This window comes from Hevea brasiliensis, chromosome 7 (assembly GCF_030052815.1).
Source record: "Hevea brasiliensis isolate MT/VB/25A 57/8 chromosome 7, ASM3005281v1, whole genome shotgun sequence".
NCBI classification, from domain to species: domain Eukaryota; kingdom Viridiplantae; phylum Streptophyta; class Magnoliopsida; order Malpighiales; family Euphorbiaceae; genus Hevea; species Hevea brasiliensis.
This window is the reverse complement of record NC_079499.1, coordinates 11,897,331-11,969,419: the sequence shown is the minus strand read 5'-3', so window position 1 is coordinate 11,969,419 and position 72,089 is coordinate 11,897,331. Positions and strand designations below refer to the sequence as shown.

The 72,089-nt window shown below is 34.0% G+C and overlaps 2 protein-coding genes across 2 annotated transcripts; both read right to left on the bottom strand.

Moving 5' to 3' along the window:
* Positions 1-22,344: 22,344 nt before the first annotated feature.
* LOC110638799 (uncharacterized) lies at positions 22,345-24,826 on the bottom strand. Its single transcript, XM_058149368.1, has 5 exons — positions 24,739-24,826; positions 24,496-24,642; positions 23,610-23,873; positions 23,266-23,387; positions 22,345-22,890 (listed from the first exon to the last, which is right to left on the bottom strand). Exons 1-5 carry the CDS (start codon positions 24,824-24,826, stop codon positions 22,345-22,347), a joined length of 1,167 nt encoding a protein of 388 aa, XP_058005351.1.
* An 18,888-nt stretch (positions 24,827-43,714) lies between these two features.
* Positions 43,715-44,245, bottom strand: LOC110638800 (F-box protein At3g07870-like). The gene has a single exon (XM_021789484.2). The coding sequence runs from the start codon at positions 44,243-44,245 to the stop codon at positions 43,715-43,717; it is 531 nt and encodes a 176-aa protein (XP_021645176.2).
* Between the last annotated feature and the right edge of the window lie 27,844 nt (positions 44,246-72,089).

Genomic DNA, 72,089 nt, shown 5'->3' with positions numbered 1-72,089 from the left:
TGGCATAACTTGGAGAGTTCATTTCATCATTTGTGGATAGATGCAACTTTATGCAGATTTTATTGAGTTTTAATGTGCTAAATGTTGATTTGCAGAAATTGAAGTCAAAATGGCATGGGTCACAAATGTTTTTTTTTATGCAGGATCCATCTTCTACAAGCTTGTGTGATGCCTTTTTGATGAACTTTGTATATATTGATGTGTTTTTGATGAAAATTTCTCATGGTTTATGCTTTATAGAATTACATTTCTTCATTTTAGGGTATTTTTCACACTTGCAAATCATGTTCCATTGCAATCTTAATCTTGTTGAATTGTGCATAAGCAACTGCATAGCTTATGCAATCCTGCATAACCACAATTTTTGCCATTTTCATCCCTGTTGCAAAGTGCATGAGAAGAGTGCATAGCTTATGCAACTCTGCATAGCCTAATTTTGTCAAATTTCATATCTTTAGAAACTTGCATAAGCAGAGTGCATGACCTATGCACATTTGCATAACTTCAAATTCCTCATTTTCTCTCTCTGCCGAAGTCTGCATAAGGAGGGTGCATAACTTATGCACTTCCGCATGACCAAAAACTCTGAATCTCCAAACTTGCCGAGGGGTGCATAAGCAGAGTGCATGACTTATGCACTTCTGCATAACCAAAGACTCTGAATTCCAAAAGCTGCCGAGACATGCATAAGCAGAGTGCATAGCTTATGCACTTCTGCATGACCACCAACCCAAATTCCAAAAGTTGCCGAAGTCTGCATGAGCAGAGTGCATGACCTATGCACTTCTGCATGACCCGATTCTCTGAAAAACCAAATCTGCCGAGAGGTGCATAAGGGGAGTGCATGACTTATGCACTCCCGCATGACTTCACTCCCCAAATTTCAAAAGTTGCTGAGACATGCATAAGCAGAGTGCATAGCTTATGCACTTCTGCATAACCTCACATTCTAAAAATCAAAACCCATCGAGGAGTGCATAAGCAGAGTGCATAGCTTATGCACACCTGCATGACCACATTTTCCAAACACTAAAATCTGCCGAGAGGTGCATAAGGAGAGTGCATAGCTTATGCACTTCCGCATGACCACTCTCCCTGAAGGCCAAAACTTGCCGAACAGTGCATAAGGACAGTGCATGACTTATGCACTTGTGCATGAGCTATTTCTTTGAAGTCCAAAATAAGCCGAGACATGCATAAGTAGGGTGCATAAGTTATGCACACTCACTTTTCACTTATGCAGTCTTACACAACCTAATCCAAAACTCTCGTCGGCACCCATTTCTCCCGCCTCCCGTATTTTACATTCTGACCGTCCATTCCCTCCACTTCTCCGACATTTTACTCTCTTCCTTTTTCTCCACACCTATTTCCACCGCCTAAACCGTAATCCCTTCGTGCATATTTTCTTTTCCCCTCATCTCTCCCATCTTCTCCATCGGCAATGGAGTCGCCTCCCCATTCCCGTCCAGCTTCTCCTCTCGAGGTCTCGCCATTGTCAACGATACCTCCCAATCCCGATTCCCTCCTGGCGACACCCCACCACCTCCCACAACCACGTACAAGCGAAAAATACGGTCGAAATCATGCGACCCATGTCCTCTGCCCTCCTCTATCCAAACGCAAAGAACCACCTACCCCATTGTGGAACCACCACCCAAAAGCCAAAAACTCCAGCCTCCACACCCTCTTCCAGCAAAAGCCAATTTCAGAGCTTCACAGTATCAAAGCTACCTTGGCCTCTTCCCGATACAATTCAAAGCGACTTTTAAGAGACTCAAGGATAGGAGGGTACAACCCACTAGGTATATTTCTGCCGATTCTCTACAATCTCTTGGTTTATTTGACAATGTAGTTGCATATCTTGATGGTATGGGTTGGATGGAATTTGTGCATAAGCAGGAGATAGTTTATCCAACTCTAGTTTTGGAGTTTATTTCTTCATTCTTTGCTACCCTCAAATTGCATGATGTAGACCATAAGCCAATTATGAAATTTAGATGTTTGGGGAAAAATAGAGAGCTGTCATTGGACCAATTTCATAGCATTTTTGGTTTTGCAATTGATGGGTTATTTCGAGTGCCACATACTGGAGTAGAGGTAGCAAACAAGGGTATTTGGAATGCTGCACAATTCTGGAGAATCATCACAAACCAACCTCAGACTTTCTCTACTGGGAGATCCAAAACTTCTCAAATTCTAGACCCTGCACTTAGGTTTATTCATAGGCTGATTGCTAGCACTATATTGGGCAGAGGGACTAGTTACAGTCTTTGGGAAATCTGAATTATTTATGTTATGGTGTGCATTTCACAAGGTCAAGGTTTCTCCTGGTTATTTCTTTTGTGAGCATGTGTTGCATATTGCCACTAAATCCATAGGTGACATTGTCTTAGGTGGGCTCATAACAGTTATAGCCAAGCATTTTGGTTTTAGTCCTGAAGAGCACAAAATACCAGCACTTGTGGACACCTTATATTTTGATATTGCACACCTATCTAAAACAGGGTTCAATTTGCCACATTTTGATATTGCACAACCAGCAGCAGAAACTGTACCCACTGCACAACCAGAAGGCCAACCTTTCCCATCAGCCCCATAGCACTCCACTGAACCTACCCCACCCCCTCAGTTTGCACAGGAGACCCCAGCAGCTTCTGCTCAGCCCACACCTCCTACAGCTGAACCTTCCTCATCCACAGCCCCTCCTGCATTCAACACTAAAGCCTTATTCACCTATCTTGAAAGGCTTAGTGATGATATATACTTTGTGGATAGGAAACTTGACACTGGTCTTGATACACTCAAGGATCGTCATGATCAACTATTTGACCTTGTCATGGAAACCAGGGACAAGCAGAAAGAATTGAAGGAGATGGTGAAGCAACTCATGATCTTTCTGGGAATGCCACCTCCACCTCCATCACCTCCTCCAGCACCATCATTTCGACAGCAACCAGCAGCTACCAGCCCCTTAGCAACATCTTTGGATAAGGGCAAAATAATAGAACTAGATTAGTTTTTGTTTTACTTTTGTTCCAAATTGTAGGACTTTTCCTTTGTAAATATGTTCAAACATTTATAGTTTGTTTTGCATTATGTTTGTTTGTTTTGAATTAGTTTGTTTCAAATTCTGTTTTTCTTGAAGTTTCATTGGATAGCTATTACATTAGTTTTCTTTGATTTTCATTGCCCTTTTGTACATATTTGCCCATACTCTGTATATATTTCAATGCTTCTACTGCTGGTTGTACATTTCCCCTTGCTAATCATCATGCAGCAACTTTTATATACACTGCATAGGCTATGAATTTCCTCATGCAAATATTTTGCATAGCCTGTGCAACCCTTTCTGCTACTTATGCAGAACTGCACAGGTTGTATTCCCCTTATGCAACTGTCCTGCATAGCCTATGCAACCCATATTGCCACTCATGCAGAACCGCACGGCTTATGCACCCTACTTATGCACTTGATCTGGACAGCATTTTACTCTGCATAACCTGTGCAGCTTCTTATGCATCCCTTTATATCTTGAATTCCCCTCTGCCCCATACCAGGTAACTCTTTCTTTTTGCTCTTAATCTTTACAATTCCTGGTCAATATTATTTGCTTTGAGTTTTGGTTATCTACTACTTGAGACATTGAGGACAATGTCCAATTTTGAGTTTGGGGGTGTACATTTTGATTTTTGGCTTTATTTTTCACATTCTGAGTATAGGAGCATCTCATCCCATTCCATTTACATATATTGTAAATATTTTACATATACATCCATACACACACACACATTACACATTTACATACACATTATACATCACATTGCACACAAATAGACAAATAGACTTCCTCTATTTAGTTAATACATTACTCATTTTAGGAATCATGCACCATGCATTAAAATCTTTTGCCAAATCCCTTGAGTATTGAAAATGTGCCTATGAGAGTGATTTGACTCACCTTTTAGTTGGGTTTGTGGATTGAAAGTTTCCTAAAAGGTGCAAGGTTTTGAAGTGTCTATCCCTTGCCTATATCTTCTTAGCCAAAAAGCCACCCAACTAGTCCTTTGGAGATTGGAATGCTTAGAGGGAGTTATTGGATATAAGGTAGTCAAATGATGTCTCACCGATCCTAGAACAAATTTTCTAAACCTTTCAAGGCGAAATACCAGCTTGTACTTGAAAAGAGAGATGATTAGGCATTCTTTGATTTAAAACCTTCTCATTTTAAACCTTTGGCCCTTTTTCCTAATTAAAATTTACCCTTGCAAACCCCTTTGAGCCTTTTTATCCCTAATTTCTCTTGAAATCCTTATTGTTACCTAGCCAATGAACCAAACACTCTAACCCTTTTTCATGAGAATAATTATTACAACATTAGGTACACACACACACACACACACACACACACACACACACACACACACACACACACACACACACACACACACACACATATATATATATATATATATATATATAAAGAAAAAAATATACAACAAAAGGGAGAAGAAATGCTTGTCATCTTGTAAAAAGTGCTAGTATATGTGTTTTTCACCATTGTCATTCAAAATGAAAGAAATCCACCCAAAAGTATTAAAAGAAATGAGTTTGGGGGTGGCAAAATTCTAGGGACAAGCATCAAAAGAAAATGCAAAATACAAGTTTAAAGTATCAAAATGTCCCTCCATTTTATGTGTTTTGTAAAATATGCTAGCACTTGACAATCCTCATTGTGTATTTCTCTCTCCTATATATAAAAAAAAGAAAAAGATATAATAAAGTGTACCTTATGTTTCAAAATTGAAAATATTCTCATGCTTTGAATCCTTTTTACCCATCTTTCTTCTTAGCTTCATTTTGAACCCCATGGCCCCATTACACCCCTAAAAAGACCTTTGATCTCTTGATAGTGCTTGCTACATTAGTGGAGATAGGAGTAGGGAATTTGCCTATGGGATTGGGAAAATTATCCATTCATTCATTTAATTCCATCATTTTATATAGAGACACTTTGGCTATTGATGGTCCTAGAATTCCTTTTGAGCATGACTCTCTCTCTTTTGATTGGTTGGTTTGGGGATTTTGAATGATAATTGACTTGATGGCTAAGCGGTGAAAGCTTGGATAAACATTAAATTCTTTGCATTTTGAAGGATGGGTATATGGATTGCTGGTATGGCTAAAGGGGTGTTAAGTTACTTTAATAGGTGATTTTCATAGCTCTTTGGATAAGGCACCCCTAAAATTTTTGCACCACATTTTAAAGTTTGTTTGAGGACAAGCAAAAGCTTGAGTTTGGGGGTATTTGATGCATACATTTTGCATAGTCATTTAGGTCTAATTTCATAACCATTTTATTTGATTATTAGTCATTTTTAGCTAATTTCATTAGTTAATTAGTTAGTTTTTCATAATTGTCGATTTTGGATTAATTTGTAATTTTTACTTTGTTTTGTAGGAAAAATGGTGTTTTTGAAGGACTGAAGAGAAATTTTACTATTGAGGAGTGACTTCTACAGCCAAAGATGTCAAAAACAAGTTTTCAAGCTGAAATATGCATTGACAAAATTGTGCATAACTTGCCGCATAAGCTATGCAGATCTACATAAGGAGAAAAATCACTGTTCCAGAACCAACCGAAATGTGCATAAGGAGACTGCATAGCTTATGCACATTCACACCTCCCTTATGCACTCTCACGGAATTGTGCATAACCTATGCACCAAGTCATGTAGTTTCGCATAAGTGAACCAGAACCAGAAAATCGCATAAGGGATCAGATAACTTATGCAGTCCACTTATGCAGTCCCATAAAGAGTTCATTAATGAGCTGGCAGAAGATTCCCTTAGATAATTCCTCCTAGAACACACCATTTTAGGGCTCCATGTCAGAAAAATGCTATAAATAGTCTCATTTTCTCATTTTAGAAAAGAGAGAAGGAGCAGAAAAGGAAAGGAAGAGGAGAGGCAGAATTTGAAGAGTCACTTTCACCTTCCACACCATTTTCAACCAAGATTTGCAAATTTCTTTCTTTCCTTACATTTTTTCTACATTTCTAGTGTTTAATTTCTTATTTCTTAGCTTAGATTAAAGCTTTATTTCCTTATAAACTCATAATATCTTATAAGCATTATGGATAGTGAGTAGTTTACTTTTGATTCTGGAGTAAGGGTTGTAATATTTGAGATATTTTGTGGATTTTGATTAGGTAATCCATATTTTGTGGTCTTAATGAGTTTTATTCATTTCTTGTGTGCTTAATGACATGCTTAGTGTAGGATCCCATTAAGTGATGTTCTTAATCCATGGTTGAAGCACCGAAAGGAGAAGGCTCTGTGATAGATAATCAAGAAATTGGACTTAATTAACTTAGACCTAAAAATAGGCTAAGGATTAAGAGGATTCACAGATTAATTAAAGAACTTAATGGGTCTTAATTAACTCTAAGTCCACGAAAGTAGGATTAGATTGATTAAGGCACTCTTTGTCTCACTCGAAAGGGAATTCAAAGGTTTTAAGAATTAATCTCCTTAAAACCCATAAGTTTCATAAGATTGGATAACCAATTTAAAATCCCAAAATAGCTCGAATATGAAATCCCGAACTCCGGAATCGCCTTTTTATCATTGTTAATTTTCAATTGAATTAAATTGCTTGCCATTTTAGAATCTTGCCATATTTGAACTTGCTTATTTTAATTTGATGCAATTTTAGTTTAATTAATACATTGATGAATAGAATATTAATTTTGCACATATAGATTTCACATTCTCAATACCCATCAATTCATTACTTTAATTTCAAAAATACTTCGATTTAGTCAACTTTTATATCAAAAATTCAATCATTAACTCAACTCCTCGTGGGAACGATATCTTTACTGTATTACTTGTACGACCCGTGCACTTGCGGTTGGGCCACATCACCAAAAAAAAAAAAAAAGCTATCTTGCCAATGCTAGAACCTTCTCAATTTCAAATGTTCTATATGCTAATTAAGAAAAAAATCTGCTCAATTCACAGATGGTCTAATTTGCGCAAGAAGCGTTCTATGGATACACTTAATTTAGACATTAGCATGCTAAGTAAAAAAATCTGGAAAAAGCGATACAATAATAAACCAAAAATACAAAAAGCTGCTAGACCAATACTAGCAGCTGAAGAATAACCAAAAAATAAACACAAAAAATAAAGACAATACACACAAGAACCAACCAACAAAACCCAACACATCTCCCGTAGACAACAAAGCCATATGAAGGACAATACAGAAGTACACCGGACCACCATAGAAGAATAAGCAGTGCCCCACACTCAACGAAACAAACTCATGCCAAGAGCCAAAACCACAAATGCTACACTATTAGACAAACAAAGTGTAATAACCAACACAACCCAAGCCATTCACAACCCAAAAGCAGAGACATAGCAGAACATAAGGCACAAGAATTACAGAAAGACTATAAACTCAACAGATTGATCCACACCCTGTTTAGCAAGCACGTCCGGAACAGAATTTGCCTCGTGTAGAATGGATAAAAGAAACATTACCTAGCACCTGCAAGTAATTAAGGATTGAATTAACAGTTGAAGAAAGGCGCCAAGGGTCACCACTGCTATTACTCGCCAAGGGGCACCACTACTATTGCTAACCTAGGACAACGCCACCTTAGAATTTGATTCATTTGAAAAGACTTAAGACTACCAAAACAGTCACATAGTTGCAAACTCAACTCCAAAGCCTTCTCAATAGCCAAGAGTTCTGCACAATGTGAATCACAAACACCCATAAAACAGGAAAACACACAATGAAGCTCTCCATATGATTCTAAGAACACCTCCAATGCCACTTGCTCCCAGCTTCCCCCTAGAAGATCCATCAACGTCCCAAAAATTTAATTGCACCCTAAATTTGTATTTTAATCTATTAAATTCTTTAATTTTTATTTTTTACACTTATTAATATAAATTTATTTCATTAACAGATCATATCAAAATATACACGTATTAAAATAAGTAAAAAGCTCAAACACCTAAATCTATACTTGAACTTTAATTGAAAAGTCTAGTACCCGCCTTAACTTATATTATAACCTATGTGATCACTATAATTTTTTCTTTAAATCAATGAATCCTTTGTTAAATAAATATAATCTAGAAAATGTTATTATGCTAAGTTTTTCCTAACCTTTGACCTTTAATAAAATATTTTACTTATAAAAATTAAATCCTTCGTTAAATAAATTTTTATCCATTTATCACGAGTATGCTAATATAATAAAAATATTGGCATCACTTTCTTTTTTTTTTATTTTTTTTATTTTTTTTTTACTTTTTAACTCATTTTCTATCATAATTCTCATTAATTTCTTGCTCTCAAAAGATAATTTTTATCAACATTAGCACTATTAAAAGAGTTATATCAATATTTTCATCGTTATTTTTACTTATTTTTATGTGTGTATCAACATGATTCATTAACTAAATAAATTTGTGTTTAATATGTGTAAAAATAAAAATTAAAGTGTTTAATAAGCCAAAATAAAAATTTAGGTGTCATCAAACTTTTCAATGAAAATACAGGCGACAACTTAAGTATTTGTCCCAAGTGAGAATAATTATGAAATTATTGTCATGACCATTTTAATAATTTTTTTTACCAAAAGGATTGGGGGAGTGGTGACTGAAATTTAGGTTTACCAATATTATTTTACTAATATAAGAAAAAGAATAAATTATATATATATAAAAGAAAATCATCCATGTTTAATTAAAGTTTGGATATCATTAAAATAAAATTACAATAAAATTTAATTTTATAATATAAAATACATAAAGGAAAAAAGAAATACTAAAACCGGATGAAACTCTCAGAAAAAATGAAGCATCCCCTTCATTATTTACATACCAATAAGCAGGCTATCAATCCCATTGAGATTACCATCATGAGCAACTGCTTCAAACATATTTGGCATTCCTGGAATTTTAATATCCTTAAATGTCTCCTGCCTTGGATCATAAGAAAGCAAAGCTCTACATTTTTATTGCAGCAATATTTCACCATTTCTCAGACTACATATAACTCTAGTAAATGACATTCTATACATTCTTGAAATTTTAAAGGCAGGATCAACTTCTTCTTCTTCCAATTCTCTAGGAAAATCACTACTAATATTGAATTCTTTGGTCCAAGATTGCCTCACTCCATATTCCTTCATTACCCAAATCTCAAATGACCCATAATTGATATTCAGAACTACAGAAAGGCATCCTCCTGTAGTTACCAACGTGAGTCTGTGGTAACCATGCCTTTCAAAGCCAGCAGAATCTGGATTTGGTACCATTCGAAATTTCTCATCTGCCAAGTAAAAAGAGATGAGTCTGTTATCAGATAGGCGATGTATGAATGACCAATTAACCCAAAGAAGTCTCCCATTAACCATAACCTGTGATGGAGACTGAACTAGATTATAAGATATGCGTCCTAATCTTCTCCAAGTTAGGCTACCCACTGCCAAAATTTCAGCTTTTGGTTGTGGATATCCACAAAATCGACGTCCTCCAACACTCCCAATGATATGGGAAATCTTTAGAACTTTATACTCCTCTGTCTCTGCCTGGAACCCAAATCCAAGTTCTGTGCAGACATCTGCATTCTGATGAGTGGACTTAGGCAGCTCCAAGAAGTCACTGGTGAAAGGATTGTACAAATGGATTGTATTCTGTGAAGAATTAGATAAGCATAACCAACCATTGCAAGAGCCTGCGATGTCAAAATCAAGCATTGGAGGTAAAGAAATTCTTTTAACCAACTCAACATTGCTGTTTTTAGGATAAAAATATAAAGCATAGAGCTGGTTTTGAATGGGATGGTCACCATGTAAGATGAGACATGAATTAGTATTATTTGCAGACAAATGGGTGAAATGGAGATCAATAAGAAATGGGTCTGCCATGATCGACTTACAAGCTTAGCATTAAGTAGGGATGGTGTGGGTAGTCTAGAAAGTATGTTGTGCATGATCTCACGTGGAAGACTTTCCATGGTGATCTACCTTGTTAATTTGATTGTGCTCCTTGTTAATTTGTAGGTTTTGGAAGCTGTTCTTAGTAGGTAGGTGGGGTTTTACGAGACACGAGATATAAAAGAGGTGTCTTGCAGTCTGGAGATGAAAGCAAAGGTTGATGCAATCAACCATGGTGGGCTTCCCTAAGAACTAACGATTGTGAGCAAAAGAATTTTCCTTTATTTAGTATCCAACGCCTCGATCTACTAGGTAAATTGCTGGACTAATCTAATAGATTAATTAATATCATATTATTTCTGATGGATTCCATGAAGATAAACTCATTTCTTTTTTAACCTGAGGATATTACTTTCCTTTATTAATTATAATATTAAAAATATAACAATATTAATTATATAGATTGTACATTATTACTTTTTATTTTTTGAAAAATTAAGAGTTTATATTCTAAAAAATTTATTTAATAATTTTAAAGAATTCATAATTATTTTTTCATTTCAATAAATTGTAAATCTAAAATTTTAAATAAAAATATTTTTTATTCCTTAAATTTTATGTATAATAATCTTTTAGGTTTATATTGATGTGGGAAATCAAAGCATTAAAATATATGAATTTTGTAAAATATAAATTAATTTATTTGCAAGGAGAAGGTAGCCCTCTTTGTCTTTAGTATTTTTATTTATCTTTTTTTATGAATTTTTGAGTTTTTTTTTAAATTTTTCTACATTTTTATTGGACCAATTAGTATATTTTTAAATTTAAAATTAATATTTTTATTAACTATGACATTGAAAATATAACTATATTAATTACATTAGTTGTTTATTACTTTCTTTTTATTTTTATGATTTTAATTGTAGACAGAAAAATCTTAATTTTTCAATATTAAATTAATGAAAGTACTTCAATAATTATGTATTTATCTGACAATGTAACAATCTATATATTTATATCCATATCTATATGTATAACTATATAAAGGCCGAAACAAAGAGAAACTCATAAAAGTCTCTCTCTAAACAATTTTTCTATTTTTCTTTTTTTTAGAGAATTTTAAATTTTTAATAAATTTTTAATAAAATTTCAATTAATTAAAATTAAAAATTTTAATATTAATATAAATACACCTCTTTGATATCAACAAAGTGTGTGCCATTCATTGCATTTGTTTTGACGAATGAACCTGCCTCTTTTTATATTAATTACAACAAATGTTATATATAATGAATTACATCAAATATTCAGTTTAAAAATTAAAGGAACTTATTATTATTATTATTATTATTATTATTATTATTATTATTATTATTATTTAACAAAAAGGAACTTACGTAGTTAAATCATCCTCCAGAATTGCTTGTTGTTCCATGTTGTCACACCCTACCCCTCTGTAAGGCATAACATGATCTCGTAGTATATCTAATGAATTACCAACTTCGTCTACTGATAATCCATTAAATACACTACAAGGGATTTTAAAACTTTTCTTACTTCTTTTATAGTGGTGAGCACTATTTATAGGTGTTAAAAACTTTTTTGAACTGAAGTGAAATAGCTAACACATTTGGATTATTAGTAATTTCTGTAAAAATTTTGACGGAGTGCCATCTGTATTTTGAATAAAACAGTTCTTAAAAAACCTGTAAAAAGTACTTCAAATATATTTTTCAATCTCAAACTCCAACATTTAATCAACACAATATGTTTCTCAACTCAAAACCACAATAATTTTTCAATATTTCCAAAGGCTGAGATAAAAGAAATATAGTACAAATTTTACAAGCCCAAAATAATTTACAATTTATTTTACAACTTCAATGTACAATTTTAATTTACAACTGTTCAAAACCAAAAACACTATATACATACAGTGATCATACATTATAATATAAAATGCAAAATATGGTATACTCAATATACCATATGATCTCTCACTGAAGAACTAGCAGCTTAGTCTGCTACCCTGTCAGTCTGTCTACCTGCGATAGCAATGAAAAGCTATCGCTGAGTAAAATTTACTCAGTGGTGCAAAATAACAATTTGAAATGTGATATATAAATCTTTTATTGACAATTCACAAATCAAATGATTCACAATTCCATTTCACAATTTACAAAGTTCATATAACACAAATTTGATCAAATAACTGAGTAACACAGTTTTGCCAATCAATAACACAATTTGATCAAATAACTGAAGAATACAGTTTTGCCAATCAATAACACAATTTGATCAAATAACGGAAGAATACAGTTTTGCCAATCAATAACACAATTTGATCAAATAACTGAAGAATACAGTGTTGCCAATCGATAACACAGTTTAGGCAATGACACAATTTTTTCACACATGCCGTGTTGTACACCACGACAAGACACACTCACCCCAATAATCGAAATCAATGAGGGAGGAAGCTAGCTAAATAATGAGTACTCATCCACACTCACCTCAGACTGACAAGTCAAAGAGGGAGGAACATAATCACACTCACCCCAGACTGATAAGTCAAAGAGGGAGGAATATAGTGTACTTATCAGAGCACTTGCAGGTGTTACGTATCGCCATCCCTGCAAGCTCCTGAGTTCACTCGTGAGAGTTCCTAAGAATCATAGGCGTTACGTATCGCCGTCCCTACTTTGCTCTGATAACACTAAACACATTTTATCTCAAAATTTCAACTTACAAAGTAGGCAACTCAATAATATTCAAATAGAATTCCCAAAGCCAAAACAATCAAATATTATTCATAACTCATTTCTCCAAATAAATTTTCTAGTAAAAGAAGTGAACATAAAAAGTATTGTGCACAGACACAATTTAAAACTATAATGTTTAACTAAATTTTTAAGTAGAAAATAAGAAGTCAAAATTATTATGCACAAACACAATTTAAAACAATAACATACAAATAGTCATAATTTATTTCAATTGAAAAATTCAAAAGAAATAACTATTGTGCACAAACACAATTTAAAACAATAACATACAAATAGTCATAATTTATTTTAATTGAAAAATAACTATTGTGCACAAACCTCTGATAACTGTCTCTTGGCTCCGACTCAGTGTTTCCTTCCCTTTTCCTGAGTCTTTGCTAACTGAAACACACAATTTGAAGTGTTTCAGTACTCATTTATACTGTTTCTAACAATAAGGCTTAATACTTAATTCATTGAATTCTATTATTTCCTTAGTCAACCTAAGATGTTGACCCTCAATGCATTCTAGGTGAATTAGGTTTCAATGTTACCAATATGTCACATTTTATAGCCTTTTAGTGTTGGTACATGTTACCTAATTCATTTCCATGTATAGTGCACTTTAGTGCAATTTGTCGGATTCCGATATACCAATTTGACCTAACCGAATGACCTAGTTCCCTCGGTTTTCGAGTTTCGATCAAAACTACAAACTTGTAGATCTATGTCTTATTGCACGTGAGGTAAAATTTTAGGTTATTCTGAGTTTACTAGACCAAGTTATGGTCATTTTACTATTGCTGGTCAAAGTGCATCAAAATTGGTCACTTTAGGTTATTTTAGGTCATTTTAGGTTTGGCTAGTTTTTAGACCCGAACTTGTGCAAGCTATTTGACTTGCTTATGATCATTTCTGGGCTTTGGTGTCTTCATAAGACTTGTAGATATATGTCTCAATATTCATGGTAAAAATTTCAAGTCAATTGGACCTATTTTGAGTGAGTTATGGCCAAAACACTAACTGCTGCTCAAATGGTCAATTTTCAGGCCTTAAATGCACTAATCCGGATTTGGTCATTTTTCAAGTTACCTTCCAAGCAGAATTTTGGTAAGCTTCCTTCATGAAAGTTGGCACATTTTGTGCCTAGTTTCATCTCCAATTGGTCTCATACCAATTGCAGTCACACACTTAAGGTTCTAGGCCAAAATACACACTGCCCTATTGCAACACGCTTCATCACATACCAAATACACCTTTAACACTTACCAAGTTATACACTCATGCCAATTCTGGTTTGTATTATAACCTAAACACATTTTACTTTACATTATTGGTCATTTTAGCAGCTTATAATCACACTCAATATGCTCTTTATAGTACAGAATTTATCAAGTCCAAATTACAATAATTTAATCACATAACCTAGCTCATTTACATGCCCAAACTCAAACCCTTATACACATACACAAGCTGCCATAACAAATACTATAATTCAACAATAATATTTCACAAACCAAACCATGAAATAACATTTTTTTGTTTCACAATTCAAGCTGCCGATTTGTACCTCACTTTGAATAAAGTTCCAAGCTTCCAAATTCAAGTATACATTCACATATACTTAGTATATATCACCCAATTTATTCCTATACATATAAACACTTAATCAACCCTTTAATCTACCATTTACAAGCAAGAATAAACTGCCCTTAAGGAGTTTCCATGGCTGCCAAAAATACACATCTCCCTTAATACATCAATCTCCAAAAATCTCTCCACAATTCAAGTACCCATAACATCCTCACAAACTTTAATGAAGCAATAATAAAAAACACATACTTACCACTTTGGAAACTCTTCAAAACTTCACCAAAACTTGGTCTTCTTGCTGCCTATCTACTGCCCAAGGTGTATGGACAACTTTTAATGAAGGAAAGTGCAAGGAAGGAGGCTTGGATCATGCTTGCATGAAGCTTGGAAACAATGCATCCATGGAGGTTTTCACTCTCCCATTTTCGGCTGGCTGTCTTAAAGGTGGAAGAAGATGAAGTTATTTCAGCCAAATGAAGGTTAATGGTCCACTTAAGGGAGTTAGTGGACCACTAAGTGAAGTTTAATGTTTATTTAATCTTAAATTCCCAAATTCCCACATTTAACCCCTTACTTTTGCTATTTAATTAATGTACCACCAATTTAATTTTTCATGATATTTTCCAAGCGTAATATCATGTATTTTTAATGGACATTTAAGTCAAAAGATAACTCGGGGTGTCAAATGACCACAATGCCCCTGTTCGGGTTGCATTCCTGATTTTTTGGTAACACTGAATTTTATCGTTTTCTTGATTTCTCACTTTTCTTTGTACTAATTAATTTATTTTCTTTGATATTTCTAATAGTATTTACACTTCAATAGACATTTATTTAAGTCCTAAAAATATTTTCCAGGGTTCCCCACGGTCCAGGGCTAGTCAACGGTCCACGCTGCGACTTCCCGGTGCGGTCACCCATTGCTAGGGTTCTCGGCTCGTTTAACTTGGTTACATTTCATTGCTATTATTTTTCCTTTGTTTTTCTTGTATTTTCTTTTCTTATATTTCATTATTTTATGTCTCCTCATCCATATCTAAGTGTAATTCTAGGCATCCTAGCTGTCCGGACAACACTGATCACCGGAATAGTAGAACGCACTACCGAACATAGGGGTGTTACAATTCTCCCCCCCTTAAAATAAATTTCGTCCATGAAATTTTACCCAATAGCCATCTTACAATAGTCATACGTTTATTTTCTCCTTTCTATATGATCGTATAATCTTCTTTCCCTCGAATTTGTATAAGACTTTTAACAATCTAATATAATATTTAATTTGTTTGTATAACACCAATCTTCTCTTACTATTATGCTGTCTAATATTTCGGTTCATGTTCCTTCTTGAATGACCCTTGAGGTCATGTTAGAATGATTTATCTAGTCATTGGTCCTCTGACCATTCTAGTCAATAGTCTTCCTCACATTCGTAACTTTTCTTTGTTATATCTGAACCAACTGTTTAAATTTTTAATTCCATAATTCTTTTTATCTTTTAATATTCTTTAACTTACTTCCTTCTGTACTAAACTATAACCTTTCGATTTTCTAACTTTTGAGTTTTAAATCCCTAAGTACGATTTTCAAACTTATTTCTAACAATTAAATTATGTCCTGGCATAACTATACCAAAACAGATGCTGTTGGAAACTATCCTCATCTTGGTGTACTATCGAGTAGTACGTAGCTCTACACAATAATTTCAAGTCAGTACTGTAATCTGTAGCTTACAGTATAAACATCAAGAACATTGCATAGTTACTATGATACATCCCAATAGATCAAATTTTTCGATATTTTATCCTTTTCGAATTTACTGATATTCGAATCTTATTCTGATTACAATATCCATTAATAATTACTAAAAGCAACATCCTTGCCCTCATCTAGAGCAATTCTATTACTGTAACTTACTTTTACGTCCTCTTGCTTTACATTAAGTAGGCTTGCCGTTTAGCTTTATAATTTATGGTGTGTTAGAAAATACTTGTCGCCGATAAACTCTTTCAAAACTAATTTCACCTATTATCACAATCCTTATCTTAAAGGACTAATCACTAATGCATCAAAATTTATTCCCCTGTAAAGAAATAACAACAGAACATATAATTCTAACACTAACATAAAAGTATGCAGATTCTAGGTCAAACAATACATAAACGAAGAGTGCCATCCTTCTTCTGAACAAACAATACTGGCGCTCCCCATGGTGACACACTAGGGCATAACTAAAAAATTCTTGGCTTTAACTAAGGAACTAACCATTGTAGGTCCATACTCACTTAGACTTGATAGAAAGCAAGAGCAATACTTCATTCCACATCCAATAGTCAAGGTTTGACATAAAAACACACTTCTCAGTAACATGCACCCTTATTCTCAAAGAAATGAAAACTTAAAAATTATGCAAAACTCACATGCATTTTGACCTTACTCTCTTAGTCTTAAACTCACACTAAAAATATGTAGGAAAAAAGTCGATTGGAAAGAGGGAAAATCACCTTTCTCCTCTGGAACTAGGTAGAGAGATTGGAGCCAAAATCTTCAAGGTCCTTCGAACTCTTAAGCTCTCCAACCAATCTAAGACTTCTAGGTTCCAAAAGATCAAGCCCATAAGTATTCAAGGAGAAGATTTCCTATTGCAAGCAAAAACAATTAGAAAAGAAGAGAAATTCATTTTCCTTTTGAAATTTGACTGAAATGGGCTATTTATACCTCTGCTGTCGAGGGGACTTTTGAATGCCTAAAGTCATAGTTCTCACTTCCAGAGTCTATTCTGCCCAAAAAGAATTTAAATAGTAAAAAGGACTTCGGCTGTCGAAAGTCCATCCTTCGGCTTCCGAAGTTCCTTCTACCTAAAAGAAAAATTAAAAACTTTTGGGATGAAAACCTTTAAAACATTTTCATTTTAAAAATATTTTAATAATATCATATATACAAACACATGCACTTCTTACCACCAATCTTTTATTTGTGGAATCTTTGAATTCGTCACAATATTCCATTAATGATAGAAATTCCGACATCGAGAAATGGTAGGTGTTGCACTCAGTACTTTCCTATGGATTATGAAAATAAAACTGAATCTTTACTGATTCCTTATATCAAAGTCTAACTCTTCTAGGTAAATCACATAATCATTAACAACTGCCAATCTCTTTTTCCTAAGATCTTCTTTGTCATGCCTTACCCCTCTTTTAGACGTAACATGCCTCCCGTAATATGTCCAACGAATGCCGAGATCAAATCATCGAAACCCAGAGAACACATCATAAGGGATTGGTACAATTTAAAATCATTTTAATTCAAAATATCATAGTGTAAGAAACCATTGTACTACAAAACTTCATACTACAAGAAGATTATCAAAACAACTGTAAATTAGAAATTGCTGTCACTCATTTTAATCTACTTTCAAAGTACTTTTCAATATTGTGATTTGATTTAAAATTAGATGAAGTACACCTTTTCTGGAAAATAATGTAGTTCAAAATATAAAAATCCCTGTAGAAAATCAGACAAGTTCAAATTTCAAAACTACTGTATTTCAGCTAAAACAGTTCAAATAACACTTTAAATCAACACCTGTGGCAAATCCATAACTCAATAGTCCCATGGTATCAGAATTACACACTAGTTTTCTTTGTTCACATAAAATATAAATCAATTCACAGAGTTATATATTTATATACAGATAACAAAATATTATTTTATGTTGCTCAGTTATTAAAACAAAATTTTCTGTTGCAATGGACAACATCATATAACTCAAAATTAAGGAACCAAGTCAACTACATCAGTTGGCTCCTGAACTCTGTAGCAACGGGTGCTGCTCCTACTCGCCTGTATTCTTTTCCTTCCCCTTATCTGCATTAGTTAGAAAACAACTAACGTTGAGTACAAATGTATGTAGTAGTGCACAACAAATATTAAACCATAAAATAATTAAATCATCAAATAATAAATCATGAAAACAAAATTCAAAACAAGTCATGGAAATGGATATTCAATTATACTCACAAGGTGAATATAAAAGTATGAGTCAAATATAGTAAGCAGTTCTTGTAAATTATTTATGCATAAGATATCATCTTTAAAAACACATTTGCTCATTTCCAAATCTATTCTTAATCTCACCAGCATAATACAAGACAAATCCCCAAAGGCCATCTTCAAATCTCATCTCACCTCTTACCAGAGGGAGACCATATCAAATCATTGTGCACATGCCATCCATAACACCATATATAAATATATTTCACAAGGGCCATCTTCAAATCTCATCTCACCTTTTACATGAGAGAGACCATATCATATCAATGTGCACATACTATGGTATCCATATCATATCCATCCAAACACCAGTGTGCCACCTCAATAAATGAGGGACGGGTAATAACCATGTCAGGCATTAGCTGTGAGATATGAAAAAAACCTCATAAAACTCATTTCCTTTTTTGTGAGCATGTAATCACAATATAGAACCATTCCTGCAAATCTCAGCAATCAATACTTTTTATGTAAACCACAATTTAAATCACAATTTCCAAATAAAATTCATTATAACAATAAGAATACTCAAATAGTTGCTGTAATTAAATCATAACTTGATGAAAATAAAACATATAACAATAAAACCATTTAATTAATAGGAATATGGAAAACATTTATTAGTTTAACACTAGTTATGCACAAATCTCTTTCCTTTCAATTTGAGCTGGATTTAGCTACTAGGAAAGTACTTTTTTTTTCCTCTTTATGTACACTGTAATACAAAAAAGTACAGACATTTCAGAATAGACTTTTTTAACCATTCTGTTTATTTAGTTTGTATTATCCCATTAACACCTCTGCCCGTACTAGTTTCACCATTTCTTAAGAAATTGCCTAATCGGAACCTTAGCCAATTCTTTAACCATTTAACCACATTATGTACATAACCTTAAGTTCATTTAGGCATTTAATCAAACACTTGGTGTGCAAGATTCACATGTCAAAATAAACTAGCCATATTTGTTTTTCGGACCCCTGGAAAATACCTTAGTATTCTCTGTCAAATGCCTTTAATCCTTCCATTTACAATCATCCAACCAATAACCACACAATATTAAATAATTTCATTAAAATGGTTGCCTAAAATGAACATTTTCCTCACTTTCTTACACTTTTCCTACACTTTCCCTCATGGGAATTTCAATCAAACATCAAACAAGTATTCTAATGCCATATTTCATGCTTTGGATGGTTAATTAACTCATTTAACTTATTTGTTAGAATCAAAACCAATTTTCCCCATTCTTCCCCATGTTGGCTGAATCATGACACTTAGAACCCTAAGTGGATTTTCTTGATTCATGCCAAATTAATGCTAGTTCCATGATAAGCATGATAAAATCAAGTTAGAAAAACTAGTTTAGCCATTCTAACTTCATCAATTCTCCATTTCCATCAATTTTCCATTATGAAACCCATATTAACCCTAACTTTCCTTTCTTCCAAATCATGAAATTAAAGTAGGAAAAGTGGAAATGAAGTGTGGAGAAGTGATTAGAAAGCAATTTACCTTGATTTAGTTGTGAAAAACCAAAGTGAGAAAGCTTGGTTCACCTTTCTTCTTCCTCCCCCTTTTGGTTCGGCCACTTGCTCCTCCCTTTCTCTCTTTGTTTTTAGCTCTCTTTCAAATCTGCCTTCTTAAGGTTTTAAGAGCTACCATAGTCATGTGCAAGTCACATGATCAACTTAAATTTTTAAAAGTTACCTAAATCTTATAAATGCCATACATGTCCCTTTTCACTTCCTAATGCAACTTAAACATTTCTTTTCATTTCTACAGCTTATTAATCCTCTATTATACTTCATTCAAGACTAAAATAAGTGTCTCAAGTGGTCTCGCATGGGTTGGAATAGCAATCCTACCTGAAATACCAATTTAAGTCACTTTTCCAGCTAGTCACTCATCGCTATAGCTCAAGCACATTTAACTCATTTCAGATCCATTTCTTTTGATTTATTTTGACCTTAATTAGCCTTAATTAACATTTATAAAATAAAATTATGACTCCTCACTTTAATTTAAGGGTGGTTCTAGCCATGCCAACTATCCGAACAGACATTAGTCGTCAGAATAGTGGAATGTACGAAACTACCTAAAGTGAGGGCATTACAATTCTCCCCTCCTTAAAATAAATTTCGTCCCGAAATATACATGTTATGTGCCTCCAAATAGTTTTGGGTACTGCTTTCTGATATCCTCTTCTCGTTCCCATGTGGCTTCGTCTCCAGAATGATTTTGCCGCAATACTTTTACCAAAGGAATTTGCTTGTTCCTTAGCTGCTTTGTCTCCATTGCTAGGATTGCTACTAGTTCTTTATCATATGTAAGATCTAGATTGACTTCAATTGACTCTAATGGCAATACATGTGAAGGATCAGACCTGTACCTATGAAGCACAGATACATGGAGTACATTATGGATTTTATCTAGCTCTGGCGGTAAGGCTAATATGTATGCCAAAGGACCAACCGTTTCCAAAATCTCATATGGCCCAATGAAGTGGGGACTGAGCTTCCCTTTCTCCCCAAATTGCATAAGGCATTTCCAGGGAGAAACCTTCAAAAATACCTTATCTCCAATGTTGTATTCTATATCCTGCCTCTTAAGATCAACATATGACTTCTGTCTGTCTGTGGCAGCTTTCAATTTGTCCCTGATAATCCTGACTTTCTTTTCTGTCTGCTGCACTAGTTTTGGGCCAATTAACTTCCTCTTTCCCACTTCATCCCAACACAAAGGAGTTTTGCATTTGCTGCCATATAATGCTTCATATGAAGGCATACTGATGCTCAATTGATAGCTATTATTATAAGCATATTCCATGATAGGCAAATATCTATCCCAACTACCTTCGAACTCCATGACACAAGCTCTAAGCATATCCTCCAATATCTGTATAATCCTTTCTGATTAGCCATCAGTCTGTGGGTAGAATACAGTGCTGAAGTTCACTATAGTTCTCAGAGTTTTCTATAGACTACTCTAGAATTTGGAAGTGAACCTCGGATCTCTATCTGACACAATAGATACTGGCACTCCATGCAGTCTCACCACTTTATTAATATATAACTCGGCAAATCGATCTAAGCTGTAATCCATCCTTAAAGGCAGAAAGTAAGCTAACTTAGTCAATCTATCCACAATCACCCAAACTGTATCATGATTCCTTTGAGAGCGAGGAAGTCCTATTATAAAATCCATTGTAATCCTCTCCCATTTCCATTGTGGAATAGGTAATGGATTTAGTAGTTCTGCTGGAACCTGATGTTCTGCCTTAACCTTCTCGTAAGTTAGATATTTTGTAACAAATTTAGTAATGCCTCTTTTCATACCTCGCCACCAGTAGTGCTCCTTCAAGTCCCTACATCTTTGTTCCACCAGGATGCATGGCAAATGGAGAATCATGCGCTTCCTTTAAAATAAGTTGTTTCAACTTTCCATTGTTAGGCGCACACACTCAATTTTGAAATAGTAACACTCCTTCCTGGTTGATTGTGAATCCTGCTTTCTCATTCTACTTCACTTCCTCGATTAACTTTGCATAACCCTTATCATTTTGGGCTATTTCCTTAATCTGTTCAATCAACAGGGGTCTGCTTGTAAATTTGCCTAAATACACCCATTAGTATCAAATACTAGCTGTGCATGCATTGCTCTCAAGTCATGCACTGCTTGGCGTGGAGTAAGCTTCAATCTGGCTAAAGATTTTCGGCTCAACGCATCAGCTATCGCATTAGCTTTCTCCAGATGATAATCAACTATACAATCATAATCCTTAATCAACTCTAGCCACCTCCTCTGCCTCTAATTAAGCTCCTTTTAACTAGGTAAATATTTCAAGCTTTTTATGATCTGTGAAGATATAGCACTTCTCCCCATGTAAATAATGCCTCCAAATCTTCAATGCAAAAACAATGGCAGCAAGTTCCAAGTCATGAGTAGGATAATTCCTCTCATGCAGCTTAAGCTAGCGTGAAGCATATGTAATAACATTCCTATCCTGTATCAACACACAGCCAAGCCCATTATGACAAGTATCACTGTATATGATATAATCTTTACCTGGGGTTGGTAAAGTCAAGATTAGAGCTTTTATCAAACAAGTCTTCAATTTATTAGAACTCTTTTGGCATTTATTCGTCCACTCAAACTTCACATCCTTCCTCAACAATCTTGTCAGGGGTAGTGCTATCATTGAAAATTCCTTTACAAAATGGCGATAATATCCAGCCAACCCTAAGAAACTGTGAACTTTAGAGACATTCTTTGGTGGCTTCCAATTAAGAATGGCTTCTATCTTGCTTGGATCTACTTTAATTCCTTCTGTAGACACTATATGTTTTAAGAAAGCAACTTGCTCCAACCAAAATTCACATTTGGATAATTTAGCATACAGCTGCTTCTCTCGGAGCGTCTGTAAAACTATCCTTAAATGCTTGTCATGCTTTTCTGCATTCTTTGAATAAACTAAGATGTCATCAATGAACACCACCACAAACTGGTCCAAGAATGGCTGAAAGATTATGTTCATCAGGTTCATAAAAGCTGTAGGTACATTGGTTAACCCAAATGGCATCACTAAAAATTCATAATGACCATATCGGGTTTTGAAGGCTATCTTCGGTATACTCTCCTTCTTTACTCTTAACTGAGAATACCCCAATCTCAAATATATCTTAGAAAATACCACTACACCCTTCAATTGATCAAAAAGATCTTCAATTCTAGATAGGGGATACCTATTCTTTATTGTCACTTTATTCAACTGTTTGTAGTCTATACATAGTTGGAGAGTGCCATCTTTCTTCTTCATAAATTGCACTGGTGCTCCCCATTGTGAAACACTAGGGCATATAAACCCCTTATCTAATAACTCCTACAGCTGCACCTTCAACTCCTTCAATTCATAAGGTGACATTCTATAAGGGGTAATGGATATTGGTTCAACTCCAGGGAAAGTCTCAATCTCAAATTCCACTTCTTTTTCTAGTGGTAACCCCTGCAAATTATCTGGGAACACATATGGAAAGTCACACATTGTAGGAATGTCTTTAATATTAGGATTCCCTACACATGTGTTAACTATATGCACCAGGTATACCTCACACCCCCGACGAATCATCTTTCGGGCTAGCGATGCTGTAATCACACTAGATGGGACCAGTTGTCTTTCCCCTTACACTACTACATTAGCATATTCTGGGTTCTTAAAAGTGACTATCTTCAACATACAATCAACTATAACATGATGTCTGGCTAGCCAATCCATACCCAAAATAACATCAAAATCCCTAAAAGGCATCTCAATCAAATTAGACAAAAAGATGCTGCATTGGATATTTAGTGGACAATTCCGATATAATCTATTCACTACCACCTCCTGACCTAAAGGGCTGGATACTAGCACATCATATGTCATCTTCACACAATCCTCATTAGCATAGCAATCAAGTGCAGAACTAATATATGAATGAGTAGAGCCAGGATCAAACAATACTAGTACATTATGGTCAAAGAGTGAGAATATAATAACAACTACATCTGCTACTTCTGCACCTTCCCTCTGTCTTATAGCATATACTCTGGCTAGTGTACCAGCTTGCTCTGGTTGGTTTATAGTACTTTGACTACCAGCTGCACTGCCTCATCTCTTTCCTCAACCTCTACCAACTGTCTGAGAAATATTTAGTGCAAATCTCTGTACAGATCCCTCTGAAGCAGTATGAGTGGGTTCCCTTCTTGGGCTTACACAATCTCTGGCAAAGTGTCCAGTACTTCCATAGTTATAGTAAGGCCCTGTTGCCATCCTATGGATACCTCCATGCATCCTGCCATAAATGTTACAAGGATGACCATATGCAAAAGCTCAAGCCACCGTCACTGGTGGTCTGGATTGCCTAAATACTGGTGGTTTGGGACCCCCTATTCTCTATGAAGAAGAACCACAAAATTTCCTCCTTTTGCTGGAGGAGCTGCTTGCACCAGTGAAAGTCCTCTTAGCCATGCTGTCTTGCTTTTCTACTCTCTTTCCATAGCTTCTTCATTATTGATTCTTTTCTGCTCTAGTGCATTAAAAATCAAGGCTGAAAAATCCTCATACTGGAATCCAGTGACTTGCCTTCGGATGCTGGGTTTGAGGCCCTGCTCAAATCTCTTACATCTTTCCTTATTAGAAGTAAGAATACCCCAACATAATAGCTCAGCCTAGTGAACTCCCTCTCATATTTAACCACATATCTATCTTCCTGTTTAAGCCTCAGGAATTCTTACAATTTAACAACAACATATGCTGTTGAAATATATTTCTACTTAAATTCTTTGAGGAAGTCTGCCTAAGTTAGCCTAAGTGGCTCTGCCATACTTCCAGGAATGGTTTTCCACCATTCATAATCATCATTATATAACATAGAGACTGCATAATTAACCTTCTGAGCATTAGTACACTCCATCTTTTTAAATACCTGCTCCATCCTTTCCAACCATTACTCAACAAGTAGAGGATTTGTAGTGCCTTTAAATTCCACTGCACCTTATTTAGCCAATTTCTCATATTGTTTACCGGGTTGCTGCTATTGTGGCGATTATTGTTGTTGTTACTGTTGTTGTTGACTAGCCATGGCACTGATAATGGTAGTTACTTGTTCTAGTGTTAGCCTCGATCCAGCTACTAGTGGGGCTGGTGGTGCTTGTCCTCTAGGTACTTGAGGACCTTGATCATTAACACCTTGAGGAGCCTGAATATTTTCCGTCTGCTCTTACCTTGGCTAATTTCCTACTTCTGACCCTTCTCCTTGGAGGTTAAAGTTATCACCTCCTTCACTTCCAGCCTTAATTATAGCATCATGAGACATCATATCTCTAATATCTCTATAAGAAGGAAAAGAAAATTTCACCCGTTTAGTTGAATAATATGATGTACATATGCCATATGCAATAGTTTTACATATCTGAGCAGTTTTAGAAATCACACATCTAGTATAGGAAATCCTTTTAGTATGCAATTCAAACCTTGCACTGATACCAACAATAACATGTCATGCCTTACCCCTTTTTTAGACGTAACATCCCTCCCGTAATATGTCCAACGGATGCCGAGATCGAATCATCGAAACTTGAAGGACCCAACACAAAGGATTGGGTACAATTTAAAATCATTTTAATTCAAAGCATCACAGTGTAAGAAAACATAATACTACAGAACTTTAGACTACAAGAAGATTATCAAAACAACTGTAAATTAGAAATTCGCTGTCACCTATTCTAATATGCTTTTAAAGTACTTTGCAATATTGTGATTTGATTTAAAATCAAATGAAGTACACCTTTTCTGGAAAATAATATAGCTCAATATGTAAAAATCTCTGTAGAAAATTAGACAAGTTAAAATTTCAAAACTATTGTATTTTAGCTAAAACAGTTCAAATAACACTTTAAATCAACACCTGTGGCAAATCCATAACTCAACAGTCCCATGGTATTAGAATTGCACACTAGTTTTCTTTATTCACATAAAATATAAATCAATTCACAAAGTTATATATTTATATACAGATAACAAAATATTATTTTATGTTGTTCAGATATTAAAACAAAATTTTATGTTGCAATGGACAACATCATATAACTCAAAATCAAGGAACCAAGTCACCTACATTAGTTGGTTCCTGAACTTTATAGTAATGGGTGCTGCTCTTACTCGCCTGTATTTTTTTCCTTCCCCTTATCTGCATTAATTAGAAAACAACTAATGCTGAGTACAAATGTACGCAGTAGCGCACAATAAATATTAAACCATAAAATAATTAAATCATGAAAACAATATTCAAAACAAGTCATGGAAATGGATATTCAATTATACTCACAAGGTGAACATAAAAGTATGAGTTAAATATAGTAAGCAGTTAGTTCTTGTAAATCATTTATGCACAAGATATCATCTTTAAAAACACATTTGTTCATTTCCAAATCCATTCTTAATCTCACCAGCCTAATGCAAGACTAATTTGCAAGGGCCATCTTCAAATCTTATTTCACCTCTTACTAGAGGTAGACCATATTAAATCACTATGCACATGCCATCCATAGCATCATATATAAATATATTCCACAAGGGCTATCTTCAAATCTCATCTTACCTTTTACATGAGGGAGATCATATCATATCAATGTGCACATACCATGGTATCCATTTCATATTCATCCAAACACCAGTGTGTCACCTCAACAAATGAGGGATGGGAAATAACCATGTCAGGCATTAGCTGTGAGATATGAAAATAACCTCATAAAACTCATTTCCTTTTTGTGAGCATGTAATCACAATATAGAACCATTTCCTGCAAATCTCAGCAATCAATACTTTTCATGCAAACCACAATTTAAATCACAATTTCCAAATAAAATTCATTATAACAATAACAATACTCAAATAGTTATTGTAATAAAATTATAACTTGATGAATATAAGACATATAATAATAAAACCATTTAATCAATAGGAATATACAAATCATTTATTAGTTTAATACTAGTTGTGCACAAACCTTTTTCCTTCCAATTTGAGCTGGATTTAGCTCCTAGGCAAGCACTTTTTCTTTCCTCTTTATGTACCACTGTAATACAGAAAAATAAAGACATTTCAGAATAGACATTTTTAACCATTCTGTTTATTTAGTCTGTATTAGCCCATTAACACCTCCGCCCACACTAGTTTCACCACTTCTTAAGAAATTGCCTAACCAGAACCTTAGTCAATTCTTTAACCATTTAACCACATTATGTACATAACCTTAAGTTTATTTAGGCATTTCAACAAATACTTGGTGTGCAAGATTCACATGCCAAAATAAACTAGCCATCTTTGTTTTTGGATCCTCGGAAAATACCTTAGTATTCTCCGTCAATGTAACACCCCCGTTTGCATAGCCTGGTAGATTTCATTGTTCCGGTGACTGGTGTCGGTCCGGACAATTAAGGAGATTAGAGCCATACTTAAGACAACTTGAGAAGCCATAAACACAAATAATTAATAATGTTTAATTAGTTAACTATCAATAAGAAAAACAGAACATAAGAAGTTAAACGAGCCGAGAGTCACAGCGATGAGTGACCTCCTCAGGAACGACTGCGAAGTCATTTTAAACTCAAATTTCGAACCGTAAAAAGTGACGCTGCGGTCCTTAAGACCCTTATGGACACAGTGGAAAAGAGAAAATCACGAAAAAGAACTGTTAAGCCAGTCAAATAATTAGGTCAGGGAGCCGGAAGAAATATGGAATTTTTTGCAAACAGGGATGAACCGGCGAGGGGCAATTTGGTCAATTGACCCCAAGAGCTGACTCCTGACCTAACTGTCAAATAAAAACGGAGAAAAGAAAATTTCAGAATCGAGAATTAAATTATATAACTAATAGAAAAAAATAAATAGAAAAAAAAAGAAAGAAGTTAGAAAAGTCAAAGGTGATGACATCATGAATGATGTCATAAAAGAATTAATTAAATATTTATTAAATTAGATTTTTTATGGTCTTCCCTAAGCCTAAATAAATAAAGGAAACAAAAGAAAAAAAAAATAGAAAAACCCTTCTTCTTCTCTCTTGTTGCCGCCTCCCCTCTTCCATAAATCCTCCATGAAAGCTTTTCATTTAAGCTTACCTTTAAGCTTAATTTTTCATTACCCAACCTTAATAACTCTCATAAGAACTTCATTAAAGCTTTTAGTTGCAACTTGAGAAGAGAATTTTAAGAAGAAAGAGGAGCTAAAGATAGGGTTTTGAGGATTTAAGAGAGGTGAGCATGTTAACTTGTTACTTTCCATTTTTAATGCATCATTAGTTGTTGAATTAGCTTGTAATGTGTTAAAATGAAATAAAAATATGGGGAAGGACAAACTGAAATTTCGGCCAGCCATGGATGTAGGAAAGTTTGATGTATTTTGAATGAATTAAAGGTGTAGTAAGTTTGTATGAGTATGGTAGTAGGATAGAGATGCATAAATGTAGTTAAATACAATAATTTAGTAAGTTAGGGTTTTGGGACTTAGGGTTTGTGAACCAAAATTTGAAGAAATGCATAAATGATATCTTTGACCACTTGTGAACTGAAAAATGGTCAATAATGACCAAAGGAAATGTGTGGGAATTGTTGGAATGAAAACCAAATTCGTAGGTCCAATGTTCATGCTGTTGGCAGCATGACCAAACCCACTTTGAAGGACCAAAACTCAAATTTTACAAGTCCAATTGATATGCCACAAATTGGGAATGAAAATAGACATAAAAGAGCACAATTTTCATTAAGGAACCATGCCCAAAAACTGACCAAAACTGGGTGAACAAATTGACCAAAGTGAAATGAGAGCAGGCTGCCACTGCACCAAACTGACCAAATGAACAGTAACTGTTCATTTGGTCATAACTCGAGCTAGGAAGGTCAAATTGACCTGAAATTTTACCAGAAATTAGATAAGGTATAGATCTAAAACTGTCATGAAGAACACCACCCCAAATTATGCCATTAACCTATTCAAATTATTGAGCAAAGTTGAGTTACCAAACCTGCAACTCTGCAGAATTTCTATTGAGCAGTAATGTTTGAAGGGTTATAACTCTCTCTACAAAACTCCGATTTAGGCGATTCTTGAACCGATGGAAACCTAAGACATAGTAGAACATTTCATATGAAGAAATTTAGACCAAATTATGAACTTAACTTAATCAAATTACTGACCAAAGTTGGATCAAAATCTGCGTAACCCAAAATCTCGGATGAGCGATTACGTAAACAGTAATTTTATTTTGGCCATAACTTGAGCTACAAAACTCTGATTGAGGTGATCCAAAAATGAGAATACACTTAAGACAATAAGGAACATTTTCTATGAAGGAAGTTTTGTCAAATTTCAACAGTAGATTGACCAATGGAATAGTGCAACTTAGAACTCCAAAACCGAAAATTGGCAATTTTGCCAAAATGACCTAAGCTTTGAGAAAACGACCAAAACCAACAAGTTTAATGACCAAAATGTGGTATGTGGGTGAAGTTGGAGTTCCCATACCTATTAAGCCTTAGAAAGTCAACTATTTGACTTGAATAGTGCAGTGAATAGTAACCCAAAACACAAAAATTTTGAGAACGTCAAATTTAACACGTTAGAACTAGGTGAATGTGAAGCTAAATTTATTTTAGATTTGTGTTAAGTTATAGTACTGAAACATTGTAAAATTGTGTGTTTCAGTTAAAAAGAATATCGGGAAGGAACCCGAGGAACCAAGTCGAGGCTAAGGGACGACTCGCTTGAGGTTTGTGCACAACATCTCCATGCTTTAAAATTCATTGATAAAGTAAACGAAATATGTATTTTACTTGTGCTTTGGAATTGTTGAAAGTTTAATTGTGACATTATTTATGATGTTTTGATTTAAACTGTGAAAGTTATTGTGTATATTTGAAATGACAATGTTTAGCAAATTGTTAAGATAAGTTTTGAAACCACAGTGTCATGACCATATATTTGAACACCTCACTAGCACGACTAGTGGGGGTAATTAGTTTCGAATTTTGATTCCTTCTCTGGAGAAGTGTTGAGGTGTGCCAGTAGAAGAGGATGTGAATGGATATCCATATATTTGAGCTAGCTAGCCTTGTGATGTGATTTCTCTTTAGCCTCTGGCTATTGAGATTCTATTTGTTTCGAATGGCATGATCTAACTGTGGGTTTTATGAAATGTGTTTTGATACTTTGAAATGAACTTGGTTTGCATTAAAATCTCATAATTCATGTTTTGTGTTTAATGCTCATGTTTAGTCAAATTTTTGAATAAATGTGATTTTATTTTTGCATAAAGATTATTTTAGTATGTTGTGTACCACTGAGTCCTAGTACTCAGCGATAGCTTCTATTGCTGTCGCAAATACAGAGACTAGAAGAGCAGCAGACTGAGCTGCTGAGGTGTGAGGAGCTATCATCTTGAAGTCTTCGGATATAATTTATACCCTGCCTGTAAATATTTATTTTGATGTATGTATTGCATATAAAGGTATGGACATGTAAATGGGTCTTGAGCAGCTTGTACAAAATTTGTATGAAGTTTGTAATAAAATTTAGTTTGTATTTCTTTTGATGTGAATTTTGTAAGGATGTATATAAATTATTTTGTCTCAAATGAAATGATTGTGGAATTGTTGAAATTGATATTGTTTGATTGTGAAATTGAAGTTGTGGTTGAGAAAAATTTTTAGAAGTGCTTTTTACAGGTATTTGAAGAACGGTTTTCTCAAAATACAAAGAAAACTCTGTCAAAATTTTTATAAAATTTGCAGAAAAATAAAATGGGCTAAAATTTCCAACTAGCTTTCAACTTAATTACATGTTTAAAATACTTATTAGAAATGCTCACCACTTATCAAAAATAAGAAAATTGTTTTAAAATCCCTTGTAGGGTACTTAATGAGTTATCGGTAGGTGAAGTTCGGTAGTTCATTAGGTATTCTACGGGATCATGTTATGCCTTACAGAGGGGTAAGGTGTGACAGTCAAATACACTTTAATCCTGTCATTTACAATCATCCAACCAACAATCACACAATATTAAATAATTTCATTAAAATGGTTGCCTAAAATGAACATTTTCCTCACTTTCTTACACTTTTCCTACACTTTCCCTCATGGGAATTTCAATCAAATATCCAATAAGTATTCTAATGCCATATTTCATGCTTTGGCTGCTTAATTAACTCATTTAACTTGTTTATTAGAATCAAAACCAAATTTGCCCATTCTCCCTCATGTTGGCTGAATCATGACACTTAGAACCCTAAGAGGATTTTGTTTATTCATGCCAAATTAATGCTAGTTCCATGATAATCATGATGAAAGCAAGCTAGAAAAACTAATTTAACCATTATAACTCTATCAATTCCCCATTTCCATCAATGTCCCATAATCAAACCCATATGAACCCTAACTTTCCTTTCTTCCAAATCATGAAATTAAGGTAGGAAAATTAGAAATCAAGTGTGGAGAAGTGATTAGAAAGCAATTTACCTTGATTTTGATGTGAAAAACCAAAGTGAGAAAGCTTGGTTCACCTTCCTTCTTCCTTCCCCTTTTGGTTCGGCCACTTGCTCCTCCATTTCTCTTTTTGTTTTCTCTTCTTCAAATCTGCCTTCTTAAGGTTTTAAGAGCTCCCATAGTCATGTGCAAGTCACATGATCAACTTAAATTTTTAAAAGTTACCTAAATCTTTCTTATAAATGCCATACATGTCCCTTTTCACTTCCTAAAGCAACTTAAAAATTTCTTTTCATTTCTACAACTTATTAATCCTCTATTATACTTCATTCAAGACCAAAATAAGTGTCTCAAGTGGTCCCACATGGGTTGGAATAGAAATCCTACCCGAAATACCGATTTAAGTGACTCCCCGAGCTAGTCACTCATCGCTACAACTCAAGCACATTTAACTCATTTTATATCCATTTCTTTTAATTTCTTTTGACCTTAATTAGCCTTAATTAACATTTATAAAATAAAATTATGACTCCTCACTTTAATTTAAGGGTGGTTCCAGCCATGCCAACTACCCGAACAGACATTAGTCGTCGAAATAATAAAATATACGAAACTGCATAAAGCGAGGGCATTACATTCTTAATGGCATTTCTTATAGATCACCTTTATAAGATCTTTATAGGTTAGCTTCTTTAGGGTGTGTTTCATCATTATGTTATGCACTATTGTTAGGACCTTCAACAACTGCTAGAACAACATATGGAGTAGGAGTGGATATAGAAACATTAATAAGCACAGGGAAATCAACTTTAAGTTCTTGTATATCCACACCTTGTCTCTCAACACTCCAATTAACTTCATCATTCTTCAAGGAATCTAGCATTAACAGTTTCCACAATTCTTGGACTATGGTTTTGAACATAAAAACTATACCGCTTGGATTCTTTGGATGACCAATACAACATCCACTTATTGTTTGAGAATCTAATATATTTTCATGTGGATTATAAATTCTTGCTTCCACTCAACAACCCAAACATACAAGTGCCTTAAACTAGGTTTCCTAGCCCACAATTCATAAGGTGTTTTTGAGATTGCATTACTAGGAACCCTATTTAGTAAGTATACAATGGTTTTAAGTACACACATCCATAAAGATATAAGTAAAAAAGAGTTACTCATCATACTCTTAACCATATCCATTAAAGTCTAATTTTGCCTTTCTACCACTCCATTTTGTTGAGGAGTACCTAGCATAGAATATTGTGCACATATGCCATGATTTTCTAAGAACTTTACAAATAGACCAGGACATTGTCCGATTTTAGTGTGTTTTCCATAGTATTCAACTCCTCTATCTGACCTTACTGTTTTCACCTTGCTATCTAATTATCTTTTAACCTCATTTATGCACATTTTTACTACATCTATTGATTGAGATTTTTCATTAAGCAAATAAACATATACATAATGTGAAAAATCATCAATAAAATTGATAAAAATACTTTTCGCCATCAAAAGATGGGGCATCAAAAGGCCTACATATGTTAGTGTGTATTATTTCAAAAAGCTTCCTGCTTTTTGTGGCTCCTTTCTTATTGTGTTTGGTTTGTTTTCCCTTAATGCAATCCATACACACATCAAGATCAGTAAAATCTATACTTGGTAGAATTCTATTCTATACCGGCCTCTCTAATCTTACTTTGGTTATGCGACCCAAACGCTTATGCGATACGGAAACATAATTCTCATTCAGTCTATTATGCTTAATTTCAATATTGCTATAAGAGACAAGCAAGGATTCAATAAAATTATCATTAAGTTTCAGTCTATATAAACCATCAGTAAAAATTCCAGAACCAATAATGGAATTATTGTTATTATTAAATAAACTAAAATATCAGTGTCCAAACTTAACATTAAACCTAGATTCATTAAGTTTTAAAATAAAAATGACATTTTTAGAAATTGAAGGGCACATAGAGGATCTATAATAGGTCTAGGTGATTGCCATTATTTAAGATCAAAAGGTAAGTCTCTATGCCTTCAATTGGAGCCTTCATACGGTTCCCATAAATAGGAAGTCTTAGTTAGGTTTACGGTTTGGACTGTAAGGAATCCTTTCATCACATTGGATACATAAATAGTAGCACCAAAATCAAGCTACTAAGTATTATTAGGAACTTGAAATATGTTTGATTTGAAACATACATAAGCATAAGGATTACCTTTCTTTTCAAATCAAACTTTATCTTTCAGGCAATCTTTTTGATAATGTCCTATTATCGTACAGAAGCGACACTTATCTACCACTTGTTCCTTTTCCTTAGCTTGTAGGCTTATCGTACACACATCCATAAAGATCCTTTCTCTTTTTTCTTAAACTTGTAGGCTTTAACTCTAAGTCCTTTATTAGCTTCTTGACCTAAAATATTAATGGAATGAGTCCCTTAATTCTTCAGTCTTGTTTCCTCTTAAATTAACTTACTAGCCAATTCATTACCATTCCACTTATCCCTAATAGTGTTGTAATTAATTTGAAACAACCCATATTTAGGAGGTAATGAGTTTAGAATGAACCATACCAAGAAGGAATCATTAACCATTATCCTTAAGGTACTAGTTTTACTGCAATATCACTCATTCCAATAATGTGCTCTTGTATACTCTTTGTCCCATCATACTTTATGATCACGAGTTATGCCATTAGAGTACTAATAATGACTTAACTTCAAAATGAAACATATATTTCATAAGTTTAAGGTTCACAAGTTTAAGGTATTTTTTTTTGCATTTTCAGTTTATGGAATTGTAGTCTTAATATTATTGGCAATAGTCATTTACAAAAAACATAAGGCTTAATTTTTTTAATCATTCCCATTGGCTTATGTAAAACTTCTCTTTCTCACTACTTGTATCTATAATAGCAATAAGTTTATCTACCAATAATGCCAAGTCAAGGTCTAAAACACCTAGCTGAAACTTAATTTGCTCACACAATTCAAAGAAATTCAACCCATTAAAATAATAACATATTGAGCTTGCGAATAAAGAGAAACAGCTGCAATATGATATTTATATGCTCAAAATAGATTCACATAACTTAAACAGTTAGAGTATACTATAGTTCTCATGTGGTCTGATACTATAATATACAATCCTAAATTAAATGCCTTTAAAGATGATTGGACAATAATTAATTTACATTAAATATACATGTTGTCTTTGGACATCCAATATATATTTGATAAAATATTACTGTCCTCATAATTCTCACTATTCATAAAATAATTAATTTACATTTGGATAAAATTCTTAAGTTTTGATGACTAGTGGATATCAATTAATCCATTTTTCATCACAAGCATTATTAGTATGAATAATTGATAATTTTTTTATGCATGTAAATATTATTCATAGTTTGACCACTTTGGTGACTAATAAACTATTAATTTTATTTTATTTTAGTTTGATCACATTGGTGACTAACAAACCGAAATAAATAATATAAGTTATGCATATAAATTTTGTAACTTAATAAACCTAATATTTGTTCAATTATTAGGTTTAATTACAAATCTTAATCAGATTGGGTAGAAAACATTTTTTTTTTCAAAGCATCTTCCATCACAAAATTTTTCCACGCGTTTTAAAATTTATGACCAAAACAATTCGGCCACTATATATATATATATATATATATATATATATATATATATATATATATATATATATATATATATATCCTTTTGTTTCTTTTAATTTCTTTCTTTTAAGAGAATTTAATCTGTCGACACCATATTTTAGCCGATCCCCGAAATCAATAAACTCTGAAACCGATCCCCAGCACTGAGTCTCCCTTTGCCAACCAACCACATTTCCGATCTCTCCTCAAATGGAATCGAATCAATACTAAGTCCCCATATCATTTAAAGCCTCACCGATCTCTCAAACCAATTGTCAAGTCCCCTGACCAGTCAATTATATTTCCGATCTCTCTTATCAAATGAGATTGAACCAACATTAGGCCTTCATGCTACCAGTCTTATTGCCGATCTCTCTTTTGAAAGTTTGGGAATAATAAAGTTAAGGTTCCAATCTGGTTTAATGATGATTCTGATCTTAAGCGTTTAAATTAAATTTCCAATTTTAATCAAGTCCCGTGTAGCGTTTGTTCTCAGCCAATCTCATGCTTACAATGTTTTCCGACCTCTTACACTTGGATTAATAATCACTTTTAGTTATCGTAATATGTTCAGACAATCAATTGCATATGCAATTCAGATACTTTCCAATCTCATCCATTCATTGAACAAAAAGGGGAGCTTCATTTTATTTCAAATTAAAATTTATACAAGTCATTCGGCTGGAGGATCACCCCCAGCCTGTTCTACATTTTGTTCGCTTCCTCTCTCACCTTCAGCCTCCTCCTCGCTATCCTCACCTTCGTCCTGGGGAGCCAGATCCACTATCCAAGAGAAGTTCTCCTCGGGATACCGCTTCCTGAGCTCGGCCAAGAGATCCCCATGAGCGTTCACATAGGCACCGGCCTCCCTCGTCACTGCCTCTTCTTCTTTTGCTTTAAGCTCCTCAGTGAGGCGAGTGACTTCAGCAGCTCGGAGTGCCCGAACCTCCTCAAGAACATGAGCCTGCTCGGCTAGCTTATCCTCGTAAAATTTCATCTGCCCCTCAATTTCAGATATGTAGTTTTGGGCAGACGAAAGTTGAGATCGGAGGGAAGCAGCTTCCTGACCCACCTTCTCGACATCCTGCCTCAAGCGGTGAGCCTTCTCCTAGATGATATGTTGGTTCACCGGACTCTCCACGCTCAGGCTCATAGTTTGTGTTAGGATATCGTCGAGGCTGTTCAGGGTGAGCCTATCCCGATCCTCCCGAAGGCAGATGGAGGACCCCAAGACCTTAGCAAAACCCGGGTTCTCTCGAACCGTGCGGTTCTTCTCCAGCGAGTGGATCAAGATTTGGGCGCCGCGGGAAAGGGTCCTCACAGGTGGTTGGGAAGGACCCCTTTCCACACTCAAAGCAACTGGAGGGGGTGGTGGTGGCAGCTCTTCTTGACGAGGAGGAGACCGAACCACTTCTATGTCGGGGATCGACTGTCCCGAGGGTTGGGACGAGCCTCCTTGCATTTCCCCAGGATCATGCCTAGGCGTCTGAAGCAGCTCGGCCCTCTTCATCTCCCGCACTTTCCGGGAGACCTCTCTTTTCCGCTTCCGGCTCTCTTTAGAAGCCTCGCTGCTTGCCATACCTGCACAAAGAAAAGGTCAGTGAGATCGCTGAGGCCCAAAGATCAGAGATATAGGAAATACCAAAGCCGAGGTCAGAGAGCTGGAGCCCGCGTTCTTCCCCAGTGACCAGCTGCATTGTCAAATGATGCAGTTCGGCCGTAACTACTTCTAAACAAGAGTACTTCTGATGGGCCGCCTGATCTTTTAGTTCCATCACCATTAGGCCTTCTTCCCTATTCAGGGTGATCCGCTTCGGAGTAAGGGACCCTGGTGTAGCCAGCTGCGTGGGAAACCCTCAAAGCCGTTCGGAATTTTGCTCCTCAGAATAAAGAAGCGATTCTTCCAATTCTTCAAGGAGGAGGGTAGATCGGTAAAGAGCCCGCAATGTGGCTTCGCCTGAAAGAACCAGTACTCATCGTCCTTTCGGCGAGTTAGCCTATGTAGCTCGGCGAATACCTTCGCCATTGGACTGAGTCCTGTGGCTCGGCAAAGGCCTCTGAAGGCCATTAGGATCCACCATGAGTTCGGGTGAACTTGGGCTATGCACACTTGGTGAAATTTTAAGACTTCCTTGAAGAAGTCGTCAAGAGGGAACCGCAGCCCAGCTTTTAATTTCTCTTCATATACCATAATCATGTCATTCTTTTTGAAAAAGTGATCGGCTCGGAGATCGCCGTGACACTTAATCAGCTCGTATGAATCATGCCGAATGTTATACTCTTGGCTGAACAACTGTAGGTCGGTTTCTTTAAGGATTGATAGCAGCTCGTCTATGGGAAGGTTTTCTCTCCTTGAAGAATGTGTTTGCCTCGAGGAGGCTGCTTGACTGCGGGCCGGAATGGAGGTCCTAGGGGTTTCAGATCGCCCGCTTGTTCCAACTACCTTTACCTCATCTGATGACCACGAGACCTGAATGGAAGGGGGGCTTACCGCTCTCTGACCCTTGGCGCCGCTCATTTTCAAAGAAAAGAGGAAATTTAAACTAAAAGAAAGATCAAAACCCTTACCAGAGTGTGATCGATGTCGGAAGAACTTGAAAAAATGAGAGGATTTTGGAATTGCTCGCGAAAGGCTGAAAATGACATAAGGAAGCAACTGGCTGACCCGTCCCCTATTTATACCCGTCTGAGCATTTAATGCTCAACGTGTCCCAAGCGGCGCATCGGTTCGCAGGATTCGCCAGCTTTTTCTGACACGTCTCACGAATATTCTAGAAATTCCATTATAAGGAGAGATCGGTGAATTAAGGCGAATGTTTGGAAGTGCGGATCGGTCAAGGGCTGTTCAGTTAGGAACCGGATCGGATAAACACATCAGAGATCGAAAAATAATCAGTGCAATAATAATAAAAATGATAATTGACAAAATAAAATTTTATTTACAAAAGGTCAAATCACATCATTTGGGCGATCTCCAGAGATCAAGTTACATTAAAGGTCAAATTACATCATTTGGGTGATCTCCAGAGATCGGGTTACATTAAAAGTCGGATTACATCATTTGGGCGATCTCTAGAGATTGACAGTACATCCCATCTAATAAAGACCTATGTTAGAGCCTAGTCTCGTGGCTGAATCAAAAGAAGTGTTAGACCAGCCATCGACATCGGACAGATGTACAGCTAAGATGGGGGGATTATGACTCTCATAAGGATGAGAGAGGTCGTCATCAATGTTATTGCTCGGAACCGAGCCACTGTCGGGACACCCAATGTGGTGAGAAGCCAAATGAACTTCAAGGGGCAGTCACCAATGTTAAGGGGAATATTAGCAGTCTTCTCGCCCGAAATCAGTTCGCCGATTATATCGGTCGAACGATTCGAGATCGACACGATCGAAGTCCTCGATCCAGGTCGGTAAATTAGTCCGGTTCTCTCACTGTCATTAGATGAGGTTATCATAATTCTCCGCTCATCGGGATCGTAAATTTTTAGTCGAGGAATAAAGAGGACAATCGGGAAAAGATCAAAAGCAACTATCATGGCTGGGATTATTGCCGGAGCAGTTAGAACAGGAGATGTGAGAAGGAAAAAGGAGAAAATCAAATGAGAAGGGGTTTCCCATTGAAGGTATATATAGGGAAAATCTGAGCATTTATTGCGAGTAGAAAACGAAGCAGATGCCTCGAAAATCGAAGGAATAAATGCTTTGACTGAACCGGACTGGATAAAGGAAAAGACCAGAGTAGGAGAGGTCGGAAGAGGGGAGCCCGGCATGAGAGATCGGAAAAGGATCATGTTAGAAAGATCGGAAGGGAGGGGAGGTCGGAAAACAAAGAGAATAAAACAACTGCCGCTAACTGTCATCATAATCAGAGCCGAGGTAGTTAAAGCATTGCGGACGAAATCTCCACCGCACGCCTCAGAATCGCCTACATTACTGACAGGTGCCAGAGTATGTCATGACAGTGCTGTGCATCCCAATCTCCACCATTGATCTTACTTGTAAGGACGAGCCAGGAGCCCTTGGATCAAAGAAGAAGACGACAAGACCGGCGCCTTTTATTCCCAGCCCTTGGATCGCCCCGGACAAGAAAATTCGAGCCGTCAGATTAGAAGAGAAAAAGGACAAAAATTTCTTAAAAGGTTCTCAGCCGTTCATTCTGATTCTCTTTAATTCCCAAGCGTCAGATCATGTCCTTCAAAATCTAAACCTTCCATCTCCCTCAAAATAAATCCTGACCCTTCATGGGGAGCACCCGGTCCCTATAAATACCTGCATGAAAACTGTTCAAAGGAGGATGAAAAAAAGGGTGGTAATTATAGTGGAAAGGCTCTGAAAATTAATTCAGTTTTGCTACTCTGCTATTTTTAAGCTAGAAAGACTTTAGAAACCAATTTTCTCAAGTATTTTCTTTGAAGAAGTGTTGGACACTGGAACTCCTGATTTCCAGTTTGTTCATTGCTCTGTGATACCTTTTTTTTTAAGTTGTCAGTTCTGTTTTCACCACCCTTATATCTACGTTTGTTTTTTGAGTTCAATCACATTCATTATCATTCCGGTTCGATCATATGCTAACTAGGCATTCGTCATTTCAAGGCAAGCATTAGTCCCAGACTGTTGGCCCGAAACTCTGCAGCATTCGTGACTCCATAGTTAGTTCAATAGGTTCAACTCCCTGCAGGTGAGTGTTTGAACCGTTGCCTTATCCAGTGCTCGTCTTTATTTTCTTTTTATTTATGCACATAATTTTCGTTAATGTTTATCTTATGTCAGAAGGTCCCATGTAGGTGGTTATTCTCATGAATTTATCTTTTGATGCAACAGTTCGTGTTATTTATTTATTCTTAGTCTTTTACTATCTCTTAATGTAGGTGTTTTATTTACGGGTAACGTACAGTTAGTTTGATAAAACGTTGGTAACAGTGTCTTAACATAAGAGTTTTTTAAAATAAATGTTCGGATAATAAATCAGAGAGTTATGAAATTGAATCACTAGACTAGCTTGAGAATATGACTGGGAAAAGGTGGGGGAGGTTGGAGTAAAATTGAGTTTCCAGATAGCAAATGAAATAGAGCAAATGTTGCCTTTCGAAAGGTATTGGTAAGGCGATCACATAGGAGGTCGATAAAATTTAGTCTGATGTCCCTTATCTAGTCATGAGGTACCAATGAGTTAAAAGAAGCCTCATTCGGGTCCCTGGCATCGTCGGATGCCAGAACCCTTGGTCTTAGGCTCTTATGATGTGTAGCTGTAATCAAATTTTGAGAGGTCAGGAAAATCCTTATTCGACTCCCATTCAAACAAAAGAGATCGGAGGAGAGTTCTCCTCCGATCCTTAATCCAAAAATTTTAATAAATATTTAAAAGAGATCGGAGGAAAGTTCTTATCCGATCCTCAATCCAAAAATTTTAATAAATATTTAAAAGAGATCAAAGGAGAGTTCTTATCCGATTCTCAATCCAAAAATTTTAATAAATATTTAAAAGAGATCGGAGGAGATTTCTTATCTGATTCTCAATCCAAAAATTTTAATAAATATTTAAAAGAGATCGGAGGAGAGTTCTTATCCGATTCTCAATCCAAAATTCTAATAAATATTTAAAAGAGATCGGAGGAGAGTTTTTATCCGATTCTCAATTCAAAAATTCTAATAAATATCTAAAAGAGATCGGAGGAGAGTTCTTATCTAATCTCCAATCGAAATTTTAATCTAAAAAGAAATCGGAGGAGAGTTCTTATCCTATTCTCAATTTGAATTCTAACAAATATGCGAAATAACCCCTTAAACAAAACTGATACACAACAGTAACTCACTACGGGTCGTCTCATTTATTTATGTATCTGGGTGACCCGAATTGGTGAAAAATTAAATATTCCCTTTTACCAAGAGGATTAACATCTCCGTTCGAACCTCCTAACTATTAATTTTAGTTTATAAAGAGCTTGAAGTTAAATCTGCTTACCCTCATTGAGGGACGAGGTGGGGTGCCTAACACCTTTCCCACCCGTTTACGGACCCCGAACCTAGAATCTCTGTTTTTGAAGTGGTTTAATTTTAATTTATTTTCACAAATGGTTTTCTTTAATTTCCCTCAAAATTAAAGTGGCGACTCCTCACTCTTTCCCACTTCGGTGAGTGTTCATCCAGGCGACCGCAAAACACCTTGCGACATAATCCCAAACTTAAATATCTGTATAACACCATTTTTCGTTGTGTTCATAATTCTTATGCCCAAAACTTAATTGGTTCAAAATTTATTATTATTATTATTATTATTATTATTATTATTATTATTATTATTATTATTATTATCACTAACCTTAATAATTAAACTTTAACGATCTATACTCTAATTTTACCGAGATCTAATAACAAGTAAGAACATCAACATTATGTTCATCATTATAAATTTAATAGAGAAATTTAATTGTTCAAAACATAGGACTCTGATGCCACATGTATAATAATTCTTAACATATCATAACAATCATAAATATAAGATTCAACTATTACCCTAATAATGGATTTTAAACAAATAAATTCTTATAGATCTAGAAAGTGTACCTGATGCGGAGTTTAATTGAGCCATAAGAATAATTGAAAAAGACCATTTGATTCAATAAACTGATTTCTCCTTCTTAACTCTTCTTGATTCACACGCAAAATTTTAGTGATAGAAGACTATTTTTAGATAACCCCAATATCTTTGACTCTATGAAAGAAAATATATGCATCCTTCTAAGTAAATAGAGAACCAGTTTATATATATATATATATATATATATATATATATATATATATATATATATATATATATACACACACACACATAATCTGGTGCGTCCATCAAGTATCCTTATACAATTAGAGTTAAGATTTGTTTTAATTAAAGAAAATATCAATTTATATCGGGCCACACTAAAGTAATTGATTTTAGCCCATATGGTAATATTAATTACGGGACAAAATCTTACATGCTTGTGAAGGGTTTGATGTGTGGGAGTTGAATAAGAAGGAAGAAAGGTATGGGAGAGAGAGAGCAAGAGAGATGCCAGCTTTTGGCCAGAGAGAGAGAAGAGAGGGGTAGGAGAGAAAAAGAATTTTTTTTTTTATTGTTAAAATGCCACGTGACAGATAGAGAAAATTTTTAAATGTCTTTATTTCACCTAGGCATGCTCACTTAAGTTTTTTTGCTGGAGATACCATTGAAAAATGGCTTGAGGGACTTTAGGTTGTGTTAAATTAAAGTTGGACCACTTTTGTGTTACAAATTGATGTTGAGGAACATTAATAAAACAATCCTCAAAATTAAAGAATGGTGAGTGAAATTTAACCTTTCAATTTAATATATAAATAATTTTTAATACAAAATGTGCTTAATAACAATATAAGATCTAATATATTATTTTGCTAATATAAGAAAGAATATATATATATATATATATATATATATATATATATATATATATATATATATATATATATATATATATATATATATATATATATATATATATATAAAAGAAAATCATCCATATTTAATTAGAGTTTGGATATCATTAAAATAAAATCAAAATAAAATTTAATTTTATAATATAAAATATATAGAGGAAAAGAAAATACTAAAACCCGATGAAACTGTAATGGCCCGGCCCACTAGTGATATTGTCCACTCTGGGCCGAAGCCCTCACGGTTTTAAAACGCGTCAATAGGGGTTACAAACCTTCAACTTATAAATCCAGCATCTCTCCCGTGTTTTGTCGATGTGGGATTTGCCTAGGGTGTTACAATCCACCCCCCTTATGGGACTCAGCGTCATCGCTGAAGTTTGCCCCACCATCGTTCAAGGTTGCACGCGGAGCGGCTCTGATACCACAAATGTAATGGCTCAGCCCACGGTTTTAAAACGCGTCAATAGGGGTTACAAACCTCCAAATTATAAATCCAGCATCTCTCCCGTGTTTTGTCGATGTGGGATTTGCATAGGGTGTTACAGAAACTCTCAGAAAAAAAAAAAAGCATCCCCTTCATTATTTGCACACAAAAAAGCAGGCCGTCAATATCATTGAGATTACCATCATGAGCAACTATTTCAAACATATTTGGCATTCCTGGAATTTTAGTATCCTTAAATGTCCCCTGCCTTAGATCATTAAGAAAGCAATATTTCACCAATTTTCAGACTACATATAACTCTAGTAAATGACATTCTATACATTCTTGAAATTTTAAAGGCAGGATCAACTTCTTCTTCTTCCAATTCTCTAGGCAATTCACTACTAATATTGAATTCTTTGGTCCAAGATTGCCTCACTCCATATTCCTTCATTACCCAAATCTCAAATGACCCATAATTGATATTCAGAACTACAGAAAGGCATCCTCCTGTAGTTACCAACTTGAGTCTGTGGTAACCATGCCTTTCAAAGACAGCAGAATCTGGATTTGGTACCATTCGAAATTTCTCATCTGCCAAGTCAAAAGAGATGAGTCTGTTATCAGATCGGCGATGTATGAATGACCAATTAAACCAATGAAGTCTCCCATTAACCATAACCTGTGATGGAGACTGAACTAGATTATAAGACATCCGTCCTAAGCTTCTCCATGTTAGGCTACCCACTGTCAAAATTTCAGCTTTTTGGATATCCACAAAATCGACGGCCTCTAACACTCCCAATAATATGGGAAATCTTTAGAACATTATACTCCTTGGTCTCCGCCTGGATCCCAAATCCAAGTACTGTGCAGACATCTGCATTCTGATAAGTGGACTTAGGCAGCTCCAAGAAGTCAATGGTGAAAGGATTGTACAAATGAAATGTACTCTGTGAAGAATTAGATAAGCATAACCAACCATTGCAAGAGGCTGCGATGTCAAAATGAAGCATTGGAGGCAAAGAAATTCTTTTCGCCAACCCAGCATTGCTGTTGTTAGGACAAAAGTATAGAGCATAGAGCTGGTTTTGAATGGGATGGTCACCATGTAAGATAAGACATGGATTAGTATTATTTGCAGACATATGGGTGAAACGGAGATCAATAAGAAATGGGTCTTCAGCTAAGTTCTGCCATAATCGACTAACAAGCTTAGGATTAAGTAGGGATGGTGTGGGTAGTCTAGAAAGTATGTTGAGCATGATCTCACGCGGAAGACTTTCCATGGGGATCTACCTTGTTAATTTGATTGTGCTCCTTGTTAATTTGTTGGTTTTGGAAGCTGTTCTTAGTAGGTAGGTGGGGGTTTACGAGAGACGAGATATAAAAGAGGTGTCTTGCAGTCTGGAAATGGAAGCAAAGGTTGATGCAATCAACCATGGTGGGCTTCCATAAGAACTAACGATTGTGAGCAAAAGAATTTTCCTTTATTTATCATCCAACGGCTCGATCTACTAGGCAAACTGCTGGACTAATCTAATAGATTAATTAATATCATATTATTTCTGATCGATTTCATAAAGATAAACTCATTTCTTTTTTTAATCTTAGGATATTACTTTCCTTTATCAATTATAATATTAAAAATATAACAATATTAATTATATTGATAGTATATTACTATTTTTTAATTTTCTGAAAAATTAAGAGTTTATATTCTAAAAATTCATTTAATAATTTTAAAGAATTCATAATTATTTTTTCATTTTAATAAATTATTAATCTAAAATTTTAAATAAAAATATTCTTTTATTCCTTAATTTTTACATGTAATAATCTTTTTAGGTTTATGCTAATGTACGAAATCAAAGCATTAACATATATGAATTTTTAAAATATGAATTAATTTAATTGCAAATAGAATGCGACCCCCTTTTTGTTTAATATTCTTATTTATCTTTTTTATGAATTTTTTAGTTTTCTTTTTATTTTTAACACTTTAATTGAATCAATTAGTATATTATTAAATTTAAAATTAATATTTTTTATAATTATTAATTATGATATTAAAAATATAAGTATTTTAATTACATTTGTTGTATATTATTATTTTTTTATTTACTTTTGTGGTTTTTAATATAAATAAAAAAAATCCTAATTTAATTGCTCAATATTAAACTAATGAAAATACTTTAATAATCATTTGTTTATCTGATATTGAAACAATCTATATATTTATATCCTTGTTTGTATATATATATATAACTATATAAAGGCTAAAACAAAGAGAAACTCACAAAAGTGTCAATTTAAACAATTTTTCTATTTTTCTTTTTTAGAAAATTTCAAATTTTTAATAAAATTTCAATTAATTAAAAATTAAAAATTTTAATATTAATATAAATGCACCTTTTTTATATCAACAAAAATTGTGCCCATCCGTTGCATGTGTTTTGGTTAAAGAACATGCCTTTTTTTATATTAATTGTGACAAATGCTATATATAATGTATTTCATCCAATATTAAGGTTAAAAATTAAAGGAACTTACTCGTTTTTTTTTTTTTTAAAAAAAAAAGGGACTTATGTAACTAAACCATCATCGAGAATTGCTTGCTTTTACAGGCTCCGATATATAGAGATGTTATGGTTATGTTTCATTGTTGGTCTAAAAATTATGGACTTAAATTCCCATATCCATTAAAGGATTTGCTCCATCGAAACAGGTATATATATCAAAATGATAAGGACATCATGGTGGACCTTGAAGCATCATAATTCAAAGTAGCCATAAGAAGGTCAAGATCCAAAGCTTTGCAAGCACTAATCATTGTTGGTCTAACACATTCGGCTAGCACTATGGGGATTCAATTGGAGTGCTTTACAATATTGCAACTACATATTCAAGGTGATCCTAGCTTGACTAAATTGGAAGGAAGCTATTTAGAGGCTTGTTGACTTGGCATGCCACGTGGCATGCCATGTGGATGGTGACATGACAGCTTGGATTAGGTGGTAGCACATGTGGATGATGTGTTGGCATGCTTACCTACCATTTTGGTTCAAATCATTAAACATTGCACAAGTGATGAGTGGGAAATGTCATTATCCAACCTTTTTGCTTTTTTGGTAGAAGCTAAAGTTCCAAATCTAGTTACAAGACAATGGCAGGCTTTGGGGGAAGAAATGACAGACTTTAGGGGAAGAAATATGATTTTAGAGGCCTTACTTTTATAGTTAAGTCATTCAAACATTTAAGGAAATGTGTTATGTAATAACCAGCCAAGCATGGACCATTAGGCATTTGTCATGCTTGGCCAAATAGCCATATAAACTCTTTCTTCTTCATTTTGTCATGGGGCATATCGGGTTTTATGTCTTTAGAACTCTATTAGAGAGAGTCTGTAAGAGCTTAAGCTCAAATACTTTTAAGTGAGGTTATGTTCTTTGCTAAGTTCTACCTAGAACTTAGATTCAATATAAGTTTTTCACTTATATTATCTTAAGCATATACTTGCGATTACTTGGCATAAGCTACCATTTTGTTTCAAGTGCTTTTACTCTTTATAATCTATTTTTGTTAGTTAATATAATCAAGGTTTCTCTTCTCCAAATTAGTGTTGTGGTTTATTTGGTAATGTTTAAGTGTGTTTGAGTTGCTGGATTTAATCTTGGTTACTGGAATAGATCCTTCATGCTTGGCTGAACCTAACATATCCATCCTTAGTGATTTAGCTAGGCTTTCATCAAATGGTATCAGAGCTTTTGGCTTCCTCAACCAAGTAAGTGTTCATTTACAAGTGTTTTTCTTCCTTTCTTTGTGTTTTGTTGAAGCTAGAACCCAAAAGACGTCTGGTTTTCTTTTAGAACCAAACCTGAATAGCTTGTTGTGAGTTCTTGGTGTTCAAGCTTTGGCTAAAACATCATTCTTATGCTGTATATTTTTGTGTGGTGTTAGAAGGCTGCCATTTTGTGTTTAGCTTTTCTTCTTTTTTTCCTACAAAATCTTCTTTAGAAACTCAAAGAACCAAAAACCATAACCTGGTCATTTTTTTAGTTAGTAACTTATTCTTGATTTTTAGTGTTTTTAAGAGTTAAAATATACTCTTGTCACGTTTTCCTTGTTGTTCATTTCTGTTTCACTCTATCTAGTGCCTTTCTTTAACTTATTTGCATCATTCTTGTGTGACTGCCTATGTTCTTGCTATTGTGGATGAAATTGTGACTTAAACATTATTGTAGAATTTGTGGGACACCTAAACAAAGGACAAAAGTTGAGACCTTGGACATTCATACTTGGCCTTGACTTGAGAAAAATAGAAAGAAAGAAATACTTGAGTTAGGGACAGAAACTTAATTCCCTAATTACAAAAGTAGTGTAAAAGAAAGAAAAAGATAAAAAAAAAAAAAAAGAACAAAGAAATTGGTCAAGCTGAATTGTGCCCTTTGAAGGACTTGAACAATTAAATTGTTAGACATAGCATCTTAGGACTATCATAGACCTTATATGCAATTGGAATTTGATAGGCATCATAAGACTTAATTTGGACAGCACCTCAAAACTTATTATTGTATCTTTATTGCATTGAATTCCAATTTGGTGTCTAACCTTATTTTTGGCTCTAGTGTCACATATATATTCTTTGCTATATGTATTGTTCCATAATCATCACTTAAGTATAACTTAGGATCATATTTTATGACCTGGTTGTGTTGCATAATTTGGGTTCAAAAGTGGAATTTGTGGCATAAGAACATTGAGTGGTAAAAGGTTGGAGTATGTGAGACTCTAAAAGGGTAAAAGCCTAAAATTGAGTGATCAAACACTTTAAGAGGGTGAGCCATTTCTACTAGCTCATTTTTCTTATAGGTACCAAAATGTCACAAGTAAGGGAACTAGAGGAAACTAGTAGGGAAAGAGATGTTGTTGGTGATGATTTGGATATACAAACTGAAGTTGAAGGGAATATAAGTGAGACCATGTGTAGGAGGGTAGTAGCATAAAAATTTGATCGGTTTGCTATGATGTTGAATAATCTTTAAGATTCCATTGAGGGACTTAGGACCAAATTGAGGAGGGGTAATGAAGATAGGAACCGAAATGGGGGGAGACATGAGGGAGGTGTGGAAAGGTTGAATTTGGGTGGAAATAGGAGAGGTAGGAAAGAAAATGTAAGAGAGGAACAACATAACCATGAATGGGAAGAGGATCCGGATGAGAAAGATTGGGCAAAATTTGAATTTGATGAAGACCAACCATATAACTTTGGGGGTAGAGGAGTTAGGCCACCAAGGGGAAGAGAGGTGAGAGGAAGAAGAGGAGGATGGGTAGCTAGGAAGGATGAAGTAGAGGGAAAGAGACCGAATGAGCACCATGGTGAAAGAGAGAGATTGGATAGCAATGTGGGAAGTATCAAAATGAAAATTCTAACATTTTTTGGCAAGAATGACCCGGATGTGTACATAGAATGGGAGAGGCAAGTTGATTTGATCTTTGATTGCCACAATTACACAGAGGAGAAGAAGGTGAAATTGGCAGCCATGGAATTCAAGGATTATATAAGGGAGTTGTATCAAGACTCTAAAGGCTAACTCAAGGCTCCAAAAGTGTGGAGGACTATCACAAAGCTATGAAGATGGCTATGATTAGGGCTAATATTGAGGAGGATGTTGAAGCTACCATAGCTAGGTTTCATAGTGGGCTTAATCCAGAAATTGTTAACATAATGGAGTTACACCACTATACGGATTTCAATGAGCTAATGCAAATGGCCATGAAGGTGGAAAAACAACTTAAGAAGAAGCACTTAGCTAAGTATGGGGGAATTGCATATTCGGCCTCCAAACCTTCATGGAAGCCGAATATTGATTCTAAGGCTAACATTGAGAAAACTACTCCTAGTCACACTAAAGAGTGGAAGGGAAAAGAGAAATTTGAGGGGAAGGAGAAAAACACCACTTCCATTGCTTCAAATGCCACATAATAAAGTAGGGACATAAAATTTCAAGTGTTTAGGGAATGGGCACATTGCTTCCCAATGCCCTAACAAGAGAGTAATGATCCTTATTGATGATGGAGACTTGGAGAGTGAGGAAGAGAGGAACAAAGTACAAGATGAGGATGATAATGATGAAGTTGCTTTATGGAGGCAAGGGGTATGATGCTAGTGTTCTTGTGACCATGCATTTGTTGACCACACAAGCAAAGGAAGAGAAGGATGAGGAGCTGTTACAAAGGGAGGACATCTTCCAAACTAGGTGCAAAGTAAAGGACAAGTATTATAGTGTTATTATGGATAGTGGAAGTTATTGTAATGTAGCTAGCTCACTTATGGTGGAGAAGTTGGGGCTGCCCACTTTTAAGCATCCTAAACCTTATGGATTACAATGGTTGAATAATTGTGCAAAGGTGAAAGTGACCAGGCAATGTGTTGTTCCATTCACCATAGGTAAATATCATGATGAGGTCTATAGTGATGTGATGCCTATGCAAGCTACACATTTGCTACTTAGGAGAACATGGCTATTTGATAGAGATGCTAGTATAGAATGTCGAAAGAACACCATTACCTTCATGAAGGATGACCGAAAGGTCACCTTGCTGCCATTAACACCTTCTTAAGCTCACCAAGACCAAATGAACATTATGAAATCCATAAGTGAGCAAAAGTGAGTGTGAGTGAAAATGAAAGAGAGGTCGAGCCATCTAGTGGTAAAATGAGAGATGAGGGAGAGAGAAAACATGAGAAGAAAGACCCCAAGAAGTGTTAGTAATATGCCCTAGAGCATATCATTTAGTATGTATCTTGTACATATTTTTATTAATAAATGGCATTTCCACTTTTCTGTTTATATAATATATTTATGTGTAATAGAAAAGGTCCATTGATATTTTGTTAGAAATATTATTCTTAAGTTGTTAAGAATATGAGTGACAATATTTCTAGCACGAAGTATCATAAATAGGTTCACAATCGAGGATACTTCATAATGAGGACATGACTTATCCAGAAAGATTGTATTCATGTTTGTTCCCAAGTTATTTATATGAGATATAAATAAGATGGAATGGTGAGTCTCATGCCATATAACAAACATGATAGGCACTTATAAATGATAGGTAGGCCGAACCAGTGACACTTATGACAAGCACATGGAGTTTACTCTTGTCAATGTTTTGTCATAAATCATATAAGTGCATATAATCTTTAGACCTGAGATAGCACAGTTATCTTGTATATAGGTAGTTTGAGTTTGATACTGCTTTCATACTTGTACTGTGTATGGGTATATGGGCATGTGTTGGCTCCTACTAGTTATATATGGAGGTAGGTGTTGATCAAGATGGAATCTGTTCCTCTAAGTAAATAGAGATAAAATCCTATGTTCATTTAATTGTTCTTGATGTTTCAAGTTCCTGGCCAGGACAGATAGATTTATTCAGAAAAGTGTTTCTGATGAGAAAATCTTTTTAATCAAGAACTAGAATTAAAAGAGAACATAATATTCATAGCAAATGGAGTTTGACATAAACCATGACTCCAGCTTGAGTTGGGATTTTGTAACAGAGAGATTCTAGTGCATGGTAACATATGATTATAGGTTCATTTAAGGTAAACCTTATTACTAATTGGGTGGCCATGGCATGCTATGCTAGGTGTTAACCATGGTCTATGAGGTTCATAAAATGATTTAGAGAAATCATTTATGGTAAGAAAGAGTTCTGATGATATTAAGAGTTGATATCATGTCTCATTGCCAATTAGTGATGAGCCTAGTAAGTCACACACATACACAAGTAATCACCTATTTAAATATGATTTAATTAATTAATTAAAGAGTTTAATTGATTAATTAAATAGGTTTGGTTTGCAATTAGATTGCAAAGTCCCTAGCATGACTTGAAACCAAATCTAGATTATTGGATGTATAATATAAGTTAAATTTATATTTAAAGTGTTTAAATATGAATTTAATTAATGAGAAATTAATTAATAGAGATTAATTAATTAATTTATATTTGATATAAATTAATTAGAAGAAGAAAATAATTATTTTGGGTTAAGAACTCAAAATTAAGACAGGGCATTTTGGTCATTTTGCGTGTGACACGTGGCACCATGAGATGGTGACACATGGCATAACACATAAGCTTGCCAAATGTTTTTTTAATCATGTAAGATGATTAAAATCAAGATTAAATATAGGTTTGACACTTGGCACAATGTGATTGGGTCACTTAAACCTAGAGCTAATCAAAGGGTGACATGTGGCAAGGGTTTAATGTGTTAACCTAGCTATTTAAGTGTTGTTATGAGAAAATAAAATACAACCAGCAGCCACACTCCTTTGTCACGCCACTTTGAGGGTTTTTATCTCTTCTTCTTCATCTCTTATCAATTCAAAGAGATTAGCCATCAATCTCTTGAATTAAGAACACTAGGAATTGTTTCTAGTGTCCTGTTTACATCTTAATCTCTTAAAAGGCAGAACTTGATTTTCTAATTAATAGAAAAAGCTTTAGAAGCTATTCAAGGGCTGCCATAGGTGTTCTTGGTGTGGACAATCTAGAGGGACAACATCTGGTGTCCTGAAGACGAATCTCAAAGCGCAGAACCATTTGCGATTGCATCAAGAGTTTAGTGTAATCGTTCTTGATTTAATCTAGGGTTCTAAAATTAATCTGATTAATTTTAAAATCTTAAATGGCAAATACAGATCCAAAAACATATTAAAAGAGTTTTAATATGTTGTTTATCATTGAAATCAAATAGATAAAAATAAATCTTGCATGATGCATGTGACCCTAGGTGAAAATTTTTGAATTCAATGGTATAAACTTGTGTTTTTCAGGCTTCCGTTCCTTCAATTGGTATCAGAGCCACTATATTTGCCATTTAGATTGTTGATTATATGATTTAATTGTGTGTTTGATCATGAGATCAAAAGTTCATTGCTGGTTGCAAAGCAAGTTGGCGGCATGCTTGAAAAAAACACCATCAATGGTGCGCATGGTTTGGCTTCCATGGGTGGTTTAAGGTTTGGCTTTTAATTCTGCAATTGTTGTATGATCTAAGGCCTATTCTTTGACTAATTAAAGTGTTTAATTAGTACTTCTTATCACACAATTAAATTATGATTCAAATCAGAATTTTAAAAATTGTTTGAATGTGATTCAAATCTGAATTTTAAAAGTTGTTTGAATGTGATTCAAATCTGAATTTTTAAAGTTGTTTGAATCATATTTAAATCTGATTTTTTAAAATTGATTGAATAAAATTCAGATCTGATTTTTTAAAAAATGTTTGAATATGATTCAAATCTGATTTTTTAAAAAATGTTTGAATGTGATTCAAATCTGAATTTTTGAAGTTGTTTGAATGTGATTCAAATCTGAATTTTTAAATTTGTTTGAATGAGATTCAAATCTGAATTTTTAAATTTATTTGAATCATATTCAAATCTCGATTTTTAAGTTGAATATGAGATATTCAATTTAATTTAAGTATGTATGTTTTATTTAATTGTTAAATAGTGATATGCATGATGGATGATCATGGACTATAAAAGACCAATGTGATTGGATTTATTTCTTTTATGTTTCTTTGGGATTGTAAATTAATTAATTTATTTTAATTTATTTTGGGCATGTATTATTAAGTTTATAATAATTTTTGGGTTGTAATTTCATTTATTTAAGTTCTTGTAAATTCGCCTTGGTATGCCAAGGATTACTATGTAATATTGGATTGCAAGAAGTTCAAGGAGGTCAAGAGCATTGGTGGGATCAGTGGGAGGAATTCAAGATCAAGTGTTGATTATGTACTCCTTCAGCAACTCTTGTAAAATGAATGAATGAATGAAATGCACCTAGGAATGCCCTGATTCAATTCTTGGTGGCTCAGAATTGAATCCCTTAGAAAGTCCATGATCATACCATATTTACTGCTTATCCATGAATGCATGAGATGTATGGGAATGTATGCAATTATATGATATATGCATGCTAAATGGATAATGTGCAAAGTGAGACCTTAATAGTAATTAGAATGACCACAAAATCTTCCAAACAAATGATTAAGTTGGAAATACTATAATTAAAGTAATTATAACATAGGCCCTCCATTGGGGCAATTATTTTAAGAAATTTTAAATAGTTGCATGAGATGCAATTAATTTAAGAGATTTTCTTAAGAATAATTGTTAAGCATGAGATGTTGTAAATATGTAAATGGTTTGGTGGCCAATATTGGATGTACCTGAGGACATTAAAATTATTTGCATAATTACTGGCTCAATGGGATCAACTTAACTAATGCAAGATAAGTCAATAATGGATGTACCTGAGATTTTGAGCATTAGGGGCTAGGTAAAGGATTGAACCTCACATGAGATGTGATGGGCAAGGAGTTGCTCACTTATAGTTTATTGTAATTCCAATAATGGATGTACCTGAGGATGATCAATAAAATTATAAGAATTCAATCACCCACTAGAAATCCATCCAACTAGGATTTCCGTTTCCTACTTTGGAAGTGTAGGATTCGCTAAGTTAGTGGGAGGACCAATTTGATTAAAAGACCATAATCATTTTGGTTAATTACATGATACATTTACTAATTAATCTGGTTATTTTCTGCAGTTAATTTTCTGATAAAAATGAGCACAAAACAACCACCACCATCCAATATCCTTGCAAGCATACTTGATCACAATAGGTTGACTAGACCTAATCTGTCTGATTGGCTAAGAAATTTGAAACTTGTCCTGAACCTTGAACATATAGGATATGTTCTAGATTTAAATGTTCCTGGTCCCTTACCTCCAGAGGCCACTCAAGAGGAACATGAAACTTTGGACAAGTGGAAGGAGCATGATATGAGAGCTAAGTGTTACATGCTTGCTTCCATGAGTAATGAGTTACAGAAGCAACATGAGAACATGCAGAGTGTGAGTGATATCCTCCTTCACCTACAAGAGTTGTATGGTGAGCACAGCAGGAATGCTAGGTATGAGATATCTAGACAGCTATTCCGTATGAGGATGTCTGAGGGACAGATGTTGGGGATCATGTCCACAAGATGATTCGGCTGATTGAGCAGTTGGAACATCTTGACTTCAACATGGATTTCCAACTACAGACGGATTTGATCCTTCAGTCCCTTCCTGAGTCTTTTGGGAATTTTGTGACAAATTTCCATATGACTAAACAGGAATGCACCTTAGCTGGTTTACTCAACGTACTTGTTATTGCCCAAAAGAATATGCCAGGTAATAAAGGAAAAGAGGTAGCTTTGGTTGCATCTTCTTCTGCTGGAAAGTCCAACAAGAAGAAGGGCAATAGGAAAAGAAACCTCTGATTCCTGGTCCTTCCAAGAAAATAGCTAAACAGAAAAGGAAGACTAAAGCTGATGGAGGCAAAGGAAAGTGTTTCCACTGCCAACAGGAAAGTGTTTCCATTGCCAATAAGAAAGTGTTTCCACTGGCCAGAGTATAACAATCTAAATGAATGTAATGCCATGGTGAAAACCAACTCAAGTTCAAAATATATTTGGCACTTAAGGTTATGTCATGTTGTAGAAGATAGGATTACAAAATTGGAGAAAATGGGGATTTTATCCTCATTGGGCTCTGAGCCTACTCCAACTTGTGAATCTTGCCTTCAGGGCAAAATGACTAGATCACCCTTTGTTGGACAAGGGCTAAGAGCTGAAAATATTTTGGAGCTAATACATAGTGATGTATGTGGTCCATTTAAAGAAATGGCTAGAGGGGGTTTTCATTATTTTATTACCTTTACTGATGATAAATCAAGGTTTGGGTATTTGTATTTGATGAAATACAAACATGAATCTTTTGAAAAGTTCAAAGAATTTAAATCTGAAGTAGAAAATCAAACAGGAAAGAATATTAAAGCTCTTCGATCAGATCGTGGAGGTGAATATTTGAGTACTGAATTTGATGAATACTTGAGAGAGCATGGCATTATTTCTCAGCTGACTCCTCCAGGAACACCACAGCTGACTGGTGTATCTGAAAGGAGAAATCGTACCCTATTGGATATGGTACGTAGTGTGATGAGCTATACTAATATGCCAATCTTCTTTTGGGGATTTGCATTAGAATCAGCTTTGTATATTCTGAATAGGATTCCATCAAAATCAGTTTCTTCCACACCTTATGAGATATGGCATGGAAGAAAACCAAGTCTTAAGCATGTTAAGATTTGGGGTTGTCCAGCTTATATCAAAAAGCTGAACATTGATAAATTGGAGACCAAATCAGAAAAAGGTCGATTTGTTGGATATCCAAAAGATAGTTTTGGATATTATTTTTATTTGCCTACTTCACAAAAGGTTGTGATAAGTAGAGATGCCACATTTCTTGAACAACAGTTTGTTCAAGAAGGAGGCAAAGGAAGGCAAATAGAGTTAGAATTGGAGAATTCTGACCAACCAACAGATCAGATGGATATAGATCCATCTAGTCAACCAATACCCGTTGATGAAAACATCTACAGCTGTTCCTCGTAGAACAACCAGGGTATCTCATCCACCAATGAGATATGGTTTTCTTCATGAAGAAGAACAAGAGTTGTCTACTCATGAAGAAGTAGATCATGGAGATGATCCACTTACCTATGAAGAAGCTATATCAGATATAGTCTCTTCAAAATGGATTGAAGCTATGAAATCCGAGATTGATTCCATGTATAAGAATCAAGTTTGGGATCTTGTTGACCCACCTGAAGGTATTATACCTATAGGGAACAAATGGGTTTTCAAGAAGAAAATTGGTTCTGATGGAAAGGTAGAGACCTATAAGGCAAGGCTAGTAGCGAAAGGGTTTCGGCAAAGGCAAGGAATCGACTATGAGGAGACTTTCTCGCCTGTTGCCATGCTTAAATCAATTAGGATTTTATTAGCAATAGCTGCATACTATGATTATGAGATTTGGCAGATGGATGTCAAATGACTTCTCAATGGATACATTGAAGAAAACATTTTCATGGAACAACCTAGGGGATTTGAATCCCAAGATGGTTCCAAGGTATGCAAGCTAAAGTGATCCATTTATGGGTTGAAACAAGCTTCGAGGAGTTGGAACATCTGTTTTGATGAAGCCATTAAATCCTTTGGTTTTATCAAAAATGAGGATGAGCCATGTGTATATAAGAAGGTTAGTGACAGTGCTATCACTTTCCTTGTCTTATATGTGGATGACATACTGTTGATGGGTAATGACACAGGTATGTTGACGACTATAAAGGTATGGTTGTCAAATACATTCTCCATGAAAGACTTAGGAGAGGCAACCTATATTCTTGGAATTCGCATCTATAGAGATAGAGCGAAAAGAATAATTGGTTTATCCCAAAGTCTATACTTGGAAAAGGTGTTAAAGAGGTTTAACATGCTTGATTCCAAGAGAGGATTATTACCAGTGAGACATGGTATCCATTTTTCTAAAGAGATGTCTCCAAAGACACTTGAAGAAAGAGATAAAATGGCCAGGATTCCATATGCTTCGGCTATTGGAAGTTTAATGTATGCAATGTTGTGTACTAGGCCGGATATCGCATATGCTGTTAGTTTGACTAGCAGGTATCAATCCAATCCAGGTTTGGAACATCGATAGTCACAAGAATATCCTTAAGTACTTGAGAAGAACTAAGGATTTATTCTTGATTTATGGAGGTGGAGACTTGCAATTGGATGGTTATACTGATTCTGATTTCCAATCAGATATCAATGATAGAAAGTCTACCTCTGGATATGTGTTCATTTGTAATGGAGGTGCAGTTAGTTGGAAGAGTTCCAAACAGAGAACGACTGCAGATTCCACAGAGGCTGAGTATATTGCTGCATCAGATGCTGCAAAGGAAGCTGTTTGGATAAAGAAGTTCGTGACAGAACTTACAGTAGTTCCTTCCATTGAGTCAGCAGTTCCATTACACTGTGACAACAATGGAGTAGTCATACAGGCTAAGGAACTAAGGTCTCACCCAAAATCCAAACACATAGAAAGGCACTACCACATTATCAGAGATATAGTTGGGCAAGGCGATTTAGCCATGCAGAAAATAGCATCAGCTGAAAATCCAGCTGATCCATTCACTAAGCCTATGTCACAGACTCAGTTAGACCGACATCTTGAGAAGATAGGTCTAAGATATTGTAATGAATGGCTCTAGTGCTAGTGGGAGATTGTTAGTAGTATGCCCTAGAGCATATCATTTAGTATGTATCTTGTACATATTTTTATTAATAAATGGCATTTCCACTTTTCTGTTTATATAATATATTTATGTGTAATAGAAAAGGTCCATTGATATTTTGTTAGAAATATTATTCTTAAGTTGTTAAGAATATGAGTGACAATATTTCTAGCACGAAGTATCATAAATAGGTTCACAATCGAGGATACTTCATAATAAGGACATGACTTATCCAGAAAGATTGTATTCATGTTTGTTCCCAAGTTATTTATATGAGATATAAATAAGATGGAATGGTGAGTCTCATGCCATATAACAAACATGATAGGCACTTATAAATGATAGGTAGGCCGAACCAGTGACACTTATGACAAGCACATGGAGTTTACTCTTGTCAATGTTTTGTCATAAATCATATAAGTGCATATAATCTATAGACCTGAGATAGCACAGATTATCTTGTATATAGGTAGTTTGAGTTTGATCTGCTTTCATACTTGTACTGTATGGGTATATGGGCATGTGTTGGCTCCTACTAGTTATATATGGAGGTAGGTGTTGATCAAGATGGAATCTGTTCCTCTAAGTAAATAGAGATAAAATCCTATGTTCATTTAATTGTTCTTGATGTTTCAAGTTCTGGCCAGACAGATAGATTTATTCGAAAAGTGTTTCGATGAGAAAATCTTTTTAATCAAGAACTAGAATTAAAAGAGAACATAATATTCATAGCAAATGGAGTTTGACATAAACCATGACTCTAGCTTGAGTTGGGATTTTGTAACAGAGAGATTCTAGTGCATGGTAACATATGATTATAGGTTCATTTAAGGTAAACCTTATTACTAATTGGGTGGCCATGGCATGCTATGCTAGGTGTTAACCATGGTCTATGAGGTTCATAAAATGATTTAGAGAAATCATTTATGGTAAGAAAGAGTTCTGATGATATTAAGAGTTGATATCATGTCTCATTGCCAATTAGTGATGAGCCTAGTAAGTCACACACATACACAAGTAATCACCTATTTAAATATGATTTAATTAATTAATTAAAGAGTTTAATTGATTAATTAAATAGGTTTGGTTTGCAATTAGATTGCAAAGTCCCTAGCATGACTTGAAACCAAATCTAGATTATTGGATGTATAATATAAGTTAAATTTATATTTAAAGTGTTTAAATATGAATTTAATTAATGAGAAATTAATTAATAGAGATTAATTAATTAATTTATATTTGATATAAATTAATTAGAAGAAGAAAATAATTATTTTGGGTTAAGAACTCAAAATTAAGACACAGGGGCATTTTGGTCATTTTGCAGTGTGACACGTGGCACCATGAGATGGTGACACATGGCATAACACATAAGCTTGCCAAATGTTTTTTTAATCATGTAAGATGATTAAAATCAAGATTAAATATAGGTTTGACACTTGGCACAATGTGATTGGGTCACTTAAACCTAGAGCTAATCAAAGGGTGACATGTGGCAAGGGTTTAATGTGTTAACCTAGCTATTTAAGTGTTGTTATGAGAAAATAAAATACAACCAGCAGCCACACTCCTTTGTCACGCCACTTTGAGGGTTTTTATCTCTTCTTCTTCATCTCTTATCAATTCAAAGAGATTAGCCATCAATCTCTTGAATTAAGAACACTAGGAATTTTTTCTAGTGTTTACATCTTTAATCTCTTAAAAGGCAGAACTTGATTTTCTAATTAATAGAAAAAGCTTTAGAAGCTATTCAAGGGCTGCCATAGGTGTTCTTGGTGTGGACAATCTAGAGGGACAACATCTGGTGTCCTGAAGACGAATCTCAAAGGCGCAGACACGCTGCAGTGCATCAAGAGTTTAGTGTAATCGTTCTTGATTTAATCTAGGGTTCTAAAATTATTTTGATTAATTTTAAAATCTTAAATGGCAAATACAGATCCAAAAACATATTAAAAGAGTTTTAATATGTTGTTTATCATTGAAATCAAATAGATAAAAATAAATCTTGCATGATGCATGTGACCCTAGGTGAAAATTTTTGAATTCAATGGTATAAACTTGTGTTTTTCAGGCTTCCGTTCCTTCAAGAAGGAGGTACAAGGCTCGGGGCAAAAGAAAAGCAAAGAGAGAAAAGTGAGTTTGTATGCTAAGGGGAGAGAGGTAAGAGAATCTTTGTGTGTGGGGAGGCCATTATTTTTGCTAATGTATAAAAAAAAATGGTTTATTTATTTTTGATATTGACCCTTTTACTCCTAGTGTTACTGTTTCTCTTTTACAGGAGTATGACAATGTCTTTTCAGATGAGTTGCCTCTAGGATTACTACCCATTTGAGGGATTGAGCACCAAATTGATCTTGTACCTGGAGCACAAATACTAAATAGGCCTACATACAGAATCAACCATGAAGAACAAAGGAGTTACAAGAGCAAGTGGAGGAGCTTCTGAAGAAGGGATGTGTGAGGGAAAGCATGAGTCTATGTACTGTGCTAGTATTGCTAGTACCTAAAAAGGATGGGAGCTATCGCATGTGTGTAGATTGTAGAGCCTTAAATAAAATCACTGTAAAGTATAGACATCCCATTCCTATTTTAGATGTCATGTTTGATGAGTTACATGGTGCATACATATTTTTCAAGATTGATTTGAAAAGTGGTTACCATCAAATTAGAATGAAAATTGGAGATGTGTGAAAAACTATTTTCAAAACTAAATATGGATTGTATGAATGGATGGTGATGCCATTTAGGCTCACAAATGCACCAAGTACTTTCATGCTCTTAATGACTCATGTGTTGAGATCTTTCATTGGAAAATTTATTGTTGTGTATTTTGATGACATATTGATTTATAGCAGCAACATTGATGAACATTTGCATAATTTAAGACTTGTCTTTGATGTGTTGAGAAAAGAAAAATTGTATGTAAATGTGAAAGTGTTCTTTTTGTTTGGACAAGGTTGTCTTTCTTGGTTCCATTGTGAGTAGTAAAGGAGTCCAGGTTGATGATGAGAAAATCAAGGCTATTAGAGATTAACCAACTCCTAAAAATGCATATGAAGTTAAGAGTTTCATAGATTGGCTAGTTTCTATAGGAGATTTGTGCCTAATTTTAGTTCAATTGCTGCTCCTTTAAATGAACTTATAAAAAAGAATATTGCATTTGAGTGGAAGAAGAACCATGAACATGCATTTTCTAAACTTAAAGATAAATTGTGTTCTGCACCATTATTGAGCTTACCTGACTTTAATAAAACATTTGAGATTGAATGTGATGTATGTAGTGTAGGGATTGGAGTGGTTCTCATGCAGGAGAAATGACCAGTTGCATGCTTTAGTGAGAAATTACATGGTGCTGCCTTAAATTACTCTACTTATGACAAAGATATGTATGCATTAACAAACGCTTTAGAAACTTGGCAATGTTATTTATGGCCTAAAGAATTTGTCATATATTCTGATTATGAATCCTTGAAGCATATTAAGAGCCAACATAAGTTGAGTAAAAGGCATGCAAAATGGATTGAATTTGTTAAGTCATTCCCATATGTGATTAAATAGAAGCAAGGAAAAGAGAATATAGTAGCATACAAGCAAGGAAAAGAGAATGTAATAGCTGATGCACATTCTAGGAGACATATACTTTTGAACACACTTGATTCTGAATTGCTTAGTTTTAAACATGTCAAGAAATTGTATGCAAATGATGAGGATTTTTCACAAGTGTATGTTGTATGTGAGCATGGTGCATTTAACAAGTTTTTTAGGCATGATGGGTACTTATTTAGGGAAAAATGTGTACCTAGGAGCTCAATTAGAGACTTGCTTGTGATTAAATCACATAGAGGTGGGTTGATGGGGCATTTCGACATTGCAAAAACACTAGACATCCTTAGGAAACACTTCTTTTGGCCATGCAGGAGGAGAGATATTAAGAAAGTGTGTGCAAGTTGTGAGGCATATAAGAAGGCTAAGTCTAAGGTGATGCCGAATGGCTTATACACACCCCTACCCATGCCTAAGGCAACATGAGTTGGCATTTCTATGGATTTTGTATTAGGATTGCCTAGGTCACAGAGGGGTCCTGACTCTATTTTTATGGTAGTTGATAGGTTCTCTAAGATGGCACACTTTATAGCATGTAGGAAATGTGATGATGCATCTTATGTAGCTAACCTATTCTTTAGGGAGGTAGTGCACTTACGTGGCATTCCTAGAACTATTATAAGTGATAGGGATATAAAATTTTTAAGTCATTTTCAAAAGGTGCTTTAGGGAAAATTGGGAACTAAGCTTTTGTTCTCCGCTACTTGTCATCCTCAAATAGATGGGCAAACTGAGGTAGTAAATAGAACTTTGTCTACACTATTAAGGGCTATGATAAAGCAAAATTTGAAGTCCTAGGAGGATGGCATATCATTCATTGAGTTTGCATACAATAGGGTAGTGCATTCATCTAATGGTTTCACAATTTAACTTAGTGTATGGCTTTAACCCACTAACCCGTTTGGATTTGTTGCCCTTACCAATTGATGAGATTGACAGTGTAGATGGCACAAAGAAGGCCTAAACGGTCAAGAGGATGCATGAACAAGCTAGGAGTTGAATTGAGGCTCAAAATGCCAAATATGCTATTAGTGCAAACAAGGGTCAAAAATCACTTACTTTTGAGAAGGGTGACCTTGTATGGGTGCACTTAAGGAAAGAGTGGTTTCCTAAACAAAGAAAATCCAAATTACAACCAAAGAGTGATGGACCATTTAGAGTGAAGGAGAAGATTAATGATAATGCTTGCAAAATTGACCTCGAAGGTAAATATGGTGCTATTAGTAATACTTTTAATGTTTCTAATTTGTCTCCTTTTCATGATGCAGATCCAAATTTGAGGTCGAATTCTTTTCAAGAAGGAGGGGATGATGAGGACATCATGGTGGACCTTAAAGCACCATAATTCAAAGGAGCCATAACAAGGTCAAGAGCTAAAGCTTTGCAAGCACTAATCAATAAGCAAAAAGCCTTAACACATTTGGCCAACACTATGGAGAGTCAATTAGAGTGCTTTACAAGATTGTAACTACATATTCAAAGTGATCCTAGCTTGATTGAATTGGGAGGAAGCTATTTAGAGGTTTGCTAACTTGGCATGCCATGTGGATGGTGATGTGGCAGCATGTATTAGGTGGTAGCATATGTGGATGATGTGTTGGTATGCTTACTTACCACTTTGGTTCAAGTCATTATCCATTGTACAAGTGATGAGTGGGAAATGTCCTTATCTAGCCTTTTTGCATTTTTAGTAAAAGCTAAAGTTCCAAATCTAGTTACAAGACAATGGCAGATTTTGGGAGAAGAAATCTGAATTTGGAGGCCTTCCTTTTGTAGTTAAGTCATTCAAACATTTAAGGAAAGGTGTTGTGTAATAACCAGCCAAGCATGGACCATTGGGCATTTGTCATGCTTGGCCAAACAATCATATAAACTCTTTCTTCTTCATTTTGTCGTGGGACAAATTAGGTTTTATGTTTTTAGAATTCCATTAGAAAGAGTCAATAAGAGCTTAAACTCAAATACTCTTGAGTGAGGTTATATTCTTTGCTAAGTTCCACCTAGAACTTAGATTCAATATAATTTTGTCACTTGTATTATCTTAAGCATATATTTGAGATTACTTGGCACAAATTACCATTTTGTTTCAAGTGCTTTGACTCTTTGTAATCTGTTTGTTAGTTAATATATTCAAGGTTTCTCTTCTCTAAATTAGTGTTGTGATTTGTTTGGTAATGTTTAAGTGTGTTTGAGTTGCTGGAGTTAATCTTGGTTTCTGAAATAGATCTATTACGCTTGGCTGAACCTAACATATCCATCTTTAGTGTTCATCACAAAAGATGAATTTTAATTTGAATTTTGAAATGGTCTTTATTGACAATTAAATTTGAGGGAGAGATGGATGTGTACAGAATTAAAGGAAAAGATTTTCAAGTTTAGAGGTGAAAGCAAATTTTTTTTTTTTGTGCTCAATTTATAATTTTGTGAGTTGTTTTCTTTCTTTTGTTGTGCGAGAAATACGGTTAGTTTTCTAAAATTAAACTAAAAACCTGTGTTTTGGCTTTTAAAATTTCAAATTATAAAATAAAAAAAATTGAAATTTAGACTATATTACATTAATAGTCTTTTAATTTTCCTTAATTTTTTTAAATACAATTATTCTTTCATAATTTAACAAAATATAGAATAATATCATCGCTTTAGATAATAAAATATAATATATTATTATTTTTATATATTTTTTTAATTTAAAATATCTGAAAATTTTGCAAATAGTAATTATATAATTTTTTTTATATTACCAAATATTTGAATACATTTTTATAATTTTTTTAAAAATTAAACACTGAGCTATATAATAGTGGCTGTAAGTAAGTTCTGTTTGTCTCTTAATAGATGAGATTATTATAATCAACAAAATAAATCAATTAATGATTTGATTGAATGAATTACTCTATATCTATATCTATATAAATATATTAAGGGTGAAATAAATACAAACTTTTACATATTTACAAGAGTTTTTATTTTTTTAAGAATTTGAGTTTTTAATAATTTTTTAAAATTATTGTGAATAATTTTAATTAAAATTATTTATATAATAATATCACAATATAAATTTACAATTGTATCTCAAAACTTTAGTGTAATAAATGAATTGCAATACAATATGTAAAAAAAGAAGGGGGCACAATTTTGATTTATATCAAAGCAAGTGTATTAATATAAAAAAATAAAATAGAAGATGAAACTTAAAATATGCAAAAAATGCAAAATTAAAAGGCCAATATTTTTTAAACATTTCAAAATAAAGAAAGAGATATAGTAAAATACCTAATAAAAGTACTATATTTTTAATTTAATGAAAGTTTCTATATTTTTTATTTCTAATTTCACATTATATTCAGTTTTAATAATATATAATTATTAAAATATAAATAAAATTTATGTTATATTAAAATATTAATTAAATAATTTAATAATTGTAATTATTTATTCATAATACGGGGATTTGACTAGTTTAATTAGTAATATGAATTATTTAAGTTTTAATGAAGTAATATAAGTGTATGTTAAAAAATACTAAATAAAATTCATTATTTTAATTATATTAATTACAATTTATTAGATTATGAGAAAATGAAAATAAAAATAAATTTATCTTTATTAGGAAGACAGATCATTCTAAACAAAATTTATCTTTTAATTCAACATTCTTAATATATTTTTTTTAAACAAAATGGAAGTGGACTTAACCGAAAAATCACTTATTTAATTTTTTATTTAACTAGTTCCATTAGTAATTGATTTGGTTCCTTGGTTAAACAATGTTCATTACAGGTAATTGGGGTTGGGCATATACAATTTTTTTATCATGCATTGGTGACCATCATATGATATATGCATCTAATTCTTACGAAGGTAACTGAATGAAAATGTTGTTAAGCAAGGAAAAAGATTTTTTGATTTTTTCCTTCAATCCACATTCATCCCAATTATTAATAAATAAATAAATAAATTTAATTCCAATCTTAACAACTCCAGGCTCTATTGGTGATGACCCCTAATTTTTTTTTTTTAATAAGAATAATGATGAGAAATACCATTTCAAATGGAATATCCTCTTCGTTTCAAATATAAGTTTATATAATTTTCTTTTAAATTTAACAAATATCTAACTCTTTGTTTGTCATGAAATACTTTGTAATAATAATAAAAAAAATTATTAGTTAGATAGTTAAAAAAAGCTGTGCTTGATTAATAGAAATAAAATAAAGAAAAATCTCATATACATCCTTGTATATAAATGAGACCCACCAATTTGTTTTTAGTGAGAATATGCTCCTAAATTAACTAATAATTCCTTTTATAAAAGACATTAATTAATAATCATCTCAAGAAACTTTTCTTGGAATTATATAAAAAAAGAACTAAAAGTTAATTCAAAGTATGAATATGTCCATGAAAGGGTCCTTTCATATTATACACAATTAAAAATGCAAAGAGACGGATATTGAAAGTTTCAAAGCTTGTCCGCTAATGATAATCCAAAAAACATTACATCCATTTTCCTTGCAAACTATGATCAGAATACTCATTATTAGTTTTACGCCAATTTTAATTTCAATGAAATTAATATTAATTATCAAAATTAACCTTTCGTCTGTCCGCTTCCTATAAATATTAAATTACTTACTAATCTCTCTTTTTCTAACCAAAGACAGATGACAAGTTTTTTGTGTTCCGTTTACCTAGCATAGGATAAATTATAATAAGAATGTGGGTTACTAAATTAATTTAACAAGTATCATAACTTTAATTGGGTATCAGTAAAGTTCCTGTGATTTGTTTTGAAGGTTAATTTATGACTACATTTCATTTATTGTCTCTTAACTTAATTAGACAAACATCCCTCAACTTTAAACTATATCACAAAAATTCCCATACTTTAATTTAAGCTAGATTTTACTCATTGTTTCTCAACTTCGAGAGTTATTTAATTAATGTTTCTTAATTTCAATTTGTATTACAAAAATTCTCTATCTTTGCCATGACAGTCTCTCTCTCTCTCTCTCATGAACAAAAATCAATAACAAAACAAAAATACAATCCATAAACCAATTCATCAAAATAATAAAAAATCCCAACTTGAAATTTATCAACAGTTTAAAAAATATGATAATTTAAAATTTATTAATAGAAAATTGGCCTATATTACAATTTCACAATTCAATTTGCCAAAACACTAAGAAAAACTTGAAAAATTATAACCAGAATGCATTAACATCTAATCAAATCCAAATGGCCAATTCCCAAGAAGAAGAAGGAGCAACAAACCACAACATGCACACACAAGCTATGGATTTAGCACAATAAAAAATTCTTTCATTCCCTCTTTGTCCTTTGCCTCTCTCTCCTACCCTTATATTCTCTCTCTTTGCTAATCCAAAATTACCAAACATCAACTCCTAATAATCAAACGCCAATTCTCCAAAATTACTACACATTAATTTCTAATGATCAAACACCAATTCTCTAAAATTATCAGAGATCAATTCTTAATGATCAATCACCAATTCTCCAAAATTACCACACAAAAAAGAAAAACAAAACACCAAATTTAACAATCAAATAAAGAGCAATGCAAAAATTCTCATATCCCAAATGGGTGTGAAGGTGATTAGGGAAACTAGGTTTTGCATATGAAAAGCAAGGTTTTGCATTCTTCATTAATTAATTTCTCACAATTAAATTTATATTTAAACAATTAAATATAAATTTAATTTATGTTATACATCCAATAACTTAGATTTGGTTTCAAGTCATGCTAGGGACTTTGCAATCCTATTGTAAACTAAACCTAATTAATTAATTAATTAAACTATTTAATTAATCAATTAAATCACATTTTACTTGGTGATTAACTTGTGTAGATGTGTGACTTACTAGGCTCATTACTTATTGACAATGATAAATGATATTATCCCATAATATCATTAGAACTCTTTCTTACCTTAAATGATTTCTTTAAATCATTTCAGGCGTATCATTGACCATGGTTGACACCTAGCATAGCATGCCATGGCCACCCAATCAGTAAGAAGGAATACCTTAAATGAACCTTTAATCATATGTTACCATGCACTAGAATCTCTTCGTTACAAAATCTCAATTCCAGTTGGAGTCATGGTTAATGTCAAACTCCATTTGCTATGAACATTATGTTCTCTTTTAATTCTAATTGTTGATTAAGTAGATTTTTTTTGTCAGAAACTCTTTCCTGATTAAATTTATTTGTCCTGGCCAGGAACTTAAATCATCAAGAATAATTAAATGAACATAGGATTTCATCCCTATTTACTTAGGGTAACGGATTCCATCTTGATCAACACCTATCTCCATATATAACTAGTAGGAGCCAACACATGCCCATATACCCATATATAGTACAAGTATAAAAGCAGTATCAAACTCAAACCACCTATATACAAGATAACTATGTTATCTCAGGTCTAAGGATTATATGCATTGATATGATATATGACAATGCATTGACAAGAGTAAACTCCATGTGCTTATCATAAGCGTCACTGGTTCGGCCTACCTATCATGTATAAGTGCCTATCATGTTTGTTATGTGGCATGAAACTCACCACTCCAACTTATTTATATCTCATATTAATACTTTGGGAACAAACATGATTATAATCTTTCTGGATAAGTCATGTCCTTTGTGAAGTATTCTCGATTGTGAATCAATTTATGATACTTTGTACTAGAAATACTGTTACTCATATTCTTAATAATTTAAGAATAGAATTTCTAACAAAATATTAATGGACATTTTCAATTACACATAAATAGATTATGTAAATAGAAAAGTGAAATTGCCTTTTATTAATAAAATATGTACAAGATACATATAAAATGATATGCTCTAGGGTATACTACTGACAATCTCCCACTAGCACTAGAGCCATTCATTACAATATCTTAGACCCATCTTTTCAAGATGTCAATCTAACTGAGTTTGTGACATAGGCTTTGTGAATGGATCAACTGGATTTTCAGTTGATGCTATTTTCTGCATGGCTACATCGCCTTGCCCAACCGCTCTCCGATAATGTGGTAGTGCCTTTTTATATGTTTGGATTTCTCGTGAGACCGTGTTTCCTTAACTCGTATGACCGCTCCATTATTGTCACAATAGAGAGGAATCACGACTCAATGGAAGGAACTACTGCAACAATGTACTCGGCCTCTATAGTGAAATCAAGAATGACTGCTTGGAACTCTTCCAATTGACTGCACCTCCATTACAAATGAACACAAAACCAGAGATGGACTTTCTATCATCGATATCTGATTGAAAATTAGAATCAGTGTAACCATCCAATTGTAGGTTGCCACCTCCATAAATCAAGAATAAATCCTTAGTTCTTCTCAAGTACTTAAGGATATTCTTGATAGCTATCCAATGTTCCAAACATGGATTGGATTGAAACTTGCTAGTCAAACTAACATAATACGCGATATCCGGCCTAGTACACAATATTGCATACATCAAACTTCTAATAGCAAAGGCATACGAAATCCTGGCCATCTTGTTTCTTTCTTCAGGTGTCTTTGGAGACATTTCCTTAAAAAGATGGATACTATGTCTTACTGGTAACAATCCTCTCTTGGAATCAAGCATGTTAAACCTCTTTAACACATTTTCCAAGTATAGACTTTGAGAAAAACCAATTATTTTTTTCGCTCTATCTCTATAGATGCGAATTTCAAGAATATAGGTTGCTTCCCCTAAGTCTTTCATGGAGAATGTATTTGACAACCATACCTTGACAGTTGTGAACATACCTATATCATTGCCTATCAATAAAATATCATCTACATATAAGACAAGGAAAGTGACAGTACTTTCACTAACCTTCTTATACACACTTGGTTCATCCACATTTTTTATAAAACCAAATGACTTAATGGCTTCATCAAAACAAATGTTCCAACTCCTCGAAGCTTGTTTCAACTCATAAATGGATGGTTTTAGCTTGCACACCTTAGAACTATCTTGGGATTCAAAACCCCTAGGTTGTTCCATGAAAATGTTTTCATCAATGTTTCCATTGAGAAAAGCTGTTTTAACATCTATCTGCCAAATCTCATAATCATGGTATGCAGTTATTGCTAATAAAATCCTAATTGATTTAAGCATAGTAACAGGCGAGAAAGTCTCCTCATAGTCGATTCCTTGCCTTTGGTGAAACCCTTTTGCAACTAGCCTTGCCTTATAGGTCTCTACCTTTCCATCAGAATCAATCTTCTTCTCGAAAATCCATTTATTTCCTATAGGTACAATACCTTCAGGTGGGTCAACAAGATCCCAAACTTGGTTCTTATGCATGGAATCAATTTCGGATTTCATAGCTTCAATCCATTTAGAAGAGTCTATATCTGATATAGCTTCTTCATAGGTAAAAGGATCATCTCCATAATCTATTTCTTCATGAGTAAACAACTCTTGTTCATCTGTATGAAAAAAACCATATCTCTCTGGTGGATGAGATATCCTGGTTGATCTGTGAGGAATATTGTAGATATTTCATCAATAGGCATAGGTTGACTAGATGGATCCATATTCATCTGATTTGTTGGTTGGTCAGAATTCTCTAATTCTAACTCTATTTGCCTTCCTTTTCCACCTTATTGAATGAACTGTTGTTCAAGAAATATGGCATCTCTACTTACCACAACCTTTTGTGATGTAGGCAAATAAAAATAATATCCAAAACTTTCTTTGGATACCCAATAAATCGGGCCCTTTCAGATTTGGTTTCCAATTTATCAGTCTTTAGCTTTTTAATATAAGCTGGATAACCCCAAATCTTAACATGTTTAAGACTTGATTTTCTTCCATATCATATCTCATAAGGTGTGGAAGAGACTTACTTTGATGGAATCCTATTCAGAATATGCAAAGTTGATTCTAATGCAAATCTCCAAAAAGAGACTGGCATATCAGTATAGCTCATCATATCGCTGCACCATATCTAATAGGGTACGATTTCTCCTTCGCACACACCATTTAATTATGGCGTTCTTGGAGGAGTCAGCTAGGAGATAATGCCATGCTCTTTCAAGTATTCATCAAATTCAGTACTTAAGTATTCACCTCTATGATCTGATTGAAGAGTTTTAATACTTTTTCCTGTTTGATTTTCTACTTCAGATTTAAATTCTTTGAACTTTTCAAAGGATTCATGTTTATATTTCATCAAATATAAATACCCAAACCTTGATTTATCATAAGTAATGGTAATAAAATAATGAAAATCGCCTCTAGCCATTTCTTTAAATGGACCACATACATCATTATGTATAAGTTCCAAAATGTTTTCAACTCTTAATCCTCGTCCAATAAAAGGTGATCTAGTCATTTTGCCTTGAAGGCGGATTCACAAGTTGGAGTAGGTTCACAACCCAATGAGGATAAAATCTCTATTTTCTCCAAATTTGCAATCCTATCTTCGCAATATCACCTAATCTTAAGTGTCAAATATATTTTGAACTTGAGTTGATTTTCATCATGGCATTACGTTCATTTAGATTGCTTGCATTAGATTTGCATTTAACATTATTATCCAAATAATAAAGTCCATCATGCATATAACCCGAGCCAACATATTCATTTCCAAAATAAATGTTGCAAACATCATTTGTGAATCAAATTCATAACCATTTCTAGTCAAACTAGATACGTAAATGATGTTCTTAAAAGCATCAGTACATACAAAATATTATTTAAATACAAAACATGTCTATACATGTACAAAGATTTAGATCCTATGGCTAAAGCTTCAACAGCTTGAGCCATTGCCAATCCGGAGTCTAACATCTCGTGTATGTAAGCTGCTACTACTTGCTAGTTCCTGCATATCAAAAGTAATGTGAGAACCAGCACCAGTATCTAAAACCCAAGTTGTAGATGAACTATGAGCATCATCGATCTAAATAACAAGATATAGACATATCTTCCAAGGTTTTGTTATTAATATGCCCTAGAACATATCGCTTAGTATGTATCTTGTACATATTTTATTAATAAAAGGCAATTTCACTTTTCCGTTTACATAATATATTTATGTGTAATAGAAAAGGTCCATTGATATTTTATTAGAAATTCTATTCTTAAGTTGTTAAGAATATGAGTGACAGTATTTTTAGCACAAAGTTTCATAAATTGGTTCACAATCTAGGATACTTTACAATAAGGACATGACTTATCCAGAAAGATTCTAATCATGTTTGTTCCCAATGTATTTATATGAGATATAAATAAGATAGAATGGTGAGTCTCATGCCATGTAACAAACATGATAGGCACTTATACATGATAAGCAGGCCGAACCAGTGATGCATATGATGAGCACATGGAGTTTACTCTTGTCAATGCATTGTCATATATCATATTAGTGCATATAATCTTTAGACCTGAGATAACACAGTTATCTTGTATATAGGTGATTTGAGTTTGATACTGCTTTCATACTTGTACTGTGTATGGGTATATGGGCATGTGTTGGCTCCTTACAAGTTATATATGAGGTAGGTGTTGATCAAGATGGAATCTGTTACCTTAAGTAAATAGGGACAAAGTCCTATGTTCATTTAATTATTCTTGATATTTCAAGTTCCTGGCCAGGACAAACAGATTTAGTCAAAAAGAGTTTCTGACAAGAAAATCTAATTAATCAAGAGCTGGAATTAAAAGAGAACATAATATTCATAGCAAATGGGGTTTGACATAAACCATGACTCGAACTGGGATTTTATAATAGAGAGATTCTAGTGCATGGTAACATATGATTATAGGTTCATTTAAGGTATTCTTTGTTACTGATTAGGTGGCCATGGCATGCTATGCTAGGTGTCAACCATGGTCTATGAGATGCTTAAAATGATTTAGAGAAATCATTTATGGTAAGAAAGAGTTCTGATGATATTAAGAGTTAATATCATATCTCATTGCCAATTAGTGATGACCCTAGTAAGTCACACACATACACAAGATAATCACTAAGTTAAATGTGATTTAATAGATTAATTATAGAGTTTAATTGATTAATTAAATAGGTTTGGTTTGCAATAAGATTGCAAAGTCCCTAGCATGGCTTGAAACCAAATCTAGGTTATTGGATGTATAGTATAAGTTAAATTTATATTTAAAGTGTTTAAATATGAATTTAATTATGAGAAATTAATTAATAGAGATTAATTAATTTATTTATATTTGGTATAAATTGATTAGAAGAGGAGAAATAATTATTTTGGGTTGAGAACTCAAAATTAAAACACAAGGGTAATTTGGTC

Bases quoted from the DNA above. Each gene is read 5' to 3' on its own strand.
- LOC110638800 (XM_021789484.2), bottom strand. From the start codon at position 44,245: ATGGAAAGTCTTCCGCGTGAGATCATGCTCAACATACTTTCTAGACTA.
- LOC110638799 (XM_058149368.1), bottom strand. From the start codon at position 24,826: ATGGAGTGTACTAATGCTCAGAAGGTTAATTATGCAGTCTCTATGTTA. The intron at 23,874-24,495 runs GCAAGTCACTGG...ATAATGTACTAG, and splicing joins CTCAAACCCAGCATCCGAAG to TATTGTTTGATCCTGGCTCT. The intron at 23,388-23,609 runs GTATGTTGAAGA...ATGTGTTCCCAG, and splicing joins ACATCATGTTATAGTTGATT to ATAATTTGCAGGGGTTACCA.